Raw genomic sequence first — 72089 nt, forward strand, 5'->3', positions numbered from 1 at the left:
GTTTGTCTAACCTGCTCTTAAAAATCTCCCATGATGGAGATTCCACAACCTCCCTAGGCAATTGATTCCAGTGCTTAACCACCCTGACAGTTAGGAAATTTTTCTTAATGTCCAACCTAAACCTCCCTTGCTGCAGTTTAAGCCCATTGCTTCTTTTCCTATCCTCAGAGGTTAAGAAAAACAGTTTTTCTCCTTCCTCCTTGTAACAACCTTTTATATATTTGAAAGCTGTTATCATGTCCCCCTCAGTCTTCTCTTTTCCAGACTAAACAAATCGGTTTTTTCAATCTTCCCTCATAAGTCATGATTTCTAGACCTTTAATCAATTTTGTCGCTCTTCTCTGGATTCTCTCCAATTTGCCTACATACTTCCTGAAATGTGGCACCCAGAACTGGACACAATGCTCCAGCTGAGGTCTAATCAGCGCAGAGTAGAGCGGAAGAATTACTTCTTGTGTCTTGCTTACAACACTCCTGCTAATACATCCCAGAATGATGTTTGCTTTTTTTTGCAACAGCATTATACTGTTGACTCATATTTAGCTTGTGGTCCACTATTACCCCCCAGATCCCTTTCCGCAGTACTCCTCCCTTGGCCGTCATTTCCCATTTTGTATGTGTGCAACTGATTGTTCCTTCCTAAATGGAGTACTACTTTGCATTTGTCCTTATTGAATTTTATCCCATTTACTTCAGACCATTTCTGCAGTTTGTCCAGATCATTTTGAATTTTAATCCTATCCTCCAAAGCACTTTCAACCCCTCCCAGATTGGTATCGTCCGCAAACTTTATAAGGGTACTCTCTATGCCATTATCTAAATCATTGATGAAGACATTGAACAGAACTGGACCCAGAACTGATCCCCGTAGGACCCCGCTTGTTATGTCCTGCCAGTATGACTGTGAACCACTGATAACTACTCTCTGGGAACGGTTTTCCAACCAGTTTTGCACCCACCTTATAGTAGCTCCATCTAGGTTGCATCTCCCTAGTTTGTTTATGAGACTGTCATGCGAGACAGTATCAAAAGCTTTACTAAAGTCAAGATATACCACATCTACCACTTCCCCCCCATCCATGAGGCTTATTACCTTGTCCAAGAAAGCTATCAGGTTGGTTTGACACAGTTTGTTCTTGACAAATCCATGCTGACTTTTTTACTTATCACCTTATTATCTTCTAGATGTTTGCAAATTGTTTGCTTAATTATTTGTTCCTTTATTTTTCTGGGTACAGAACTTATGCTGACTGGTCTGTAATTCCTTGGGTTGTCCTTATTTTTGTTTTTATAGATGGGCACTATATTTGCTTTTTTCCAGTCTTCTGGAATCTTTCCCATCTTCCATGACTTTTCAAAGATAATCACTAATGGCTCAGATATCTCCTCAGTCAGCTCCTTGAGTACTCTAGGATGCATTTCATCAGGCCCTGGTGACTTGAAGACATCTACTTTGTCTAAGTAATTTTTAACTTGTTCTTTCCCTATTTTAGCATCTTCTGATCCTACCTCATTTTCACAGGCATTCACTATGTTAGATGTCCAATCATCACCAACCTTCTTGGTGAAAACTGAAACAAAGAAGTCATTGAGCACCTCTGCCATTTCCACATTTTCTGTTATTGTTTTTCTCCCCTCATTGAGGAACAGACCTACCCTGTCCTTGGTCTTCCTCTTGCCTCTTATGTATTCATAGAATGTTTTCTTGCTACCCTTTATGTCTCTAGCTAGTTTGATCTCATTTTGTGCCTTGTCCCTACATACTTGTGTTATTTGTTTATATTCATCTTTTTTTGTAATTTGACCTAGTTTCCACTTTTTCTAGGACTCTTTTTTTGATTTTTTAGATCATTGAAGATCTCCTGGTTAAGCCAGGGTGGTCTCTTGCCATACTTCCTATCTTTCCTTTGCTCTTGTGCCTTTAACAATGTCTCTTTGAAAAACTGCCAACTGTCTTTAGTTGTTTTTCCCCTTAGACTTGCTTTCCATGGGATCTTACCTACCAACTCCCTGAGTTTGCTAAAGTCTGCCTTCTTGAAATCCATTGTCTTTATTTTGCTGTTGTCCCTCCTATCATTCCTTAGAAGCATGAACGCTATCATTTCATGATCACTTTCATCCAAGCTACCTTCCACTTTCAAATTCTCAACCAGTTCCTCCCTATTTGTCAAAATCAAATCTAGAACAGCCTCTCTCCTAGTAGCTTTCTCCACCTTCTGAAATAAAAAATTGTCTCCAATATATTCCAAGAACTTATTGGACAATCATGCCCCTCTGTGTTATTTTCCCAACAGATGTCCGAGTAGTTGAAGTCCCCCATTACCACCAAGTTCTGTGCTTTGGATGATTTTGTTAGTTGTTTAAAAAAAGCCTCATCCACCTCTTCTTCCTGGTTAGGTGGTCTGTAATAGACCCCTACGATGACATCACCCATGTTTTTTTACCCCTTTTATGCTTACCCAGAGACTTTCAACAAGTCTGACTCCTATTTTCATCTCAGCTTCAGTCCAAGTGTATACATTTTTAATATATAAGGCAACACCTCCTCCCTTTTTCCCCTGCCTGTCCTTCCTGAGCAAGCTGTACCCTTCTAGACCAATATTCCAGTCATGGGTATTATCCCACCAGGTATTTGTAATGCCAACTATATCATAGTTGTGTTTATTTACTAGCATTTTGAGTACTTCCTTCTTATTCCCCATACTTCTTGCATTAGTATATAGACATCTAAGATACTGATTTGATTCTCCCCCCCGCCCCCAGTTCTGTCTTGCCCTTCCTTTATCTCTGCTATAACAGCCCATGCTCCCCCCAAATTCTGAACCGTCTCCATGTTTTGGACTTACCTGTAGGCTTTTGGTCAACTGCCCCCTTCAAACCTAGTTTAAAGCCCTCCTCACTAGGTTAGCCAGTCTGTATCCAAATATGCTCTTCCCCTTCCTCAATAGGTGGACCCCTTCTCTGCTTAGCAGTCCTCCTTCCTGGAACAGCATCCCATACTCAAGGAAGCCAAAGCCCTCCTGGCAGCCTCGCAGCCAGGCATTCACCTCCAGGATGCGTCTGTCTCTGCCTGGGCCCCTACCCCTTGACCGGAAGGATCAAAGAGAACACCACCTGTGCTCCCAACTCCTTCACCCTTACTCCCAGAGCCCTGTAGTCACTTCTGATCTGCTGAGGGTCATACCTCACAGTATCATTAGTGCCCACATGGGTGAGTAGCATGGGGTAGTAGTCAGAGGGCCAGATGATCCTCAACAATCCCTCTGTAATGTCTTGGATACGGGCCCCTGGCAGGCAGCATACCTCCTGGGATGCCACGTCAGGGCGACAGACGGGTGCCTCTGTCCCCCTCAGAAGAGAGTCACTAACCACCACTACCCTACGTTTACTCCTGGGAGTGGTGGCTGCGATCCTCCCAGCCTTGGGGGTACATGGCTTCAACTCCTCCACCTTTGGGTGTGATTCCTCATCGCTCGTTGCCAGGGCAGCATATCAGTTTTCCATCACTGTGATGGGTGGGTTGGAAGCAGGGGTGGAGCACTGCCTGCTGCCAGAAATAACCAGCTGCCAGTGTCCTCCCTGTGATAGAGCCATATCCTCCTCCAATGTGGCTGACTTACACCGGGTTGAATCTGGTCCTTAATTTACAAAGTGAGCTATGGCTGAGCACATACTGGCTGCTGTGTTGGTTTATAGTCCCTGGACAGCTGGTCTCTAACTCATCAGGGTAAAGCACCTCAAGTTGAGTATGAAAGCTGCTATATACAATCAAAACCTATTCTGGATTTAAACAAATGGAGCCGATATTTTTAACATGGGCTCCAATTCTTCCCCTCATGACCCCTCCCCGTGCCCTAACTTTTATGTCTGGCATTAGTCCTTTAACATAATAGTGACTGCTCATGGTGTTCTTGGATAGTACCTGGTGATATTGCTGTCTGGAGGACTGTAGCCTGTTCTACCCAGCGTCATCAAGCAGCCCAGGTTGGAACCATTCAGCATGCTCAGAGTTAATTCCTTCTAGGTAGTGAGTCTTGAGAACTCCTCCCCTCCTTCCCAAAGGTGAGTGGCTGCGCACTCCGAGAGGAGAGGAGCTTTCATTACAGTGCCAGTGTGACTGGCAGAATGTCGGAGAGCAGCAGAAGTTTCTCAGATCACAACCTGACAGGAGAGAGACTGATTTAGTGGTAAGGAGATTAATTTGCAGTCTGAGCTAAATGCATTTAAAATTGCCTTTAAGGAAGTTTCTTACAAGCTCAGGGCTTTAGCAGCATCTTAACCCCAGTCTATTCATTTATTCCTTGTTGTTAAATTTAATTTTTTTATTTTATTTTATTAACAAGAGCAATGTCATAGGGTGTTTGTTTTTTTCCTAATCCCATCTGTTTTGCTATTGTTTGTAGAATACTTACCTGGGATTAGAATCAGGATTTCACTTTCCCATTAACACACATCAAAGACTTAAAGGTAAAATGACAACAGACTGAATATCTGAAAGAGAGAACTTCCTAATGCGATAACACTACAGGAGTTAAATAAATGTATCCACTGGAGCTTGGTTCAGATAATCGGCTTAATCATGCACAATGTTTATTGAAAATATGAAAGTTACTTTTCAGTGAAATGAAGTTTACACCGATTTCACATTTATTGCTTTAAAATTGCTTGTATTCCCTTAACAACCAGACATTCTGTATTGGCTTATGTGATTTTTCTTTTTTTTTTTTGTCTGTAAGGGAGTGAAGGAAATGACAGCTGATGGCAACATAATATGTCAAATCAAAGAGCAGAGATTAGAAAGACTAAGTACAGTTATAAAATAATTACATTTTAAATGTCTTCCAATAGTTTCCCTTACTCTAGAAGTTTGCAAAGGGACTTCTATAAAACATGGTTTACTAACAACTTTTCTTTTTGCATTTAAAACTACTCCAAGGTTGGACAAAATGCCATGAAATGTTCAGAATGGAAAAGCCCCGCACTAGCACTATATGAGCTAATAGGTCTTTTTCATCTCTAGAGCATGGGCTAGACTCTGCGCTGTATTTGGTAGTGCAGAGGAGGGGAGAGTCAAAGCCATAGATCGATCTGTCTGTCTGTCTATCTTATGGTTTTATATGGCTGCCCATCACCATAGTATCTGAGCACCTTCCATGTAAAATGAATAGCAATAGTGCTGTCCCTACTGGACTTCATGAAGTCTCTGGAACAGCTCCTTGACTAGGGCTCAAAATACTGCTTGGGGTAGAAGTGGGTGAGCTAACTGGGGAGGTAGTATGGCCTTATGGGTAGAGCACTAGTCCAGACTCAGGAGAGCCAGTCCTAGCTCTGCTGGTGGGTGACCTTAAGCAAGTCACTTCCCTGGATGTGCGTTGGTTTCCTCTTCTGTAAAATGGGGATAATAATATTGACCTCCTTTTGAAAAGTGCTGAGAAATCTATGGATGAAATATATTATCTATGAGTTAGATGGTATTATTCAGTCCTACAATGATCCAGGCTCTGGCATACTGTAGGAGCTGCTGTAAAGTAGGCAAGCTAACTAGGACCACCTGTGGATTGCTGGCAGGTGGTAGTGCTCTGGTCATGTTCCCTCCCACGCTTTCCTGCCCCTGACATGCCCCCTTCACTGGTGACTATAGGACGTGTGGCACAGCAGCTAGGTACACCGGCTTTGTATCAGCTGAGAACTCCCCCATGTGGTGGGAATCACCAGCTGGGGGAAGCTGGTGGCTTTCCTGCCCCATTAGGCCACCAGAGCAGCTCAAAGGAAATTGATAACAAGAAAGGCTCTGGCTCTATAATTCGATGATTTATGTGTCACGTTACATCACAGTTATGAGGCAGTTGCAATATGATGACTGGTGTGTGTATACTTCTGTCTGTCTCAAGTACTGTATACGAATATGTTTCTGCTCTGCCTGGAGCGAATGCACACAGAGGATGAAGGTCTTAATAGTGGAACAGCTAGTAAAGATTATCTTGTAGATCTCGTGGTAGGGGTCTATGCCTGCTTGTGACCATGAAGTCCACCTGGCTACAGGCTGTGGAATGGGTAATGATGGCAGAGACTTCTGCAACCACAGAATCATTATGGAGGCTGACCATAGGCCTGGCTACCACATCGGTCATGTGGGGACCTTTCACTCTAGAGCTCTGCTGTTTCCTGCTTGAGCAGGGATTCAGTAAACTACAAAGGGTCCTTCCAGCAATAGTCCACGGCACCTGCTCCACTGCCTCTGCCTTCATCACTTGGGAAACTGCCTTCTACTGCTGCTGAGTGGAAATTACCTGGCTAGTCTTTGTGCATTGCTGCCTGCCTCCTTGCTCTGTGGGGCTGTGACTCATGCCTCGCAGAGCATGGCACAGGAGCGGCTAGGAGGAGTTGGCTGGCATCGCTCTCCTTCGTTGTGTTACAGGAAGGGTGTAGAAGGAAAGGCAGATGGGGGGCCATGGGAGCATGAAGCGTGAAGGGAAGAGATCTGGGCTTTAGGTTACTCATTTGTATTTTATTTATTCATGTTCCTGTATGATGTTCTCTTGGCGGATGCCCCACAGCGCTGTATATCTGAGGGAAGGTGAAGGCAGAACAATATTGCTCAGGGGCTTGGAGTCTTATTACTTTGCACTGGAAGGACCAGATTTTTAAAAGTGCTCAGCTCCCAGTTAGGAACCAAGAAGAAGGGGGCAGATTTTCAAAGGGGTTCAGCATGTTGGAGGAATGCGTAGGGCTTCTGGAAATCCGGCCAATTCCCTTAGGCACTTTGGAAAATCTGGCCCTAACTTTTGGGCACATATGTTCAAAGGGACATGTCCCATGGAGTAGACACAAAAAGCACTTCCTCTACCATATCTCACTCAGAAATGCAGTCATCCTTGGAGTGGAGCCCAGCAGCTGTTTATCAGCATACAACAACATTACATCTCCCAAGTTTTAGCACAGGAAGAGAAGAACAGTTCACATTGAGATGGGTCTAAATTACAGAGCTTGCAACCAAACTGGAATTTTTCCAGTGTCCAGCTGTGTCTAGACTTGATGTGGTGATTTGGGCCGCACTGGTTTGATGCATCAGGTTTGGATTTGGATCTGAATGTCTCCCACCCCTGCTGGCGTTTGCATCTGGGGTTCCAGTTCAGGCCCATCTCTAGCAGTATCTAATAGGTGCTAGAGGAGGGAATTTAGGCAGGGATATAATGTAATATTCCGTACTTCACTTGGGCCAGGTCACGGTGGCTAACACCCCGATTCCAGCAAAAACTATTATGGAGTCATTTTATTTCCTTTTAAAAATTGTTTCGTATGAATTTAGTACCATGGAGACTGAAGTCCTCGGTCAACAGAACAGGAACAGCATGAGTAGCAGCACAGCAAACCTCCCCCTCAATACTCTACCCTGAACTGCCAAAGTCACCTCTAAAGGCAAAGGTAAAGGCTACTCTCTTTTCCATACCCATTCACTCCTTGGCCTCCCGACTCAGATTGCCAGCCAGGGTAATTGTGATGGTTGTCCTGTGATGTAGACATCTGCACACTAGGAACTAAATGGAGACCGTGAACTCATTTACCAGAGGAGACAGAACAGTCACCAGATGGTAACACTTCCAGTCACTTCTGAGCTGGGTTGGATCTGGACCAGTGAAGTAGATTAAAACGGCGACATCTTTTTTCTATTAAAGTTTTGCTATTGACTTCAGTGGGGCCAGTATTTTACCCAAAGACTGCATAGCCTACTGAGCTATTCAGGCTCCCCTGCCACGGGACTGTTAATAGCACCAAGAGTATGTGGTAGGGAGGTAAATTTGGTTCCAAAATGAAGCACAAACCAACAGATTTTAGTCTGAAGTTGCTTAGGGCTCATGCAGATATAGTACAAATTTAGTTTGCTTCTCACTGGGGAAGAGGAAATTCTCCACTGCTATGGGGACGAGAGAAGGGGGAGGGAAAGAGTGCCTATAGATGCAGCAACCAGAGCCCAAAAGAGCCACACAAGCCCACTCAGTTGTTAAAATGTATTCACCAGACGACTTGTTACTGCAGCTGCCTCATCTGTTTAGCTTTCTTCTGTTTTTTAATTGTATTTCATTGAAGAAGCAAAAGCGAGATCATTCCAAAGTTATACTGGGTGCTTAATGACCTGTCGTATATCTGGTGTGTGTAGAGGGGATAGATCCCGGAGAAATGACATGGGTCCGGGTTTGCTTTTAAAAAAAAAATCATTTATGCTAGGTCTCCATTTGAATATTTTTACTAAAATTAAAATAATAATAAAAAAGCACTATCCACTAGACCGCAACATTGACTTTCTCCCTTCCCTCCCTAGATGTAACTGACGAAACATTTACAACCAGAGCATATTGGCAGGGAAGAGCAGGAACAGAAATGACAGCTCCTGCTGCTCCTGCTATACTGTATTTTAATTAAAAAAACCCAACAACCTCTCAAAGTTTCCTAAATCAAATGCCTTTAACATCTGTTTGAAATTCTGTTATTAAAGCACCGTGTTCCAGCGTGGCTATCTTTTCATGAATGTCCTCAAAGGGGCTCTCTTTCTCCTTAATTAAAAAAATACCCCGTGGCTCTGCCACAGTAATAAAATTCCAGGGAAAGGAGTTTGAGAGGGAGAGAGGCATGTTAGTGCTGGTGTGGAACTGGGATTGTTATCCATTGTTGTGATAGGAAGAATGGTCCAGTGCTAGCTGGGGACTTGAGAGACTCAGCTTCAATTGCCTGCTCTGCCACAGACTTCCTGGATGGCCTTGGACAAGTCACTTAGGGTATATCTACACAGCCTGTGGCAGCGAGCCTCCCAGCCAGGGCTGAGAGACTTGGGTTCGCATCCTTAAGCTCCAGCCTAAGCTGGGTGTATTCAAAGAGCGGTCTTTGCAGCTATTTTCAGAGTGCTAGCACAAGCCCCACAAGCCCAAGTCTCTCAACCCAGGCTGGGTTGCTCGCTGCTGCAGGCTGCATAGATGTATCTGTAGGCTCTCTATGTCTCAGTTTCTTATCTGTAAAATGGGGATAATAGCACTACCCTACCTCTCAGGCCTGCTGTGATGGTAGATATATTAAAGTTTTTGAGGTGCTCAGATACTATGGTAACGGTAACCCCATAAGACAGCTAAGTATAATTCTTCTTGGGATTGCTTTGAGGCCATCAAGTAAAGAAAGCAATTGTCACCTAGAAGGCACAAAACTATCTGTCTATACAGATACAGTGCAATCTCTTCTGTGTGATTGGAGTGCTCACTGCCGCTGTTCACCTAGGAATGCTCAGTGGGGGAATTACACGTTGCTATATAAAGTCTCAGTTTGGTTAAAGGAACACGGTCAATATTATGAAACTGACTCACATGAGAAACATTCTTGTGTCTGAGAGAGGCCACAGGCATTGAGGAACAAACTGCAACAAAAAGCAAATGATTATTCGTTGCTAATTTCTTTCATTTGCAATAACTTGCAATTTGCTTTTCATTTTTAATTTAATTTCATTTAACTTTTAATGTGTTTAACTTTTAACTATGGGAGTACGAGACTGAGCCCATGGTTTGCATATATAGGAGGACCTTTAAGTAACATTAATTCCTAAACACTTTTTTGGAGTGAAGAATTTTTGAAACCTACAATGTAAAGTATGAAATTGCTCAACCAGTAATCTTATTGGGTGGCTTTTCTGTTTCAGAGATTGCAGCTGAACATAGCAACTGCATCAGAACGACCTGCTAGCACTGTCAGAGCCGGCTTTGAGGTCGACTAACAACGGCACAACAGAATCTGAACTTCCAGCAGCCTGAGCAAATAATAGTCTCTTGTTGGAAACACTGGTTTGTCTCTGGGCCCAAGTGTATCAGTCAGTAGGCCTGGCCGGGCCCAGAACTCAGGAAAAGGACTAAGAACACAATGGAGTGAAATAATAGGGATGCTGCTGGCTTGTTGGATGAGGGAGGAAGTTGTCAGGGACCCATAGTTTTTTGCAATATATAGAGGATAAGGCTATTTGTAGGACGTTTTTTGAAAAAAAGGACAATTTTGCCTGGAGGAAGCTGGAGGCCTCTGAAAGCAGAGAGGAAGACCTGACGCACTGTTCCTGTTTTCTCTCTGGGCTAAGTCCCTTCTATTGCCCTCTCTTTTGTCCCTCTCTGAGGTTTGTGAAGACCACTGACAAGGAGACACTTTGCATGCCCTGAGGCAGCTACCTTCAATTTCACTTCTAACCAGAGATCTAAGAAGATGGGCAGCAGTTTGACGCTGGTTGGGGCCCTCTGGGCTTTCCTATCCTTTCTCACAGCAGTTGCCAGCTCGGCCAGTTACTTTATGCCCTGTTGGCTCGTTGGTTCCCAGATGGGGAAGCCGGTTTCATTTGGCACCTTCCGACGGTGCACGTACCCAACTCGGACGGAGGAGAGGCACCTGGTGATGGTGGAAGAATGTGGGAGGTATGCCAGTTTTGGGGCTATCCCCAGCTTATCCTGGCAGATCTGCACCGTGGTGACGGGAATTGGCTGTGCCTTGCTGCTCCTGGTGGCGTTAGCAGCCATTCTGGGTTGCTGTGTGGAAGAGCTCATCTCTCGAATGATGGGACGCTTCATGGGGGCAGCCCAGTTTGTAGGAGGTAATGGAAATCGTTTGCATTATGCTACATACGTGAGTGGCTTCAGGTTGCTGATTAGCATATGCTAATACTGTACAGTGATCTTCAGAGCACTGCTCAGAACAGCAAAGATCCACTGAGCTGGAGACATCTGTACTAAACATCTGAAGTAAATCTCAGTAGCATGAATATGATTTTTATTCCAATACTTGACCCTTCTGTTTTATGTATAGTCTTTAATTTCCTCTAGGCTCTACATAAATACCACGTCTGTTACGAGAGACACTCTCAGTACATTAAATGTTCTTCTGGTTTGTTACCAGGCCCAGAGCTGTAACATTCCCCCAAAGCCAGGAATCTCTGTGGGAGAACATTCTGCCTACTTTAGCTGCTGGTTCTTTCTGTTTAATACACGTCCCCTGATGACAGTAACTGCAGTACTTTATTTCCACTATCGTCTTTAACACCCCTGATTACTTCAGTTATGCCTCTTCCAGAATGAGGAGGACCTGGCCTTTCTGAACCCTCTTGGAGCTTGTCTGCACAGCAAGTTACTGCACGGCAAGCCAGGATATGACTCCACTGTGCCTCAGCTTGCTGCACGGTAGCGTCTTGTGTGGACTTTGCTACAGCGCAGTGAAAGTCCCAGAGTGCGGCTTGGAGTACTTCCAGTGGTAGTACACCGAGCCGCGCTTCGGCACTTTCGCTGTGCTGTAGCCGTGTCTGCATGGGACATTACTGCGCTGCCGGCTCAGGCATTGTAGATTCACAATGGGACGTGCCATTTGGCAACTTGCCATGCAGACAAGCCCTAAGAGAGTTCAGAAAGGCCAGGTCCCTCTCACTGTAGAAGTGGCTTGCTGTGTAGACAATCCCATGGCTATGTCTTCACTGCAAGCAAGAGGTGCTGTCTTGTTGAGTGAGTGAGGGAAGTTGGCAGGGACCCACCGTAATTTGCGAGACAGAGAGGATAATATTTGTAGGCGCTTTTTTTTAGAAAAAAAAAGGATAATTTTACCTGTGGGATGATAGTGGCCTCTGGAAGCAGGGAGATAGCTCCCTCCTGGTGGACACAGGACACTCTAGTTTTCACCTCAGCTAATTGAGGTCCACCCAAGGCAGGGCATATAGTGTTGACTTTGACTAGCTACATTCAGGTGAGAACCATCTGTGCCTTGACTCCACCAGGCTGTTACGTTGTGGCAGCTCTCTGAGGTTCGCTGTCTCTGCAATAAATGCACCTCTTCTTGCAGTCACGATATAGCTATGGAGAGATTCTCCTAATGTGGCTTTCTACCTAGCATAACCCTCGTGGCATTTTATCGGTCCTGCCCTCGTCTGTCTCCACAATTCTGTTGTTATCTGTATTGCAGGAATGTGTCAAGACTGGGGCCCCATTGTCCTGGGCACCATACACACACAGCTAGAGACAAACCTGCCCTGCAGCACTTACTATCCAAAGGGAGAAGACAAGAAAAGGGAAACTGAGGCACAGAGTGGGGCAGGGACTTGCCCAGTGGCAGACAACAGTTAAGTGTCAGGGCTGGCAACAGAACTCAGGTCACCCGAGTCCTTGTCCAGTTCCCTAGCCAGAACACATTCCTATCCATAATGTCCTTCCTACATACATGTGGACCAGTGTGTTACCCCAGTTTGACACCCGCTTCGCTCCTTTGAAATCAGTCTAGTGTGAAGCTGGAGTGACACCTTGGTGAATCAGGCTCATTGTCTCCAGAACTGTGGGATAACAAAAGAATCCTGCCTCTATCTCTGTCCTCTCTTCCCCATGCTTTGTTCAGTCCAAACTGATCAACTACTTGGCCCTTTCCTGTCCGTCTTCCATTCTCAGCCCCAGGCCTCCTACCCCCTCTGCCTTCATTCCCACTCTGAGACTGCCCACCATGCCTCCACCTTCTCTTCTCTCTCCTTCCCAGAGGGTTCCATACTCTCCTTGCGCCTGCTAGTCAATTACCGTAGATGACTGATGGAAAATAAAAGGCAAAGCTTCCATCAGCTGCAGCAGCATTGCTCCAGGTGGGAGGTCCCTTAGTGTACAATTACCAGCAGTGATTTGCCCCAGTGCCGCTAACCCATCCTTGAAATGTAGTTTTGCACTGGGGCAACGTATCCCAGTTTCAAGCAGGTGCAAAACATGGCTTATGGCCTGTGTCTTTGCATGTCTACACTAGGGGTTTGCACCGCTGCACCAGTAGTCAAAATCTCCACTGTAGCCAAGGCCTTAGTGTGTTGTCTGCATTTTTGTAATAAACTGGAACGTCTTTGTTTTCCCTCCCCAGTATGATACTGCTAGTTTATTTACACAATAGCTTGAAAACCACAGAGCACACAGCAAAGCACCACAGCAAACCAGTGTGCAACTGCTTCCTTCTCACAAAGGAGGGCTGTGAGCATGAAGGGTTATACATATAAAACCATGATGTGATGGATTGGAAGCAGCCATCTAAGCAATGCAAACTGGAGTTCCTGTCCACAAAGCTGAGCTGGGACTAAGGGGGAAGTTTAAACAAAGGAACCCTCCAGGAGTTAAAAATAAATCTCATTTGTGGGTGTTATATTCAAATGTGAAATCGATGATTACACTAGGCTATCATCCCCCCCAGGTTCTGATCTCCGTTCTGTCAGTATCAATTCCAAAGAACGCCACTGATAGCAGAATCTGGCTGCCAGACTGTAGGGAACTGAGGAGACTGGTTTTCAAAAATGCCGAGGACCTACCACTTCAGCTAAAGTCAGTGGGAATTGTGGCTGCTTAGCACCTCTGAAAATCAGCTCACTATTATTTTCTCTAAAGCCATCCCTTTGTATTAAGATGTCCTCATATGTGCACGCTGTGCATCATTTACATCACTCATTGCCACGAGGCTTTCAGCTGCACAAGCCTCTGAAACCAGCACCACGAAGGATGAAGAACTATTGCTGGGAAAGAGTGCTACATTTGGATTATTTTTAAAAATATGATAAATATTGGAACGGTCGTAATTTCCTCCTTTTACGCTTTAGCTTGGCATGCAATGGGCTTGTCTAGGCAGCTGGTTGTGTTTGTTTGAGACCGCTTCCAACTGAACAAAACAAAGAGGCATTGTTTAAAAATGCACATCCAGCCTTATTGGCAAGAACCGTAGGGGAGATATTACAGGGATGGTGCCAGAATCCAAACGTTTTAATTGACTGCTGTCCGAGTCCCTCCGCCCTCGGAGCTCTGTAATAGATGCATTTTTCTCCAGGATCTCCTCCCATCCAGGCAAGTCACCCTCAGCAACAGAGGACAAATTGCTTTCAACAGCTCTTTGCAGAATCAGGCAACTTGCCCTGGGACATCAGACTGTAACAGCAGGGTAGCAGTGTTCTGCACAGTGGTACAAAGGAGAGGCAGAAAGGGCTTGTCGTTAAGGCCCAGGACTGTAGTCATTAGATCTCGCTTCAATTCTTGACTCTACTACAGACTCTTTGTGTGACCTTGGGTCAGACACTTAATCTCCCTGCACTCTGGTTCCCCATCTATAAAATAGGGACAATAATATTTCCTTACGTTATTGTGGGGGAGAACCTACTAATGTTAGTGAAGGGCTTGAATCCTACAGCAATGAAGGCCAAATTCATTAAGATGCACCACTAAATCTTGAAACCAATGGATGTTACCTCCGCTTGTGATGGATGTGATAATTTTCAGTTAAGGAAAATAAATAGTCCAGATTCTTAGCTCTGCTGGGGCTGCTTTGCATCTCTCTATCAGCCATGAACCCAGAAGATTCATCCCTGTACAAGGAGAATCCACAGGTGGTACAGAGCATATACTCCAGTGGTTCCTGGCTGCTAGACTAGCTCTGGGGAGTGTAAGTAATTTATATTGGAGGGTGGGCTGGCCCCAGGATCAGGGGAGCCCCTCTCTGATCCAGCATCAAGTGCAGCATGGCCAGACCAGCAAATCAGGCACATTATTCTTTGATGATCGGAGAGTAGAGACAGAGTTGCAGGCTTCACGGGTTTAGATGAACAGAGGTAGCGGATGGGAAAGAGGTCTAAGCATCAGGTTTTGAATACCTAGAGTACCTGCCATCAGGACTAGAATCCCAGCAGGGCTGACTCAGCTTTTGACCTTTCCACGGATCTCCTGTATGGCTGATTGCGCATCCCTTGGACAGCTCCTTGATCTTCGCCACGCCAAACCACTCCTCAGTCTCAGTTCCCTGGGGAGCAGTTCAACCACCTCCACCTTCCATGTAGACCAGGGTAGAGCCACTCATGGAGTGTGCCCTCCATGTGTAGAGTAGGGGACTTTGCTGCCAAGCTACATTCTGGGCAGAGTCTGCAATTCCCCACTACAGTTGTATTTGCCTAATTATTCAATTTAAATGCAATCTTTTGATGTTGGTTCCATATAGTTTCATGTCCTATACTACACTGTGAGAAACAAGAATGATGTAAGATATTCTATATGCTGGCAGTTTTCTTTGGGTTGCATGTACATTAGCAGAAATCACTCCCTGGGTGACTATTCCTGTTGAAGAACTAGTTTTCAGATTATGTTGCATTGTTCTACTTAACTTCTGTTGGCAAGCCTGTTAAGTGTTTTCTTCAGGACCAAGGAATAGGAACTTCTGACTACAAGGATTTAGCCGTCATACTAATCTAGCAGCATTTGAGTATGTTCTACCGCCATCTAGCTAGTTCTCAAGGTAGTTCGCATTACTACCCAGCCCTGTGAGAGATTGAAAACTGTTTTATTTTTACATTTAAGATTGGCCAGAACCATGAAGTTCAGGTCTGGATATGAACTGCCTCAGAATACTTCTGTATGTGGGGATCTGGTTTGGGCTTGTCTTATTAAGGCTGCTGAACATTTGTTTACCTGAATTTCCATTTCTACTTATTCCATTGAAGCATACCTCAAAAAATAATTGTTGCTCAGTATTTTAGGTGTCAACCTACATTTCCAAAAAATAAAGGACAACTGTATGAAAACTGCAGGTCAAAGTTTATTCTGAAAGGTCACCACCTCACAATGTTTCATCATGTGTGATCAGGGCTTAAATTCTCAGAGTATTTCCTGGAGCCAACCACGCCTCCCCACCTCCATTCTCCACGGGGCATGCTGGGGCTCAGGGCTCCAGGCTTCAGCCATGGGGCCCCATGGACCCCCTGAAACTGGTCCATGGCCCCCCAGAGGACTGCAGATCCCTGGTTTAGAACCACAACAGCATCAGGCTAGTGTCAAGGTTTGAAAATATTTACCAGAGCTCTGCTCTGGACAGCTCCGGCTGAATTTAAGCCCTGCGTGTGATCCTTCGTATGGTTATTGCTTAAATATATATTTTTAACTCCAGTCAAATGCTTCTTAGTAGAGCTTAACTGGGTACAGGTCATGGGCTATTAAGCACCAAGTAGATAAAAGGAGGGGTGAATTCCCCTAATAACAATTAAAATCAATCAACATTAAATAAAAATGTGCCCAAGAGCAACGCATGTTCCTGAACAATGATGAACCAACCTGGCTTGTGGCTACTGTCTCCTGACAATCCTGCCATGCAGGTAGCAGGTTATAGAATGCTGTAATTGGATGAATCAACTTGTCTCTTTCCTTCCTTGGGAAGAATTAGTATTGCTTAGTTAGCCAATAGCTAATAGCAGTGTCATAGATCAATGCACAAGTGATACACAAGTGTAGACTCAGGTTTAAATCATTTCATACAGCGGCACAAGTAAACCAATAAGGCTGCTCTAAGTACTATTCTTACCAGCTGCATTACAGAGTTAATGTACATTATAGATAAAGGAGCTAGTAACGTTATTTTAAAAGAAAACATTTCTCCGCCTAGCAGTTTTACAGGTTTTTTTAGAAGGCTGCAGGAGAGACTAGATTTGTAATTTAAATGATAGTATTTGTATAATGACAGTGCTTAAAGGCCCCAACCAGGGATTGAACCCCATTGTGCCAGGCACTGCACAAACATAGAATAAAAAGCAGTCTCTTCCCCCAGGAGCTTCCCGATGTCCACTGATTCTCAACTTGTACAGCATCTCACAATGCTGATTCACATGTGCCTGCAAAACTCTATGGATTTTATGACAGGCATAGAAGGTTCTCGGCAGTAGGTACATTAACTGAAATACATCTCGGGGAGAAGTGCAATTAGTTTCCAGTCAGAGCAATCTCAGCATGGCAAAAAGTGCAGAGAAAATAGGTCCATTAAGACCCAGACCTCAGATACATTTTCCTTTCGCTTTGAGCCCAGCTGTACTCAGCAGTTTGTTTACTAACCACAGAGACAGAGAGCAGGGCCCCTGCAAGTATGTCCTATGGGAGTAAACAGCGGTTTGCCGAGGTTAATCTTCTGCAGTGATGGCCTGGCTGTAATATCCCCAGGAGACTAGATATGTCACTTCCACACATTAGTTCTGTGCTCCTTTTGCTGGTGATAGAAACAGGCCGTTTGTCCCTCCATTCACTGACGCGTAACATTCTCCATCTGAAAAGGCCACAGAGCATTATGGTGAGTTTTGCTCTTTAACCCTTTGGACACTGGGTTTTTAGGCTTCCAGCCTTGTAAGGGGAACACATAAAATACATTAGAAATGTGATACATTTTTTGTTTGTATTTGCTTCCCACATAAATGCTGGCAATTTGTGTGTATAATATTTGTATAGTAGCAGTAAATAGATCTGAGGTTCCCCCCTTTAAGCATTCCTATGGCCGGGCACCTGGACAATGCTGGTGTTCTCAAAGGTCAGTGCTCAATGCTGCACTCTGAAACATGCCCACGGTGCAGGCATCCCTTCTCCCCCTACCTGTCAAAAGTGCAAGGATCACACCTGGATGGTGCAAGACATGGCATGTTTCAATTAATACAAACATCATCTCTAGCTAAGGTTGAGCGTGCATATTAAATGCATGATCCTAGCATCATGCCCATATGATCCTTGCACTTTTGCCAATGTGAGGCCTCCTCATACTTTGTCCTGGAGGTCTAGCTTCCTCCCATTCGCAGTGCAAGATATGCCTGGTGGCCTGCCTCCTCCTTACACCTTATCCTTGGTTCCAGCAGCCCTCCTGCTGACTCAAATTCTGCAACCCTTCATAGGCCTTTGTAGCTAGCACTGAAATGCTGATGCACTATTTCATGGAAGTGTTTACAGCAAAGGAAATAATATTTTCCATACTATCCAGCTTCACAGTCAGTATTGGGCAGATAACGTGGCTAATTATTGCACATGCAGCCAGTGCTAAACACATGGGTTTGACATCATCCCTGCCCCGCGTATTTGTCTATCGGGTATATCACCCTAGTTTTCAAGCAGTGACATCAGAAAGAGACATCACCAGGGAAAACGGATCAGTTCCCCCCTTCTGATAAAATGTAATATAGGAAATGCTGAAAAGTGCAAATGTACTGCAGCATAATTTACTTACTATTTCATTTTTAAGAATACGCCCTTAAGGGCTTCCGTTAGCCCTTTGATGGAGTATAATGGGATTAGTTGTCAGTTACGAGTCCACAAAATACATTTTTGGCTTAGTGCCTTTTACTTCTCTAAAAGGATTGTGCATGGGGGTGCGGCTGCACATGTATATTATATTATTTGGAGAAGCTCTCGGGGGATATGGCTGACTGCCACTATAGGATGCATTGGCTTCTCAGCCCAGACGGCATTAGTGTCAAGCTGTGTTCATACTGTTATTCTCCCGGTATGACTTACATCCAGATACACTCCACCTGAGGGGTTTTTTTTCAGGCTCTAATTTTTAGGCTTTGATAGTATCAAATGAGGGGGAAAAAATGTTCCATTAACTGATTTAAATTGTAAATAAATGTGATTCAGCTGGGCAGTTGCCCCTTTTGTATTTGGGTTCTGTGAATATTCTGGTGAATGAGTTTACTGGCAGGAATGTCATCAGACAGTGATATTTTTTAAGTAGGGCTGTTGATTAATCGCAGTTAACTCATGCGATTAACTAAAAAAGTTTTAATTGCGATGAAAAAAAATAATTGTGATTAATCGCAGTTTTAATCGCACTGTTAAACAAGAGACTACCAATTGAAATTTATTAAATATTTTGGATGTTTTTCTACATTTTCATATATATCTTGTATTCTGTGTTGAAATTGAAATCTAAGTGTATATTTTGATTACAAATATTTGCACTGTATGATAAAAATGATAAACAGAAGAAATAGTATTTTTCAATTCACCTCATACAAGTACTCTAGTGCAATCTCTTTGTCCTGAAAGTGCAACTTACAAATGTAGATTTATTTTTTTGTTACATAACTGGACTCAAAAACAAAACAATGTAAAACTTCAGAGGCTACAAGTCCATTCAGTCCTACTTCTTATTCAGCCAATCGCTAAGACAAACAAGTTTGTTTACATTTATGGACGATAATGCTGCCCTCTTCTTATTGACAATGTCACCAGAAAGTGAGAACAGGCATTTGTCTGGCACTTTTGTAGCCAGCATTGCAAGGTATTTACGTGCCAGATATGCTAAACATTCGTATGCTCCTTCATGCTTCGGCCACCATTCCAGAGGACATGCGTCCATGCTGATGATGCTTGTTAAAAAAAAAATGTGTTAATTAAATTTGTGACTGAACTCCTTGGGGGAGAACTGTATGTCCCCTGCTCTGTTTTACCTGCATTCTGCCATATATTTCATATAACATCGGTCTTGGATGATGATCCAGTACATGTTGTTGTTCGTTTTAAGAACACTTTCACTGCAGACTTGACAAAACGCAAAGAAGGTACCAATGGGAGATTTGTAAAGCTAGCTAGTGTACAGGACCCAAGGTTTAAGAATCTGAAGTGACTTCCAAACTCTGAGAGGGACGAGGTGTGGAGCATGCTTTCAGAAGTCTTAAAAGAGCAACACTCCGATGCAGAAACTACAGAACCCGAACCACCAAAAAAGAAAATCAACCTTTTGCTGGTGGCATCTGACTCAGTTGATGAAAATGAACATGCGTCGGTCCACACTGCTTTGGATGGTTTTCAAGCAGAACCCATCACCAACATGGACGCATGTCCCCTGGAATGGTCGTTGCAACATGCGCATCTGGCACTTAAATATCTTGCGACGCCGGCTACAACAGTGTCATGAGAATGCCTGTTCTCACTTTCAGGTGACATTGTAAACAAGACACGGGCAGCATTATCTCCTGCAAATGTAAACAACCTTGTTTGTCTGAGTGGTTGGCTGAACAAGAAGTAGGACGGAGTGGACTTGCAAGCTCTAAAATTTTACATTGTTTTATTTTTGAATGCAATATTTTTGTACATAATTCTACATTTGTAAGTTCAACTTTCATGATAAAGAAATTGCACGACAGTACTTGTATTAGATGAATTGAAAACTACTATTTCTTTTGTCTTTTTACAGTGCAAACACTTGTAATAAAAAATAAAGTGAGCACTGTGCACTTTGTATTCTGTGTTGTAACTGAAATCAATATATTTGAAAATGTAGAAAACACCCACAAATATTTAAATAAATGGTATTCTATTGTTTAATGGTGCGATTAATCATGATTAATTTTTTTAATCGCTTGACAGCCCTATGTTTAAGCAAATATTGGAGGATAGTAGCAGCTAGTGAATCTCAGATTTGTAATCTGCATTGTGGAAGGAGCAGCTCTTCAGCTGGTGTCATAGCGCATGTTGGCATAGCACAACTGGTTTCTGTAGAGCTACACCTGTTTACACCAGACGAGGACCAGCCCTAAGAATAACATTCATCCAGTCAAGGACCAGAAACCTACCAGATGACCTATGTGTCCAATCAAAACAACTTGTATTTCAAAGGTTAATTACTAAATGCTCACAGAAGCTGTTTGCTTCAAAAATTCAAAAATCATTGGCTGAATAATTATGAAATTTTAGAAAATCATGTTCCTTTTCTGGATAATCCGAACAGACGAAGAGGCAACATTCATTGTATAAACTACACACATCCGAATTATTCACCTCCCTTGTACAGAGCCCCTTAAATCCCATTGATTTAAGAGAGTTCAGCACCTGACAGGATGGAGCCCATTGTTTGTAAACTTGGTTAGAAACTTGTAGCTTTGATACTGAGGGGGTTGGGGGTTGTGTGTGTGTTTGTATGTTACTCACTAGCATCCTTTACTAACAGGCAATAGGCAGCTCTTCAAAGCATTTGTCCCAGAAGAGAGAGAGAGAGAATTCAAAGCAACTTTGCATCATTAAACAGCTGAGAATGATGATGGACCCAGCAGGAGACCCAACACCCACTTGAAGGAGCATAGTGTATTTATCATTCTCTGCTGGATTGTTACATTCTATGATTATCTACTGGAAACACATACCCTGGCAAGCCATTTACAGCGGTCAGTGACTGCTGAGTTGATCCCGGGAAGATAATGACAGCACAGATTACACAAGGCAGAACCAGTTACTGGACCAGAACTGAGCTTTTCTGCATTGCTACATCACCAAACAAACAAAACCAACAACAACCTAAAGCCCAGGAGTTGGAAACCCAAATCAGAGAAATGCTCAGTTGGACAGGTTTTCTGATCAATCCCAACCTTGTCGTTCCAGAGCAAATAGTTGCAATCTTTTTTGGGGGCAGGCACAATTTTCTGCAATGCTGCCAATGAGCTTCTTGATGGCTCATTACACATCACACATGCTGGGCTTACAGTGTGTGTGTGTGTGTGTTTGTGTTGGAGGAGAAGGTCACAGACCCAGCACAACAATCAAACAAACAAATTAATAAAGTAATCAAGCTGGGTCACTGAGGCTTGTACTTTAAGCACCGTTTTACCAAAGCTGCTGCTCCCAGATTATGAAAGACCCTCCCAGCCCCCAAAAGTTTTCAGACCACTGTAAGCACCACACATGTACTCCCCTTCTTCTGATTCTTGGCCACAGCTGGGCGCATATTACAAACATTTTTGGGTGAATATTTGTTTGAATTTTTAACTTGAGTTTGCTTCAACTCTGTACACATTCCTGTAGGGTCCTTAATGCCTGTTATGGCACATTATGTGTTTCTCTGTCTACTGACTTTTGTTTTAGATGAAGCAAGGAACAACAACTATCCAGAGACCCGTTCTGCTTTCAGTCAAATCAGGAATAACTCAATGGGCCAAAGTCACCACCAGAGCGAGAACTCAGTGGTTCCCTCTCTAACATTGTGTGTCTGAAACGTAACAATACATGGCAGCTGCCCCCGTAGGCCCTTCTACACTTTACGGCGCCGTACGAGGAGACAGAATAGCAGCATCACCTTTCAGTCACATGGCAACATGGGCCAGTGTGGCTGAGCATTATGGGTATGTCCACACTGCAATTAAACACCCACAGCTGGCCTGTGCCAGCTGAGGGGGCTCCAGGCTGTAAAATTGCACTGGAGATGTTTGGGCTCAGGCTGGGGCCTCAGCTCTGGGACTCTGCCAGGCTCCAGCCAGAGCCCAAACGTCTGCAGTGCAATTTTACAGCCTCGCAGCCCAAGCCCTGCGAGTGTGAGTCAGCTGTGAGGGGCCGGCCAAGGGTGTCTAATTGCAGTGTAGACACAGTCTCAGCGTCCTCTCTCTGAGCAGTCGGAGAGCTTGATTTCTCAGAACACTAGCTTGGCTTTCAAACCGCATTTGTTTCTACTGAGGCTTTTTATTAAATTGTGTCAATTCCCACTCCCCTGTTAATCTTCAGTGAGGTTTTCAGAAACATCTATTCGATGATGAATGAAATAAAACGTGCAGCCTAAAAGTCTGTGTTTCTAGGGATCCTGTCGCGACGACCCCAGAGTGGTGGAGTTTTATTTGGTTTTTTAAATCTTCTGTGGGACGTCTTTACATTTCTCTCTCTCTCTCTTTTTTATAGGGCTGTTGATAAGCTCAGGCTGTGCTTTGTATCCCTTAGGATGGAACAGCCCAGAAATACAGCAGACGTGTGGGAATGCCTCCAATCAATTTCGCTTAGGTAAGGCAGCCCTGGAAAGGAGAACACCTAATGGGTTTTTATACATATTCTCTCTAGTTAATCACCTTATATGAGTCCTGAATCAATGACAACAATGTTATTCATCTCAGCCAGGACCTATGCTGGCCTGGTAGGTCCAGCTATTTTGGCTGCTGTCCGTATCATGGGTCATATCACACTTCTGCCTTCTACAATTTGTGGGATTTTCATTTTCTTTTGTTTAAAGTTGACTAGAGAGCTACCTCCTGGCCCTATTGCTAAAGATCTTTCTTTGATAACTGGTGCAGCTGATTGTGACTGTCGGGTAAAACAATACATAGTGTGTCAGAAAAGTTGATCTGGGGCACTTGTTATCCGGATTGGTGCCTTATTGTGCTAGATGCTGTACAGAGAGATAGGCAGACATGATTCCTGCCACCTCCCCACCCCAGTGCAAGGGGTGCTTCTGTGTATCCCTGTATCTTCAAAGTCATGTACAATATACAAACATTAAGTAGCGAACCCCAAAATACTTTATATTCCCTTGTTTGTTTGTTTCTTTTTTTTTTTTTAGTATTTTGTTAAGCAAAATGCTTGTGATCTGAGAGAGAGTGAAGCCCTCTGTTTATCCACAGGACAGGTGCAGCACAGGCAGCAACTGTGCAAACTTCTTTGCCAATGTTCCCAGAGCTCACAAGCTTAGACTGACCTGGAGGGACCATCTCTGCTGGGGACAGAGTGTGACAGATTTTTGTTACCAATTTGCCTGGGCCACAGTTGATTAGGCTGGGCCACAGGATTTTTTTAGGGTGGAGATGGCGAAGCTCACCAAGGGTTTAAGTTTTAAAAATGTATTAATAAAATAATACAATACAGCAGAGAGTGCTGGGAACGCTCCCACGTCACTCAGGGGAAGAAAGAAAGCATTAGAGCTCCAAGCCCTAACCCACTTTTATACTTACACACGTGCTACCCAAAACTGGCCAGGCCTGGGTGTAACGTCCGAAGAAGAGCGGGAGGGGTGGACGGGAGTTTTTGCCCTGGGCTCAGGGCAAATTCACTGTAATTTTCAAATTGCTTTAGCTTTTGGGAGGGTTTTAAGTTTTGGGTTTTTGGGGGAGTGTTGTTATTTAGGGCCCTTTGTGCCTGGTGCTCTTTGTACCAGTTTAAACAGGCTTGCTGTGGCCTTTTTTGTTTTTTAAAACATTTTGGCTTTGGAGACTGTTTTTTTGTTGTTTTTGCAACTTTGCATTTTTTTTTTTTAATAGCTGGTTGGGGGGTTGGACTTTTCCCCTTTTGTTTTGGCAGGTAGCAACTGGCCTTGGACGGGAGTCAGCTTTTTATTTTTGGACTGAGCTTGCTAGCTACAGTGTTGAGTTTAGGGTGACCAGACAGCAAATGTGAAAAATCGGGACAGGGGGTGGGGGGTAATAGGAGCCTATATAAGAAAAAGACCCAAAAATCGGGACTGTCCCTATAAAATCGGGACATCTGGTCACCCTAGTTGAGTTAACCCGTTCTTCTGTTTCCCTGCCCCCCCCGGCCTCTCGGACTTTGTAAGGAAACTTTCACTTTTCACTCACACACCTTTGACCCTTCCCAAAATGCTTTGCGATGCTTGCAACAGCATTAACAATATACAGTGCTGATTTGCCTTTCCAGGGGACTCCCTAAGGGGAGGGGTCCATTGGATTGTGACATTCCCCCAGTTGACCCCAAATCAACATTTTGTTGGGAGGGGTCACCACTTAGGTTTTTACCCTCTCCCTCCGATACGGTGGCAAGGGTTACTGTTGGTTTTTTACCTAAACAGCAATACAGCATGCACCAGATTGTTAGGACAGCACCAATTGCATACACTAGCCAATAATGACTTTTAGCTTTATTAGTAACATAGCATAACATATTTTGTTGTTGACATAGATGACTTATTTGGATGGCTGTGGCAAAGGCATTTTTTGTTTTAGGTTAAATGTGTGTTTTAACATTGTGAAGGAGGAGGCATTTGTTTGGAATACAGAAAGTTGCTTTTGGAGGTGCGCCAACGGGAAAAACACATTGGGTGTTATTTATAAAAAATTACACACAACGTAGTTAGAAATGTTAACAGTTTGTTGCAGAACGGTGGGCCAATGCACTGAAAAATGTTGTGTTTGTGATTTTAACAGTAAATTGAGAGGCACCCTGGGGTTGGTGGCTTTTTAAACACACGCTGAGGTATTGGTAAACAGATGTGCTACAGTGGGAGCATATTTTGATGCCTCCCCTTCCCAACAGATGTGTTGATCCACCTTATAAAAGTGGCCTGGCATTGCCTTTTTTTTTTTTACACATTATTTGAGGGGGCTCCATAGGCCAGATTGCCAGGTGTTGCCCTTTGCAATTCATAGGTGCTGATAGTCCGGGGATGCAGGCAGCACATATTGCTTAGCCATATTTTTTGGGGTGAGCCACCACCTTTTATACATTATGATGGACCACCCAGTTTTAGAGGCAGCCTTTTTAAAGGCCGGGTTGGATTTTTATAGTAGAGGCCCCCACTTCTTTTATGGGACCAAAGGCCATGGAGGAGCAGGCTATGCCTGTGCACTTTTAATTAGTGAGCCTTTAGAAATGGCGAAAAGGCCATTTTTGGGGGGTGAATTTTTGAGTGGGAATGGATTTTATGGGGGATGATTTGGGCTTTATAGAGCACATTTTTTTGGATGCTACGGATTTGTTGGGTTAAATATTGTTGGAGCTGGGAATACACAGAATTTTATGCTAGCTGGGTTTTGGCCTTAATTTTGGTTTAATTAGTTTTTGCAAGGTATTTTGCATGTGGAGGACCAATTTGGCAGTATGTTTGAAGGTGGCAGTGGCCACTGTTGGGTGGGTGAGATTTGCACTTGTGACCAGTTTTATGGCCTTTTTAAATTGTTCTAACTGCTTGTTTTTTATGGCACTTTACTGAATAGTTTAAATATTGACTGCCAAATTAGCCCCATTCCACAAGGAGCTTTGCTTTTTTCGGTGGGGGCCAACATTTGTGTAAGGAGGGGAAGTTGGAGGGTGCCCCCCCTTGTACAATTGGGGAGGAAGGTGGAGACCTGAAAGCATGTTAGGGTTTCGGATTTAATTGGGGAGGGATACGCAGGGCCAGGGGACCTGAGGTTCTTGGCAGGGGGCCACCACGGGGAAGATACCTAAGTAATACATGGTGTTACATTTTTAGGCTGACGTGCCACAATTTCCTGCCCCCCGCCAGTGGATAATTGATTTTTGTTTTACCAGGGCCAATTTTGGACAGTGGTAAACTTAACAAAGGAGGAAACTCGAGGATTTTTATAGATACAACTCTACCCTGATATAATGCGACCTGGGCGGACGGTGAGGAGGCTAGCAGGGAGGCTGATTTGTCCTGGGCCCCGCACCCCTCTAGGGACAGCTCCGACACGCTGCTCTGAGCGGTGTGTTAAGGGTGCCAGGCCGGGGCTGAGAGGTTGGGGGTTCTGAGGGGTCAGTCAGGGGGCGGGAAGTAGGTGGGGGTCAGATGGGGGCGGGGCCAGGCTGTTTGGGGAGGCACAGCCTTCCCTACCCGATATAACGTGGTTTCACCTATAATGCAGTAAGATTTTTTTGGCTCCCAAGGACTGCGTTATATCGGGGCAGAGGTGTATGTGCCACCATACATACATTGTATTTTACCAATGAATTTTGCAGGCCTGAAGCAGCAAGAGCAATTCCACCAATCCTGTTCGGGGTGTCCCTGGGCTTTTGCTATTACTGCCTTGCCCTGTTAACAAAGCAAAAGGGAGGGGAAAAGGACATTGCAAATTCATTTATTGGGGAAACTGAGGAACAAAGGATAATTTTTTAAAATTATTAGTTGTTTTGTTACAGCCCTTTTTGGCTTTTGTTATGGATATTGTTTGCTTGGTTTAGGAGGTTACAGCAACAATATTGCGTTTAGGGATTAGGGATTGCTATTACTTGTTAAAGGGCTTTTAGGCCACCACAGGAGGAACAGGGTTTGTTTCCATGGGGTCCAGGGGAGGTTCAGGGCCATCCACCAGGTATTTTGCTGTGGCCCTACTGTATTTATTTGGACGATGCACTGTTTTTAAGGCACTTCTCCTGCAGCCTTGCGCCACACTGTGGCTTGGGCCTCATTAGCAGCTTGAGCCAGGGAGAGTCTTTGGAGAGCCTAAGGGGAGGGGTCCATTGGACTGTGACAAGAGGAGGTCAGTTTCCATGGCTTTCTCTCCTAGGGTTGTCAAACCTCCAGGATTGTCCTGGAGTCTCCAGGAATTAAAGAATAATCTTTAATTAAAGATTATGTCATGTGATGAAACCTCCAGGAATATGTCCAACCAAAATTGGCAACCCTCTTCGCTTCTGGGCCTGTTCATTGGGATTGTTGACAATGAGAGCAATTAGCGTCAACTGTGGAGGCCCTTTCTGTAATATGGACATTTGTCCGCTAGGTACTGGACTAAGACCACAAATTCATTTCACATAGGCCAATAAGCAGCCCTGCAATGGTATTACCTTTTGCTCATTTTTAGAAGTGGCTGTGTTTGAATCTGTTTTAGGTTTGGGCTTAGGACTGGTGTTTGGGTTTGGAGCTGAACTGGGGTTTGGGTATAAGGTGTTAAAACATTTTGAGTAGTTCTCATGAGATTTCAGCTCCCCAATGGTCGAAGTTTGTGAGATCAGCTGATCTCGTGAGGTTTACAGCCCTTGTGGGCGGCATCCGAACCTGGACTTCAAAGTGGGTCCCAGTTTTGGCACCTGATCAGGAGTCAAAATCATAGAGAGATGGTTTGGATCTAAGGATTCAAAACTGAACCCATCCCCCGCAAAAGCCTATTGGGCTTGGACTCAGGGTTTGGGTGTTGGCTCAACTCTGACAATTATTGATTTGAGTCAGATTTGAATTGGCAATCTAGTTAAAGACTCTATACTGCATTATCATCCCCCTGAGTTACCCAATACCCCAGAGACATCTCATTCCTTTCTAAGGCAGAAGGGCATCCTTTCTTTGATTTTACAAAGCATCCATATCTTTAAGCACATGCTTAAATCCCATTGACTTCAACAGGACTCAAGCACAGGCTTAACATTACGCATGCACTCAAGGGCTTTGCTGAATCAGGGCCTTGTGGGGTGATATGATCTAGACATGCTAAATATAATCCTTTCTATCAGGGGTCACTTTCTACTGTGGCTTTGAAGGGGACAGAGAATGCACCCTGAAGGGATAACATTATGCAAAAAAAACCCTCTCAGGAGGAGCAGCGTGATGGAAAACTATTCCTGACAGTGGAGTTCTTCTGTAAACTGTCTCAGCTCCCTTGAGTACAATGTGCTGTCTACATCAAACACACAGGGAGGATTGAGGAAGGAGGAGAAGAGCTTCTTTCTGGCAGAGCTCTTTACTGCTGACTCCTCGGAGATAGCAACAGATCAGGCCAGCAGTGTACATGGATCACAGGGGCATGAAGCTTATGATGAATGGGCTGAGGCCAATTACAGATGATCAAAGCATCTCTCCTATATATTCTAGCCCACCGCTTTATTTTTTCTTAATCAAATTAAGCCATAAAATAGCATTTAACTTGCTGTCTGCTGCTCTGAGGTACTGCTGATTTCTCGTTAATGTCAGATACACATTCTGTTCTGGTTAGGCCCTTGTACCGCACCTCTTACCATGATATCTGAGCTTCTCAATGGAGACGCTCTCACCTTAAAGTGAAGCGACGCTCGGAAAAGTGATTGTAAAAAAAAAAAAAAAAAAGGCATTTTGAGGTTCCAAATTGATTCACAATTCACAATATTCAGTTCGAAAATAAAACCAGTGACTTTTCCCAGTTGCTCACTGAAGTAGAAAGTTGTTTATTTTACTCTGGGATTTTCAAACAGAGAGTTAGACACCTGGTTCCCATTGAAAGACACCCAACTCCCATGGACTGGCTCCCTTAGAGCTTTTGAAAATCCTAGCCCTGGTCTTTATTGTAAGCAGCTCTGACTCCATCTACACATGGAGAGCCGTGCACATCTATTGAGTAAGAAGGTCCCTTTTTTGCACAGTCTATTTTCTGAGCATAGCCTTGCTTTAAGGACAAGACGCAAGACCCATGAACAGGAAATTGGGCCTGATACACATGATCTCTTCTCAAAAGTGACATGAATGTATCATTAAGGTTGAGAATTACTCAGGAAAGTCATAAGTTAAGGTTGTCTCAGCACTATTATCCTTGTCATATTGCACATGAAGATACACAGCAAGCACAAGAAGTAGTGATTTGGTTGATTGGTTTTCTTTTTAAATCTCTGCCTAATTGGATACATATATCCTGGGCAAGAGAATTCTCAGAGGCCCAAACATGCTGAATTGTCAAGACACGTCTCTTCCTTTGGGCTTCTGACCATAGATTCATGTAGCTACTGTACTCCGAATTGCATTTGGGGGTCTGGCACACCCTGTGAAAAGTCAAGAAAGGCACAATCAACCTCTCCTCCCATCGTTTCCTGTGCTATTACAAGGCTTTTCAAGTCAGCAACTGGTAACCCAGTTACATTCTGAATTTGTATTTCAGGCAGCTGTCCAGAAAGGACAACTGGTTATAGAAGTGTATTTATTTCTAATGTTGGTTTTAACCTTTAAGCTGTCTGTATAGAGAGGACAAATACCAGTGGGATGGATTGGCTGGCTTGAGTTGTAAGAACACTTGCAATACTTTTTATTCTGAGTTTACCCAGCTCCAGCAGAGTTTCTGGGCCAAGCCATTTCATAACTGCACAATGGCCCTGTGATGCCCGTTGGTGGTGCAAAGGGAACAGAATGTTGGGAATCATTAGGAAAGGGATAGATAATAAGGCAGAAAATAACAATAAGACTGCCTCTATATAAATCCATGGTACGCCCCCATCTGGAATACTCCATGTAGATGTGGTCACCGCATCTCAAAAAAGATATATTGGAATTGGAAAAGGTTCAGAAAAGGGCAACAAAAATTATTAGGGGATGGAACAGCTTCCATATGAGGAGAGGTTAATGAGACTGGGACTTTTCAGCTTGGAAATGAGACGACTAAGGGGGGATATGATCAGAGGCACTGACTTCCCCTCTCTCCCCTGGGTCCTCGACCCCCCTCCCTGCCCCCAACCCCACCCCCACTCCAACCCTTCCATGAGGCCCTGCCTCTTCCCACCCCTTCCCTGCCCCCATTCCAACCCCGTCCCCAAAGACCCTGCCCCAACTCCGCCCCCTCCCTGCCCCTATTCCAACCCCTTCCCCAAATCCCCACCCCGGCCCTGCCTCCTCCCCTGAGCGCTCCTCCCCCCATCCCTCCGACGGCCGGACGGGAAGCACTGGGAGGTAGGTGGAGGAGCGGGGATGCCACTCGCTCAGGGGAGGGGGTAGAGGAGGAAGTGGGGCGGGGAGTGAGGGGAGCTTGGCTGCTGGTGGGTGCAGACCTTCACCCACTAATTTTTCTCTGTGGGTGCTCCAGCTCCGGAGGGTATGATGGATATGATGGAGGGCTATAAAATCATGACTGGTGTGGAGAAAGTAAATAAGGAAGTGTTATTTACTCCTTCTCATAGCACAAGATCAAGGGGTCACCAAATGAAATTAATAGGCAGCAGGTTTAAAACTAACAAAAGGAAGTACTTCTTCACACAATGTACAGTCAACCTGTGGAACTCCTTCCCAGAGGATGTTGTGAAGGCCAAGACTATAACAGGGTTCAAAAAAGAACTAGTAAGTTAATGGAGGATAGGTCCATCAATGGCTGTTAGCCAGGTGTCCTCAGCATGGGCAGTGAGTTCTATGGGCCCATGGTGCCTGGGCACGAGGAATATTCCTGGCCCAGGGCCCGGCTCCAGCACTGTTTGAGGCCGGGTCTCTCCCTCGGCCCCGCCTTCTGCCCCCAGGCGCTCCCGCCCGCGCAATTTAAAATGGCTTGGGGCCACCACTCACCACTGGCAGTGCAGAGGAGCTGAGCAGCGTCCTGCCAGCTTGCTCCATGTGGCTGCTGGCCCTGCCCTGTGGCCCCTGGGCAGGGTGGGTCTGTGTCCCGCCCAAGAGTCCCTGCGGCCAATTGGAAGCTGTGGGGGCAGTGCCTGGGGGTAACAGCACATGGAGGCCTCCCAGCCCGTCCTGCTTAGGAGCCCCAGGTAAGTGCCGCACCTCACTACTCCCTTCTAGAGCCTGCACCCCCACCCCCTTCCAACACACCCTCTCCTGTCCCCAAACTCCCTCCCAGAGCCTGCACCCCCACCCCCAGCTTGCACCCAAACTCCCTCCCAGAGCCTGCACCCTCACCCCTTTCCCACACACCCCCTCCTGCCCCCAAACTCCATCTCAGAGCCTGCACCCATCACCCCCTCCTGCACCCCCACCCCCTGCCCCAGCCAGGAGCCTGTACCCAGCACCCAAACTCCATCCCAGAGCTCAACCTCTCACTCCTTCTGCACCCAAACTCCCTCCCAGAGCCTTCACCCTTAGGCAGGAGGCAGGGGAGGGCGGGCTTTGGGTGTTCTGGGCACCGCCAACATTTCTACAAACCTGCCACCCCTGGTCCCTAGCCTCTGTTTGCCAGAAGCTGGGAATGGGCAACAAGGGATGGATCACTTGATGACGTGGTCTGTTCATTCCCTCTGGGGCATCTGGCATCGGCCACTGTCAGAAGACAGGATACTGGGCTAGATGGACCTTTGGACTGACTCAGTATGACTGTTCTTATGTTCTTATAAGGTCCCCCTGGGAACACCATGGTGCAGGGAGCCCCTGTGCGAAGACAGGGAGCACGCTCTATGGCAGTTATGGGTGCAGGGTGTGACCGGGTACCTGGAGTGGGCCTCACTGAGAATGCCACACTCGAGGCAGATGGCACAGAACAGCGCAGACAATCCCCCAAACTGGTGGTTTATTCTATAATTAGATTCAGCAAGCCGGTAACAAAAGAGCTTTTGCAGCACCACACTGGCTAACCAGAAGCCAAACACAGCCCCCTGTAGGCATTCCACCCCTTGGCTCCCATCCAGACCACAGGTCTAATATAGTGAGGGGTTATTGAAGACCCATTTCACCATAGGTGAGGTTCTTTCTAATCCCAAAGGATCAGACACATATCCTCAGGTCAGTATGAATCTCAGATCTTACCCAAATATCACTCTGTCTGCTAATCCTTAGTAAACTAACTAAAGATTTAATAATAGAAGAAGAGAGTTATAAATGGCTAATAGATCATACACGTGCAAGTGATTACAAAGTCCTTGTATCAGGTTTGTAGCAGTGGTGGAATAAACTGCTGGTTTGCAAAAGTCTCTCTGGAATCACCCAAATAGATTGGGAGTCATCAGTCCTTGTTCAAAGCTTCCTTGTTAGAAATCCAGTCCAGAGAAATGAAGACACAATGGAGATGTCTCAGGTGCCTTTTTATATCCTCTATATACTGTGACAGACCCAGACCAGTGGGGTACAGGAGTCTGGTAGAGGGCAAATATACTAGTCACTAGATGAGTAGTTTTCTGTTCCCTGAGTGACCAGAGCAGGAGCTGCACTAGAGTAATCAGGAACCTGCTAGAACCAGTTAAGGCAGGCAGGCTAATTAGGACACCTGGAGTCAATTAAGAAGAAGCTGCTAGAATCAATTAAGGCAGGCTAATCAGGGCACCTGGGTTTTAAAAAGGAGCTCACTTCAGTTTGTGGTGTGTGCATGAGGAGTTGGGAGCAAGAAGTGCAAGGAGCTGAGAGGGTGTGCTGCTGGAGGACTGAGGAGCACAAGTGTGATCAGACACCAGGAGGAAGGTCCTGTGGTGAGAATAAAGAAGGTGTTTGGAGGAGGCTATGGGGAAGTACCCTAGGGAGTTGTAGCTGTCATGCAGCTGTTACAGGAGGCACTATAGACAGCTGCAGTCCACAGGGCCCTGGGCTGGAACCCAGAGTAGAGGGTGGGCCTGGGTTCCCCCCAAACCTCCCAATTGACCTGGCCTGTGGGTTCTTCCAGAGGGGAAGGTCTCTGGGCTGTTCCCCCAACCCACATGCAGAATCTCTGTGGCAAGAAAATCTGCCAATAAGTGCGGGACCCACCAAGATAGAGGAGGAACTTTGTCACAATACATGAAAATTTACTGTTCCAAACATAGCCCACATGTGCATGGACAGATACTAACTCAAGATATCCAGGGTCTGGGAGAAGATGGAGTCTCAGGTCACATGTCCTTGTCACATGTCCTTACATGCTTTGCTGACTCACTGGGGTGGCCATTGGCCCCTGGCTGTCTGAGGCATCCTTGGGAGGAGCTAGCTGGGCCTGGCATTTCTTCATTGTTCGAGCTGAGTGACCTTAATTGGCCATTAACACACAGTTGTGTCACCTGATGTAAATCTGAGAGATGTCACTCATGTACAAACACATTTGAGATAGAAATGGAGCCACTATTCATAACTTCAGATACAAAGATGATACATGCCTATAAACAGGATTATTATTATTATTTTTTTTCCTGGTCAAGGTGGGGAAGGGCCCCTGACCGCTAGAGATGGGAACAGAGGTGGTGGCCGGGAGAGATGATGTAGCGGCAGGTGGGGGGCCGCCACCACCTGGGTGTACGCCCTGAGGGTTGGGGGAGGGGCACCCGCAGAGCTGGCGAAGGGAGCAGTGGGGCGGGATGCTGGTGGCGGGGCCACAGCAGTGGGGGCAGCCCCTGCCATGGAGGGCCTAGTCTTTTTGGCAGGGTCCTTACCCTATCATAGGTAGCAAATCATAACATTTCCATTGATACCTTACATGGTATATACTTTATACAGGAATTGTTGCAATTGTATAACAGTGGTAATATCAACATAAATGGTCATATTCAATCATGCAGCATCACACAGGGGCATTCTGTGCTGGGAGGAGAGAGGCATGGGGATGGAGCAGTGGTGGGCTGGCAGGGAAGGAGGCATAACTATCCCAGTGGGGAGGGATAGCTCAGTGGTTTGAGCATTGGCCTGCTAAACCCAGGGGTTGTGAGTTCAATCCTTGAGGGGGGCCACTTAGGGATCTGGGGCAAAATCAGTACTTGGTCCTGCTAGTGAAGGCAGGGGGCTGGACTCGATGACCTTTCAAGGTCCCTTCCAGTTCTAGGAGATAGGATATCTCCATTTATTATTATTATTATTAAATAGAAGTAAGAGTTGTGGCCAGGGTGGAGCTGCACCTTATTGATTCTGCACCCCTGCAGTGGCCCACACTGCCCATTGTGAGGGGTACAAGTTCTGGCAGGCCTGAGGGCTGCCCTGGCCTGCACCGGGGACTGCACCAGTCCCTGCTGCATCTGAATAGTGGAGGTGCAGTCTGCCTCCCCTCTGTGCCTGCATCAGTATAGGGATGAATCTACTAGTTCTAGCCACTGGACTAAGGTAGCCCCAGGAATTGTCTCCCTGTCTATAACCTCAGACAGACAAGTGGCATCATTCATTTGGAATCTCTTCATAGGCTGGATGATGACACTGGGGAAAAAAATCAAGTGTATTATTAGAAAGTAAAAGGAGTAAACAGCTCTTAGGAATAAGCTTTGTCCAGGGGGACGCAGAATGATGCACAGAGGTTTAGATCTGAGGATGATCTTGCAATGTGGAATGCTTGCATTGCTCACCCTCGTGCTGTGCCTCTTGGACCATGTCAGTCTTCAAGGCTGTCTCCAGGCTCCTTTCCCAACGTTAACAAAAAGTACATTCATAGAGAAATCCAGATGAAAGCTGTAGCCCCGAGTGAGGGGCTGTCGTATACTTCATATCTGAAAGACTGATATAGGGCAGAGGTTCTCAACCTTTTTCTTTCGGAGGCCCCCCCAACATGCTATAAAAACTCCACGGCCCACCTGTGCCACAATAACTGGTTTTCTACATATACAAGCCAGGGCTGGCATTAGGGGTTGGCAATTGCCTGGGGCCCCATGCCACAGGGGCCCCCACAAAGCTACATTGCTCAGGCTTCAGCCCCATATGGTGGGGTTCAGGGACCTGGGCTTCAGCCCCATGCAGTGGGACTTCATCTTTGTGCCCTGGGCACCAGTGAGTCTAATGCTGGCCCTGTTTGGAGGCCCCTCTGAAACCTTCTCGAGGCCCCCTTGTGGGCCCCGGACTCCTGGTTGAGAACCACTGGTATATGGGGCAGCTCTCATGTATGCATCCCCCATTGCTGTGGGTTCTCAGTGCTTTACTAACCCACACTTCCCCATCTCCGAAGGAACAAGGAGCATGTTACTGTACACCTGATTGTACCCTAAATAAACTCTAGATGTCAGTATAACCAGATAATTTAATCAGCTGCTCCAGACCTTCCTGTCTCTTAATCTTGCAGCATTCTTACACTCATCCTGCTTTCTTCGCTCTCTTTCCTTGCAGCTGGTTTCTAGTTTGGATTTTTATTGTCAAAGGAAGGACAAATGGCTCTGGAGTGAATGTAGATGAAAGAAGACCACTGTGTGAAAACCAGCTCTGGTAATGGTTAGATGAAGGGTGGTAAAACTACATACTCGATACTACTAGTATCCGCCATTGCTGCTCCCAGGAGAGCAAAGTAATTATGAATTTTCTTAGTGCAGACAGGGTCTGATGAGAGTTCCAGGTTCCCATTGCTTTTCCCTAGCTTCTTAAGAGGCTACCAGGCTGCTTTTCTCAGCCAATATCAAGCTTGAAAGCCTAGTAAAATCCTGAAAAAAATGCCCCCTTCATGAATATGCTCCCTGGATCTTCGGTCTGTTTTGTTGTGGTTTGGTAGCTCCAGTAGTTGCCACTTTACAATTTATACCATCTACCTTCTGCTGGCACATGTGTATTAAGAGAATAAATAGATGGAGGGTCTGTTGGTACGTTCAGAGTTCCTTCAAAGGAAACAGGTCTGTTTATTCTGGCTGAGATCAATTGTTCCCTGATGGAATATGGAATGTCCTGTGCACACACAAGCTGTTCCCCCATTGTTCTAGTGGCAGTACATGGATATTTTATTAGTACTTCGAGAGCTGTTTGCTTGGCTAGAAGGGTAAGTAAAACTGAAGTGTGGTACAGTGAAGCATGTGTAATTTCAAACAAAGATAGGTTAAACAACTAGAGGACTTATTCCTAAAAGTTTCAGAGTAGCAGCCGTGTTAGTCTGTAGCCGCCAAAAGAACAGGAGTACTTGTGGCACCCTAGAGACTAACACATTTATTTGAGCATAAGCTTTTGTGGGCTACAGCCCACTTCATCGACTCCTAAAAGTCAAATCCTTGGAGCAACAGGGTCTGTGGCTTTCAAATTTGGCAACATGAAGCACTGGGCTCCAACGCTGTGTGAGACCTCCCACCGTGACTTGATCTGCCTTGCTGCTGAGCAGACCAGTCTCTGCTGGTGATCAGTCCCAGAGGGTTGAGCATGAAGCACTTTACTTGTGAAAAGATCCAGAAGTGATTTGCCTGCCTTAGTAGGAAGGCACTAGAGCAGAGGTGGGCAAACTACGGCCTGCGGGCCACATTCGGCTCGCGGGACCATCCTGCCCAACCCCTGAGCTCCCAGCCAGGGAGGCGAGCTCCCGGCTGGGGAGGCTAGCCCCTGGCCCCACCCTGATGTCCCCCCTCCCCCGCAGCCACGCTGCCACACAGGGAGCGCTCTGGCCTGCTGCTCCTGCCGGGCTGCGTGGCTTCCGCCCGCCCACCTCCCAGGCTTGCCAATAAGCCAGTCCTGCCGCTCTGAGCGGCATAGTAAGGGGGTGGGGAGCTGGGGGGGTTGGATAAGGGGCAAGAGGTCCTAGGGGCAGTCAGGGAGCAGGGGGCAGTTGGATAGGGGATGGGGTCCTGGGGGGTGGTTAGGGGCGGGGAGATCCAGGGGGTGGTCAGGGGACAGGGAGCAGGGGGTGGTTTGATGGGGTGGAGGTTCGGGGGGGGCAGTCAGGGGTCATGGAACGGGGGAGTTGGATAGGTGTGGGAGCCCCGGGGGGGGTGTCTGTCAGGGGGTGGTGGTGTGGATAGGGGTCGGGGGCAGTCAGGGGACAGGGAGTGGTGGGCGGTCCCAGGAGGGGGTGGTCAGGGGACAAGGGAGGGGGTTGGATGGGTTGGGGGATCTGAGGGGGGCAGTCAGGGGGCAGGAAGTGGGAGGGGGTGGATAGGGGGCTGGGGACAGGCTGTTTGGGGAGGCACAGCCTTCTCTACCCAGCCCTCCATATCATTTCGCAATCCTGATGTGGCCCTCGAGCCAAGAAGTTTGCCCACCCTTGCACTAAAGAGACCCTCCTCTTCACTACAAGCAGGCAGGAGATGGGGAAGGAGCTGCCTCGATCAGCATTGTATTTTGGATGGAGGTGTTGATCTCATGTGGTGAGCAAGTCAGAAGGTATTGATTCTGGGTTCCACTTAGTTCTAATCTGCCTCTGAGTGTTACTGACCATCACTTCTCATCTATCCAACAAGGCTGTGGATATTCAAAGGGCTTTCGACAGGAGCAAAGGCTGCAGAGTAATTTTTTTTGTTTCTAGGAAATGAGGAATAGGAGAAGCCAGAACCATCAGGGTTTTCTTCTGCCTGGTGGATTGTGTCTTTCACACACGAGCCTTGCTGAATACAGACAACTACATAGAACCTCCGAGTTACGGACACCTCGGGAATGGAGGTTGTCCGTAACTCCAAAATGTTCTTAACTCTGAACAAAACACAGCTCCAGCTCCAGCAGTTCACACTCCGGGCCAGGTTCCAGAGGCAGGTAGGCAGCTTCTTTCCCAGGCAGGACAAGCTTGTCCCCCGCCTGGCTGGGGGTGGTGGTGGTGAAAACAGCACCCCCTACCCCCGCCAGCCAGGGGAAGTGAGATGAAAACAGCACCCACGGCTTACAGGAAAGCAGCGCAGACCCCAGTGCTGCGCCTGTCTGCGAATCGCAGCCTCTTCAACTCCTAGCTGTAAGTGTGTGCCCCGCGCATGAGGGTGGGGACAGGCAGCCCAGATCTGCCTACCCTTAAGATGCAATACAGGCTCGGTACAATATTTACTTTTTTTTTAATTTTGTTTCTGCTGCTGCCTGATTGGATACTTCCAGTTTCACATGGTACCCAGTTGACCGGTCAGTCCATAACTCTGGTGTTCGTATCTTTGAGGTTCTTCTGTATGTCTAATCAAAGTGCCAAATCTAATAAATTGATATTGATTGTGCCTTGTTTTCTTGCAGTGTGTCTGCTGGTTAGTAGAGCTGATTAGAAAATGAGTTTTTTTTTCTTCACATACATTTTTGACATTTTAGCAAAAAATTGAAAACCAAATAAATTCAGATGGAAACTGACATTTTTAAAATTTTGAAATGCTCCTATGGTGCATGAGAGTTGTAGTTTGGATTTCTCATGCCCCCATTCTTCTCTATAAGCTGGCCTCCTTGGCCAGACTACATCTACCATGATGCACCATGGTACCATGCTCTTGCTGAGCCACCCTGGTGCATCATGGGTGGTGTAGTCCAGCCTGGTAACCCAGAAGACTCTGCAACATTTCCAAATCAACATTTTCAGTTTTTGGAAGAATTTTTTTGGTTTTTGGATGTTTATTTTTTCCATGAAAAGTTGTAATTTTCTGTGGAAAGCAGGCACTTTACATGAAAAGTTTCACTCAATTTTCTGTCAAACAGTTTTGATGGAAATTTTTCAAGTAGTCCTACTAGTTAGTTAGTCTAATGTAATTCTAGCTATTCTACCTGTGTTTTATAGCAGCATGTTGTTCTTACTGGTTATATAGCACCTTCCATGAGTCTCAAAGCACATTATACAATTACAGAGCATTTAATTAATGGAATGATTTTGTCCACCCAGCAAAACAAACCCTTCTGGAGTGGAAGTGAGACAGGTAGGATCATTTACATTAAGGCAGTGCTGTAGATTTCAGTAATGAGATGGGTAATTAATGTCCTTTAAACAGCATTTGTAGACTACAAGATATGATAATAAAGGGATCACGTTTCATGCTTCAGGGTGTCAGATGACTGAGTGTAGATTGAATCCCAAAGAAGTACCATCTTCTATATACACCCATACACCATTGGCTTGATGCATCTTTCATCTTCCTCTGAAGCGTTACGTATTATGATTGCTGAAGACAGGATATCAGTCTGCATGCACCAAAGACTGGCATGAAATGGCAGTGGCCCTTTGTGAGATCCTGTGCACAGCTTTCAGACCCTACTCAGTGGGTTCAAACTCCCGTGAATGCTCCTGACGAGAGCTGGTCACCATTTTTCAAATATAAAAAACACCAATGATTTACTTGAAAAATGGCCTTTTGTTCAAAAACAAACAATGTTTGGGGTTTTCTTTGTCCTGCCTCTCCCCTTTTTCCAACAGCAAAATGGAAATGGGGGAAAAAAAAAGAAAGGAGGGTGGGGAAAGTGAATATTGAGCTGAATCACCAACTATTCAGTTCCTTTTGAAAACTTCAAACCTTTCTAAAAATTCCCCTTTCATCTTTTTATCCAGCTCTCCTACTGACTTACACTCCATTCTCCGGGGAGAGGAGGGGAGGAGACTTTCCTGTTTGTCTCTGACTAGCCAAGTGCTTGGAATGTGCCTATCACTGTAGTATCCAGATTCCTGGCAAAATATGCCAGTCCCCCTGCCCTCACCCATTGATTGCCAGAAAGCACAGCAGAATGGCAGTCACTCCTCTCAAGGACGCTGGCTTTTCATTTTAGAATTACTAGTACTTGGGTATGTCTACAGTACGGGATTAATCCGAATTTATATAATTCGAATGTTGAGTGCTGTCGGGAGAGAGCTTCCTTAACCCTACCATCATTTAGCTTGGCTGCATAGAAAAATATGTTTAAACTTCAGCACACTCTGAAGCACTTATTCAACAGTCACTTTTCTGAACAGATGGGACCTTCAGCCTCCTTTGAACCCTGCTGCTACTGCTAACGCAAAATGTATTTGTGTGTCGTGTCATGAAATCAGAACTCCCAGCACCGAAGGGAGCTGCCTTGAGACGAGCTGAATCACCTGAATGCCAAACCCAGCTGCACAGCATTATGGAAATGCTTTAGAATAAGGTCTGGCTTGGGAACAGGCTCACATTGACGTAGGTCTGGTAAGAAGGAAGCTTTTCCCAGCAGATGGAGTGAATGTGCAGTTCTAACAAACAAGGCTTCTCCTCCCGCTTGTAACTCCATCAAAGGTAATAGATTAATTTGGCCCAACATGGGGCTTGTCTACACTGGCACTTTACAGAGCTGCAACTTTCTTGCTCAGGGGTGTGAAAAAACACCCCCCAAGTGCAGCAAGTTTCAGCGCTGTAAAACACTAGTGTAGACAGTGCACCAGCGCTGGGAACCATGCTTCCAGCGCTGGGAGCGACGCCCCTCATGGAGGTGTGTTTTTTTTTTTTTTTTTTTTTTTTTTTAAGAGCGCTGCAGCGCTCTCCCAGCGCTCTGCCCTGACTACACAGCCAGTTGCCAGTGCAGACAATCCCGATAGCGCACATAAAATGCCTCACATCGCATGTAAATTACTACTCTGTTAGGCTCTGGTGACTTCTGCAATAGAAGACAGAGAACTATTTAAAGCAGAGGTGGGCAAACTACGGCCCATGGGCCACATCCGCACCGCGGGACTATCCTGCCCAGCCCTTGAGCTCCTGGCCGGGGAGGCTAGCCCTTGGCTCCTCCCCTGCAGCCTCAGCTCACTGTGCCACCAGCACTCTGGGCGGCAGGGCTGCGAGTTCCTGCCAAGCAGTGCGGCTGCGTGAGCCGCCAGGTGGAGTGTATTAAATTGTTCCCCGTAGGAATGTGCTACTTACGAAGCACCAGGACCGGCAGCGGTAAGTAGTACACCGTAAGTAGCACATTCCTACAGGGAGCAATTTAATACACTACACCCAGGGTAGGGAAGGCTGTGCCTCCCCAAATAGCCTGGCCTCCGCCCCCTCCCACTTCCTGCTCCTTGACTGCCCCCTCCCGGGATCCTCTGTCCCTAACCACCCCCCTGGGACTTCACCCCATATCCAACCCCCCCTGCTCCTTGTCCCCTCACTGCCCTGACCCCTATCAACACCCCCGCCCCTGACAGGTCTCCCAGGACTCCCACGCCTATCCAACCCCTGCGCTCCCTGACCGCCCTCCCACCAGAACCTCTGCCCCATCCAACCGCCCCCTGCTCCCCGCCCCCTTACCATGCTGCTCAGAGCACCAGGACTAGCAGCCATAAGTAGTACACCGTAAGTAGCACATTCCTATGGGGAACGTGGTCCTAAAGCCCCCTCCCATTCAGCCCCAGGCTCAACGCTGTCACCCCACTAGCTCTTGAGCTCCCACCCCAATCTGTCCACTAGCACTTGTGAACACCACTACCCCCGGCCCTCCATACAGTTTCAGAACCCCAATGTGGCTCTCAGGCCAAAAAGTTTGTCCACCCCTGAGGGAGGGGGTCTGGGAGTGAACCCAGAGGGTTAGTGGATGTGGGTAGGAGAAGTCTGGAACAGGTTTTTTTTGGGAGGTGGGGGAGGATTTGTTAGGGAGTTGGGGCACCTCCCCTAGCCAACCCTGACTGACCACTAGCCTCTTCCTTTCAGTCCCCCCATCCCAGTGTGTCCCAGCCCCCTCCCATGCAGCCCCAGGCTCAATGCTGTCACCCCACTAGCTCTTGAGCTCTCACCCCAATCTGTCCACTAGCATTTGTGAACACCAGTCTGTGACCCCTCAGCAGCCCTGTGTGTCCCCCCTCTGTCTTCCCCCCCCATATCCTGTGCCTCCTAACCTGGTTCTGTGGGCAGAGTGCTGTGGGGGTGGAGGGATAGTTCAGTGGTTTGAGCATTAGCCTGCTAGACCCAAGGTTGTAAGTTCAATCCTTGAGGGGGCCACTTAGGGATCTGGGGCAAAATCATTACCTGGTCCTGCTAGCAAAGGCAGGGGGCTGGACTTGATGACCTTTCGGGGTCCCCCTTCCAGTTCTATGAGATGGATGGATGAACGTGCTAGTTGCCAGCTGTTACTGCTGGTCAGCTGCAGCCATCTGTTCTAGCGCCACAGCAGCCTCGGATGGGCAAAAGGCATTTCTCTGGCAGAATGTATTTTCTGCGCAGAAAGAAAAAAATTCTGCACCAGACATGAATTTTGCACATGTGCAGTGGCATGGAATTTTCCCAGGAGTCCCCAATATTAGGAAAACATTATTGTGCAGCACACAGCAACGGCTGTGCCAAAGCTAGGGTTATGTTAGAGCTTTAAAGAGATTGCGTGGTTCACCAACCACCAGATCCAGAGCCATATTTTTGGGGTGCCCATCCACTCGCTGATTAGATAACTGAAATCCAAAAACATTCCAACTGCAGCTAGATGCATGGTCCTGCAAGAAGACTATAGCCAGGATGAGAACTGAATCCAACTCTTCTGAGGCCCAGTCCAGTGCTTTACCCAGAGGCCATACTTCCTCTGCCCACTGTCTCTGGCCTACCTCCCACCTTTAAAATATTAGCATTTAAGGCTTTTTTAAAAAAATGTAAAATGATCTAAAATCTTAAGTCTTTAACAGAATGTGTGTGTGTAGACCTAGCATTGCAACTAAATACATTGTAACACAAAATATTTCCAAATGCATTCCTACTTTATCTACCTGCCAAGACTTGTGTTTTGTACTTCCTCTGCAGGCCTGCTGATGTCACTAATACAGCATCTAAATCCATTTAGGAAATTGTATAGGTGACCTGTTTAGGGCCCTAATCCAAAGCTCATTGAGGTCAATGGAAAGTGGTCCATTCACTTTAATAGGTATTGGATCAGGTCTTAGGCGCTTATGATTTTATCACACGCTGTGGGAAACGCACAGAACCCAGAGTGCCTGAATTCAGGTCCCAACATGTAAATAAACTTTTAAAATTGCCTTTAAAATATTTTAATTGTGATGTTTTAGGTACAGCTGGTCAAAAATAGGAATTCTCAGAATTTCTTATGGGAGATGTAATCCAGTCTGGTGCATGAGACAGCAAAAGTATAACTTCCGTGAGGCCCGGCGACAGCTCAGATGGACACATTCATGTTGAACTGACTGGAAATGAAGTGTTTCAATTCAGTTCAACCTTCCAAAATGTTTCAGTTTGGGTGCCCCTGATCAGAAACAAATATTTCATTATGATTTTCCTAATGGGATGTTTTTTGGCAAAACAGAAATTTTCCCGGAAACTCCATTTTCCATTAAAAAAAAAATGTTGATGGAAGATTCCCAACCCCTCTAGTTTTAAACCTAGATATCCATCTATCCCTATACCATACCCATCACTGTAGTATCTGAATGACTAATTAATCTTATTAACAATCCAGGGTCTCAGGCTTGTTTTTGGAACAGCATTTTATTTATTTTTTTGTTACGAAAGTATTTTAATTTACTTTTAAGTCTTGGGTGTCCGTTGGTCCCCATCTGAAGACATATATGGGCTCTTTGAACATGCTCACTCTAACTGTCAGATGCCAGCCAAGTGTTTTGCACAAGATGGTTTCTAGCATAGTTGGAAGGGAGGTTGCAGCTGGATACACTCAGATATCGACTGTCAAGTACCAGGGGCATTTCAGGTGGTTGGGGCTTGGTCTGAGGGCAGAGTTTGATGGTTTTACCGGGGCTTTCTTTTAATCCCAATTCAATCCCGTGGGAACACAAATATACTAATTACTGGGCAGAGCAGGGTGGAAGGGATAGAAGAAAACACTTCTGTGATTTGCGCTTTCACTCCTTGAGTCTGTCTGGTGCTTAGATACCATGGGATAAGGGCTTTTATAAAAACCAGAGATGAGCGAGAGATTAAAATGCCAGTCAGTGGCTTAGTTCGCTTAATATTAACAATGCAATCTAATGAACTGCTGAATCTAAGGAAATATAGCCACGTTCCAAACCAATGAGATTTGCAACTTTGAATAAAAGCAAAGTCTCTGATTGAAATGTCAAGCCCATCTCGGAGTGATGATTTAATAACTTTTATGAGTGATCCTGTCACAGCAAATCTCAACACTCGAATGGAGTGACTCAGTGAGAGCCTATTAGCAATGATACCTACCAAAGAGGAACAAGATGAGCTTTTTACCCCTTCCCGACTTAGCTTAAAAGCTTATTTGTTGTAGGAACCTTTTCTCTTTCTCTTACAACTCCTTTCCCTCCCCCCCCCCCCACTCTTGTAGGATAAAACACTTCAGGGGGGAATTGACCTGTGCAAGGTGCATCAAGGAAACAGGGCCTAGAGTAAACAGAAGGTGAGGTACAGCAGGTACGATCCCCTATGTTCCTGTCATGAGCTATGAGTGGGTGTACAGCCGGAGAAGGGCTTACATGTGAGGGTCACATGCTGTGGAGGTGTGGCAGAAAGAGGTGGAAAATCTTTTATCCCACATGCCTCCCGCATGCCATCAGTGTTACAATGGTGCCCATGGTATATAGGTTAAAGCTGCTTCCAGCAGGTTTTATACACTCACATCCCCCACTGTTCACAACACAGAGGCCAATCTCTGGGTGGATGAGGGTTACGCTTGCCTGTCTCGAGTGGAGGCACAGGGCTGTGTGGCTGTGAGTGGGGTCACTAAGTGGTTCTGTTCCCAGCCACACTCTCGCACACATCAATGGAGCAGGAGCACGTCAGTGAGATAAAGACTTGGTCAGATGTGTATGCACTGTAGCTCCTTAAAGTGTAAGTTCTTTGGGGGCGGGGGTGGGGGAGTGGGAATCTGCTGCCTTTACGTGTGTGTGCACAATTGCATATCACGTGCGAATGCCACCTCAGTGCCAATGTCCATGTGACATCAGGACTGACTGAGATTGGGGCATTCAGTCTTGTGTCCTCATCTAATGGTTGGAGCTTGACTAGAGGTGGGCAAATAACTCATAACCCATAATTTATGTGATGTGTTAGTCCTCTGTGATCTGTTCATGGGCACATGCAAGCTGTTTTGATTGGTAGGACCCATGGCGTGATTTTGATCCCTGATTGGAAGAATGTAGCTCTTTGAAACAAGTTGCCAGTGTGAATACTTGTGATTATGAATTTGAAACATTTAAAATTCACCATCTCCATAAACATCGCGGCCAAAAAAGTCACTTGCTCGAGCATCCCGGATAAGCAGGGACTCAGCCAAAGGGGAATTCATTTCAAAATGCAAAAGAATATTTGTGGACAATGTTTGTCATGTTTGTCCAGAGCTAATCAAGGGCGTGTCACTGAACTTTATTTCACCACCTGTTGTAGCCCCGACTGGGGAAACCTGCATGGCTAGTCACATCAGCAGCTCTCCTCTGTGCTGCGCAACCTTGCTGTCCTTGCTCAGCTTGTCTGGATCATCAGACGGCAGTCAGAACAGAAGCACATTCAGCAGGACTTTGCTCACCCTCTTATGAGCCCAGACCACTCGCACAGCTAAGCTTTGCTTAGCCTAGCTTTGGCTGGATACTCAGATCCATACTCTGTGGAGCTGCATTGTTTTGGTGCATCTTTTTCCCCACCGTGCACGTCTTTATGCAAAAAGGGATGGCTGGACCCATAGATCAGATTCAGAAAGGGACGTTGAAACAACTAATCTTGTGCTCGCTGTAGTGCGTTTATGCAAGGATAGATACTTCAGTCATTGTGGGGAGCAGTCCTTCCTGCAGGACTTGAACAAACTGTGTAAACAATGCAGATAAATGAAATAAACCCCAGTCCAGCAGAATAATAGGGCTAGTTGTAGTCCTGAGTTACACAAAGAATATTCAAATAGCAGCACAGTTTGCTGGATTAAATCAACAAAACTGACCGTTGGCACAACAGTGCAGAGAACATCAAACTACACATCACTTGCCTTGTTCAGAGGCTAGCTCTAAGGACAGCAGAAAATGTGCAAGGTATTTATAGATCTGCTTTTGCCAATAACACAATCAAGCCTAGAAGGATGACATCTATTGAATGCTTGCTGTTTTCCAGCAGAGAAGCCAGCACTTTCCTCCATCAGTGCAAATTATCCATAGAATCCCATGAAGATCTGCACATCTGTCCCTTGAACCATGGGGATGTACACTGGCTAAAGCCTCTTTTTTTATCACCGTGTTTGCATTATAATACCTTGTAGTGGATTTTTAATTTTTTTTGGCTAGGCAGTGCAGGATGTCTGACAGCAGAGGGCCTGAATTGGTCGCACAATAAGAATAATAATACCTAGCTTATAAGCAGGGGACAACAGTTTAGGAGAGATGTTACATTTTATTCGGACATTTGCCATCTTTACTGACTGGATGCTTACGAAACAGGAGAGGGGGAGGGATAGCTCAGTGGTTTGAGCATTGGCCTGCTAAACCCAGGGTTGTGAGTTCAATCCTTGAGGGGGCCACTTGAGGATCTGGGGCAAAATCAGTACTTGATCCTGCTAGTGAAGGCAGGGGGCTGGACTCAATGACCTTTCAAGGTCCCTTCCAGTTCTAGGAGATGGGATATCTCCATTAATAAATAAAGAGGGGCAGGGTGGAGGGTGTCCCTTAGCAGATGACCTTAAATCAGTAATTGCATAAATCCCAGCTCTGAACTACCCTGCACCTTGAAGGATTTGAAATGTGGTGCAGCACATGAATTGTGTTGTGGAGTCCTTCATTTTCAGCCTGATCTGTTCAATGATCACTCCTCCCTACTAAGGGATCTTTGCACATTCTGTTGTGCCTGCTCCAACGCTCTCAGGCTTCCTGAGGGGAAAAATAATCTGCCCAACCCAGTACAACAGCTTTTTGGACAGGAGTGAATAATCCAGCTCAGATCTGTGTCTTAAACTAGGGCATTGTATGTTTGACTACTGAGACTCCTTTCTCCCTGGCTTGTCCAAGTGCTCCATGTGGCTGGGCTTCATAACAACGAAATCGCATGATACAGGCAAACCTTATTGGTAGGGCCCCACCAAATTCACGGTCCATTTTGGTCAATTTTGTGGTCATGGGGTTTAAAAAATCTTACGTTTCATGATTTCAGCTATTTAAATGTGAAATTTCACCATGTTGGAATTGTAGGGGTCCTCACCCCAAAAAAGATTGGGGGGGGGTTGTAAGGTTATTGTGGGGTGTGTGTGTTGTAGTACTGCTACCCTTCCTTCTGCGCTGCCTTCAGAGTTCAGAGCCAACAGCTGCTGCTCTCTGGCTGCCTAGCTCTGAAGGTAGCAGAGAAGTAAGGGTGGCAATACCGTGACCACCCCACCGTAAAATAACCTTGTGACCCCTCTGTAACTCCGTTTTGGGTCAGGACCCCCAATTTGAGAAATGCTGGTCTCCCCCATGAAATCTGTATAGTATAGGGTCAAAGCACACAAAAGACCAGATTTCCTCGTTGGGGAGGGCGGGGCGGGGGAGACCAGCTTTCACGGTCCGTGACGCGTTTTTCATGGCCCTGACTTTGGCAGGGCTCTACTTATTGTACTGCAGTGCACATGACTGAAAAGGGGGTTCCTTGGAGTGAGTGTTGCCCACTGAGCAACGCAGCATCATTTCAAAGGATTTAGCTTCAGCCAATTTGTGCAATTTGTTGACTCTATAACGTCCAAAATCTTTCTTCTAAAGTGTAATTGTCACCCTCTGTAGATGTTCCCTCAACATGAACTACATTCCTTCCTGCTAATATGACATTGGTGCCAGCACTGCAGTGTGGACATGAGTTACTCTCAGCATGCAAAAGATCTAATGTGGAGTGCTAATGTGAATGAATATGCCACGTGTTAGTTACGGTTGCTTTCAGTGGTCTGCCCTAGTAACTACTGAAATTATGACAAGGTATTACTGGGTAAAGCACACAACCACCAGTGCCCTTATGGTATCAGTTCTCTCCATTCTTGGAGCATGTATTGTCCCCCCTCCTTCTCCCCAGCTTTCTGACTGTCTATCCAACCTCAGGACTCATGGATACTGATTGGTCGGTGAAGGGAACTCAAGGACAGATGAACATTACTATCTAATTTGGAATTAAGGCAGCAACCTGGAGGTTTATAGTATCACAGGCAATGTTATAATGTTATAATATCACATACGTTATAAATGAGCATGGCCTATACCATATCTGGTAATAAACTACATCTTGGGGATAGCCCGATGAGTATAATTGTCTTCACCACCACCACCAGGTCCCTTTGCATTAGCGTACATTGGCCTACAGTGAGCTATCATAGGAAAAAGAGCTTCAGGGACTCACCTATTCCCCATCCATCTGCATCAAGGCTGATCTTGCCATATACATGCTTGTCTTGAAGGCTTTCTAATGGCTAGGCCATAACTCCCTCAATAGGAAAATTAGTTCCCTGACCATCATTTTATGCAATTTAACTTTGCCTCACAGTTGCTGGTGCTCTAATTTTCTGTTGGATGAAATTTCTGCTGGGGGTTTGCAGTTAGGGCTGCTCTTGTGTTGTACAAAAGCAGTGACTCCGGGTGTGGAAACTTTATCAAATGTCTTTATAGCCATCTCTCTGCTTACTGGAACTTGGATTTCGAGCACCAGAGCTGGATAATTTATTTCCTCTTCTTAGAACTTATTCTGCGTTCAGGGCAAAATTCTCAACTCAGACCTATGTAGCAGATCTTGACTTGGCCACTCCTCTCTAGCCACTCATGCAGAAACCAAGGGGAATTCCGTACATAAAGCAGGATATAAAGATCTGCCATGAGCATCCGAGAAGAGAAGCTTCCCCCTAGGCCTCCACTGATTGTCTTAATGACCTGGATTTTCCTCCTCGCTGCTGTGTAACTTTTGCCTGAAGCATGTCTCACCTGCTCAAAGTGACCAGATGCCACGGTGTGATTTTTGCCCTCGGTATCTCACCAGCTCAAGGCAACCAGATGCCATGGTTCCCATTGGAAAAGCGGTGCTGGCTCTGTCACTGATTTGATTTAAGTATAAAATAGTAAAGTTTTAACAAAACAAACAAAAAGAAAAGATGCATTGAAAAAAATGGGACCAGATTCACCAGGGCATTACCCCAGCTTTACTCTGGTGTAAATCTACTGCTCTCTGCTTACATTATAAACTCTTTGGGGCAGGCACTGTTTCTTTGTTATGTGTGTGTACAGTTCCTAGCACAGTGGGCTCTAGATGCTACTCAGTACAAATGAATAATAATACTAACTTTAGGGGTAAGTGTAGGACTGGACCAACACAGTGGGGAATCAGGCTCTATATACTTGAAATCAACCCTGATTTGTCTTATCATGGAAAGGACGAAAGAAGGACAATAAACAAGGAGATGATGTATTTGTATTGGGGGGCACCTAAGGGCCTCAGTCATGGACAAACAAATTACAGAAAGATGGTACCGGCTCCCGGAAGCTTACCCTCTAATATAAGAGACAGGCAGTGGATACAAACAGAGAGACGGGGAGCACAAGGAAACGATGAGGTGATATTGGTTGGCATGGTAGGTAGTGGTCTGACCACACCATTGCTGAGTTGTTTGTTTGTTTGTTTGCTGAGGAGAGTTTTAAGGCGAGATTTGGAGGGGAACAGTGCCGTGGCTTTGCGGGTGTTTACGGGAAGCTCACGTATGAGAGGCAGCGTGGGAGTGGGAAGTGAAGGATGGCAGGAGTCAGCAGCTCCATAGTGTCTGAAGCTGGGGTTAGGTCACAAAGGGCTCTGGATGTAAAGATGATTTTAGTAAAAGAGTATCCATGTACCCCAGAGGTGGGCAAACTACGGCCTGTTGGCCACATCCGGCCCGCAGGACTGTCCTGCCCAGCCTCTGAGCTCCTGGCCAGGCAGCTAGCTCCCAGCCCCTCCTCTGCTGTCCCCCCTACCCTGCAGCTATGCTGCCGCGCGGACAGCGCTCTGGACAGCGGGGCTGCACGCTCATGCAGGGCAGCGTGGCAGCGTGTCTGGTTTCGGCCGGGTGGTGCAGCTCCAGACATGCTGCTCTGAGCGGTATGGTAAGGTGGCCGAGGATGGGGCCGGGCCTGGGGGGTTGGATATGGGGCAGGGAGTCCTAGGGGGCAGTCAGGGGACAGGGAGCAGGGGGTGGTTGGATGGGGCAGAAGTTCGGGGGGGGGGGCAGTCAGGAGACGGGGAAGAGGGGGGGATTGGATAGGGGGTGGGGTCCCAGGGGGCGGTTAGGGGCGGAGGTCCCGGGAGGGGGTGGTCAGGGGACAAGGAGTGGGAGGTTGGATGGGGAGGGTTCTGAGGGGGACAGTCAGGGGGTGGAAAGTGGGAGGGGGCAGGGGCCAGGCTGCTTGGGGAGGCAAAGCCTTCCCTACCTGGCCCTCCATACTGATTCGCAACCCTGATGTGGCCCTCGGGCCAAAAAGTTTTCCCACCCCTAATGTACCCCGTGTGCCAGGCTGCACCATTGTCTTTTCCCCCACTAGGCCGGGGAGGTGCAGAGATAATACAGGGCTGTTTCATGACTGACACAGCACTACAGCATGTACTGGGCTCCTGATTTCACCTCTTCTTTCTCCCTCTGCAGGAACCTGCAGACTTGGCTGGGCATATTACTGCATGGGAGGTGGGGCGGCTGCAGCCATGCTGATCTGTACCTGGCTCTCGTGCTTCGCCGGAAAACATCCCAAACCCGTAATGTTAGTGAAGAGCATCATGCAGAGTGCAAATCCATATGGAGTGGAGCTCGAGTGCTGCCTTAAACAATGAGCTTTCCCGGATACTCTCCTAAAAAAGGAGGAGGAGTGGTGGCCACATGGTCCAAACTTCTCTGACTGATACACATGAACTCCCACTTTTCTGTCGACAGCAGGGACCGAAGACTGCTCCCAACTACTGTTGCATATCTGGGCTAACTCCATTCAGGTGGGATTGCTTTAGATTTACACGAGTGTAACTGAGAGCACAACTTGGCTACAATGATCATAGAAACAATTACAGTCTCCTTGTGGACCAGGCTCTAAGAACAAGAGGCCAATTTCCTCTGCACTATGACTCCCTTGAAATCAGGGGATGAATTTGGTCCAAGGAAAATAAGAATTCATTTCATGCATTCTCTGAATGTAAGATAGATCTCCATTAATAATACCACCTAACTCTTATCTAGCATTTTTCCTCAGCAGAGCTCAAAGTGTTTTACCAATGAGGGCAGTATCATTATCCTCATTTTACAGATGAGGGATAGAGAGGTGAAGTGAGTTGCCTAAGGCCACACAGTAGGTTAGTGGCAGAGCAGAAAATAGAACCCAGGTCTTCTGTGTCTCTGTCCAGTGCTCTATCTACTGGACCACACTGCCACATTCAGTAGTGTGTTTCAGGCTGCTTTGCTTTGCTCAGCAGGCTGGTTATGCCAGATTATGGTTGTTTTACAACTGACTCATTGAATCATAGAATATTAGGGTTGGAAGGGACCTCAGGAGGTCATCTAGTCCAACCCCCTGCTCAAAGCAGGACCAATCCCCAGACCGATTTTTACCCCAGTTCCCTAAATGGCCCCCTCAAGGATTGAACTCTCAACCCTGGAGCAGTGCAGTACTGGTACAGAAACAGGAAACTGAGCCCCATGTGTAGGGTTTATCTAAAATGTCTCAGGCTGGGATGAGGCTGAAGCAAGGAGAGGGAGGTGCTGTAGCTGTGTTCCTTGCATCCAATCTTAAATATAGGAGCTTCTCCCTTCCCAAACCTAGCAAAGATATAGAGTTTGTCCATCTAGCATGTGTATCCCTAGATGGAGTCACGATAAAGCTGGCAGTGAGTGGTATATATAGACTGTTCTGTAGTAATATGGAGTTCTGAGTTGACTGAGTTCCTCTCCATGGCTATTGCAGGGCCTCAGAAATTTGAAGATTGTCTCCAGAGTATGGTCATCTTAGGATCACTGAGCACTTCATCAGCACCATATGCTGCAAAATTCAATGACGGGCATGCTCTGGGCTTATAAACGTGTGTATTCCTTTAACCCTGCAGGAGAACATGCTGGAGAAAAAGCTTGTGTGTTTGCATTTATATTCTTATTGCAATGTCTTGTAAATAAAGGTTTATGACCGTTTTCACCCACAGGAGTGAAACCCACGTCGATTGCTGTATATTACACCCAGCATTATAGACGTTTATTATCATTTAGTCATGTAGCTATTCTGATTGAGTATTTGACTCTCCAGAGCTATCTGATCTTGTGTATACATGAAGTGACATAACTGGGATCCTTTTGGAAAGAAATGTGAGGTTACTAATGAGTATTCTTTTAATTTCTGCCAGAATCATGTAATTTGAGGAAGATGTCCTAATGCCTTGCATGGCAGAATCTCCTGGGGTTACTGCAGTGCCCTCTGGTGGACTGCAGGACTGTCTGCATCCGAAGAAGTGGGCTGTAGTCCACGAAAGCTTATGCTCTAATAAATCTGTTAGTCTCTAAGGTGCCACAAGTACTCCTGTTCTTCTTTTTGCAGATACAGACTAACACGGCTGCTACTCTGAAACCTGTCTGCAGACTGTTGAATATCACCACTCAACTTGTGTTCTGTTAATAAATAAATAAATTTGGCAACTGATGCAGAATTCATGAATATATAGGGATGTAAACAACTAACAAGTGTAAGATGAGCTATATAAAACCTGGGGGTCCTTGTACATTCTTTGCAAATTTGCATAAGCAGCACCTTCGTATTTAACTGAGCCTGCAATCTATTTTTTTATAGTTTAGTTTTACACAGAAGAAAACATAAATTTGTATATAGCTTTTAAAAAAAGTCATATGTTGCAGTGGAAATTGAAAAACTTCAATATCTGATGGAGTGGGAAAAGTAACCATTATAAACCTTTCAATGCTGGCCACTGACATTATTAGAAAGACACACACCCAAACCTGCTGGAGTTGAGAGAAGAGCAACAGCAATCAATTTATGAGGACCAAGGAACAATTAAACTCACTATAGCAAATGTGTATAGTTTGGTTAAACATTAGCTGACCGGTGTGTGTATGGGAGTGGGAGTGAGATATTGGGGAATACAATAACCACCTGCACATTTTTGAAGGGAATGAATGCTAGGAAGGAAGATGAATTATATAAGGCGGTAATCAGGGTGTAGGACTAGGAGTAACGGGCTCAAATTAAGAAAGTTTCCTGACAGTGGAAAGATCTCCCAAGGGTAGGAGTGGAAGCTCCATCACTTAGGACATTTAGAGCAAGACTGGTCAAAGCACTAGTAAATGTCCTGTATGGAATAATCCTGCGCAGGCACTAAAGTGGACTTGCTGTGACAAACCTTTCCCATCATTCATTTGGTGAGAAATCTCATCCTTTAAAATGGCTTGCTTTATTTTTCAGAAGTATATTTTAGATGGAGGCTGGACTCTTGATGCACACTTTGGGCTTCGCCCTCTTCACAGATCTGGGACATCCCAGAATATTGGGAGAGTGGACTAGCTCCTTAAAGAGATCAGGAATGTTGTTCATACAGGTGGATTTTTTGCTTGCTCTTTTCTTTTTTTAATCTGTATAGATTTTTCGTGTGGCAAACTCTTGGATTTGTTCTTCCTGCTCTAAGTTTTAAAAGAGACGGTTACAAAGAACACGGCCTCTTGTAGCTGCCTATTTGTGAGCCTCCATGCCTGGGAGCTAATACAGGTTCTGTAGAGGCAGGGCAAAGTCTATGTTCGTACGTTGGGGAGTGGCTTTACCGTCATTGCTGTCCACAGGTCACCATGGAGGCTTTTCTTTTGCGGTGAGAGCAACCCCCCCCTTGCCCAATCGGTTCTTCATTAATTTTGATCCTTGATCTCTGCATCACTTTTGCTGCTGTATGCTCAAGTGTAACACTAATGAACCGTGCTGTGCATTGTTTCAGATGGGAATCTGAGCACTGCCATATAGTCTATAGTGTGAGTATCACCTCTTGGTTTGTGTTCTTTCCCCTTGCCTCTCTCATTATTTCTTTTACTGCTGCTGTGCACTGAACTGATGGTTTCAGTGATTTTTGCCTCCTACCCTCTTTCCCCAGTCAGCACGCGGTCTTGAGATACGTCGATCTCTTTCCATTCTTGCATTGCAGACTGGGCTGGCTCAAAGTTTTTTGCCGCCCCAAGCAAAAAATTTTTCCCGCGCCCCCGGTCTGCCCCAACTCCGCCCCTTCCGTGCCCCATTCCAACCCCTTCCCCAAATCCCCGGACTCGCCTCCTCCCCCAGGCGAGCCGCATTTCCCCTCCTAGGGGGGAGAAGCGGAGTGGCGGCCTGCTCGGATGAGAAGGTGCAGGTGAGCTGGGGGAGGGAGCGGTTCTTTTGTCGCCCTCCCCCCAGGGTTACTTCCTGCGGCCCTCCCTGCGCCCCCCCACCACCGTAGCTCACCTCTACTCAGGGCCTTCTCCCGGGTTTTTGCTCCTGAAGGGGAAAAAAAAAAAAAAAAAAGAAGCCGGAGTGCCGCCCCTTGGGGAGTGCCGCCCCTTGGGGAGTGCCGCCCCAAGCACATGCTTGGAGGGCTGGTGCCTAGAGCCAGCCCTGATTGCAGATCATCAAGCTAAGAGATCAGATGTAAAAAATGCTTTGGGGCATTAAAATAAATGGATTAGCTGAAATGCTGCAAATGGTTTGTTCCTGATGCTTAGTATCTTGAGCCTCGGGGTTTGAATCTGTACTCGCCTCAGAGTTTACTGCTTACAGTGAGCAGACTAGTTTAACAACCATGCAGTGATGCTGTTAATTAAATACACTGGGGCAGATTCTCAGCTGTGTTCTGGCCCCTTTGTGCTGCTTTGAGCTGGAAAGTAGCCTGTTCTGGCCAGCTAAGACTTTCCCAAGCATGGGAGAGCTCTCAGCTCAGTGGCTACCTATGCCAGATCTGCACCCCCTTTCTCAGGCCCGGGGTCATGTTGGAGCTGGGGTTTGATCAGAGAGTGCAGTACTTCGGCTATGTCAGGTGACAGATATTATCCGAGGAACTATTGACAGTTGGCATAATTTAGAGCAGCCTCAAGGCTCTTCTAACCTATGCTGGGGCCCAGAACAGTGCAGCTCTCCTTGAGAATCATGGAGCCACCTCCTCCTCCCCAACTCTGCTGCACCGAGCAGAAAATAGGCACAGCAGAGACTCTGGCTCACCGTACATTTAATGTTCTCTCTTGAATAAATATAGATGATGATAGTGATTTAAAAAACCCCCGGCGTCTTTGCTGTTGTGCTCTCTATGCTCTTCTGCCTCAGGCTCCTCTGTGTCTGTCTATCTTAGGCATTTCTAAGGTGGTGGTCTCTATAGCACCGGTGATGAGAAGGGCTGTGAAGCTGCAGTTTGAACATCGCCATGATATTTTTCCTACTTTCATTTCCTATTACAGTCTGCATCATGAGACTGAAGCAACAAGACAGGAGAAATTTACAGGGTACTTTCTTTGAGAATTCGCTATTCGCAGTCTGGCTTGTTTTTAATTTCTGTACCTGGCTTTGCCTGCCTCACTCAAGACAGGGGCTATAACTTTAGTGGCACTGGCGGTGGTGAAAAGTGTCCCACTCTGGCTGGGCTGTGAAGATAGCCAAGGAAATTTCTTCCCTTCAGCTATTTCCTTCTCCCTGACCCTTCCTGAAATGCACAAATGCACTACTCTTACTAACTTCCCACCCCAGCATATGACCCCTGTTCCCATGTGTCTTGTGGAGAATATACCACTCATTACTGGAATGAAAAGCCCTCTGTACTGCTTTGCAAGAAGAACATAGGCTCTCTTGCTGTAGTGTGATGATGGGATAACATCAGATTTATCTCCACTTCAGTGTTTCCATGAGGGATGTGCTGACTTGTCTCACTCCCTTTAGAGCATCAGTGAGGGAGAAAAGACGGAAAAAAAAAAAATCCAAACCTGTTAGTAAACACTATTTTTAATCAGAGCCCCCATTTTTTTAACTTTTAAACCAACACATGAATCAGTATTAAGGGGAAAACAAAACAAAACAAAACAAAAAAAAAAAAAAAAGGACTTTGCCTTGAATATTACATAAGTGAATTAGTGGAACAATGATCATAGATTCTAGGACTGGAAGGGACCTCGAGAAGTCATCGAGTCCAGTCCCCTGCCCTCATGGCAGGACCAAATACGGTCTAGACCATTCCTGACAGACATTTATCTAACCTACTCTTAAATATCTCCAGAGATGGAGATTCCACAACCTCCCTAGGCAATTTATTCCAGTGTTTAACCACCCTGACAGTTAGGAACTTTTTCCTAATGTCCAGCCTAAACCTCCCTTGCTGCAGTTTAACCTCCCATTGCTTCTTGTTCTATCCTTAGAGGCTAAGATGTACAAGTTTTCTCCCTCCTCCTTATGACACCCTTTTAGATACCTGAAAACTGCTATCATGTCCCCTCTCAGTCTTCTCTTTTCCAAACCAAACAAACCCAATTCTTTCAGCCTTCCTTCATAGGTCATGTTCTCAAGACCTTTAATCATTCTTGTTGCTCTTCTCTGGACCCTCTCCAATTTCTTCACATCTTTCTTGAAATGCGGTGCCCAGAACTGGACACAATATTCCAGCTGAGGCCTAACCAGTGCAGAGTAGAGCGGAAGAATGACTTCTCGTGTCTTGCTCACAACACACCTGTTAATACATCCCAGAATCACATTTGCCTTTTTTGCAACAGCATCACACTGTTGACTCATATTTAGCTTGTGGTCCACTATAACCCCTAGATCCCTTTCTGCCGTACTCCTTCCTAGATAGTCTTTTCCCATTCTGTATGTGTGAAACTGATTGTTTCTTCCTAGGTGGAGCACTTTGCATTTGTCTTTGTTAAACTTCATCCTGTTTACCTCAGACCATTTCTTCAATTTGTCCAGATTATTATGAATTATGACCCTATCCTCCAAAGCAGTTGCAGTCCCTCCCAGTTCGGTATCATCTGCAAACGTAATAAGCGTACTTTCTATGCCAATATCTAAGTCGTTGATGAAGATATTGAACAGAGACGGTCCCCAAACCGACCCCTGCGGAACCCCACTTGTTATACCTTTCCAGCAGGATTGGGAACCATTAATAACTACTCTCTGAGTACGTTTATCCAGCCAGTTATGCACCCACCTTATAGTAGCCCCATCTAAGTTGTATTTGCCTAGTTTATCTATAAGAATATCATGCGAGACCGTATCAAATGCCTTACTAAAATCTAGGTATACCACATCCACAGCTTCTCCCTTATCCACAAGACTCATTATCCTATCAAAGAAAGCTATCAGATTGGTTTGACACGATTTGTTCTTTACAAATCCATGCTGCCTATTCCTTATCACCTTACCACCTTCCAAGTGTTTGCAGATGATTTCCTTAATTACTTGCTCCATTATCTTCCCTGGCACAGAAGTTAAACTAACTGGTCTGCAGTTTCCTGGGTTGTTTTTATTTCCCTTCTTATAGATGGGCACTATGTTTGCCCTTTTCCAGTCTTCTGGAATCTTTCCTGTCTCCCATGATTTTCCAAAGATAATAGCTAGAGGCTCAGATACCTCCTCTATTAGCTCCTTGAGTATTCTAGAATGCATTTAATCAGGCCCTGGTGACTTGCAGGCATCTAACTTTTCTAAGTGATTTTTAACTTGTTCTTTTTTTATTTTATCTTCTAAACCTACCCCCTTCCCATTAGCATTCACTATGTTAGGCGTTCCTTCAGACTTCTCGGTGAAGACCGAAACAAAGAAGTCATTAAGCATCTCTGCCATTTCCATGTTTCCTGTTACTGTTTCTCCCTCTTCACTGAGCAGTGGGCCTACCCTGTCTTTGGTCTTCCTCTTGCTTCTAATGTATTGATAAAAAGTCTTCTTGTTTCCCTTTATTCCCGTAGCTAGTTTGAGCTCATTTTGTGCCTTTGCCTTTCTAATCTTGCCCCTGCATTCCTGTGTTGTTTGCCTATATTCATCCTTCGTAATCTGTCCTAGTTTCCATTTTTTATATGACTCCTTTTTACTTTTTAGATCATGCAAGGTCTCGTGATTAAGCCAAGGTGGTCTTTTGCCACATTTTCTATCTTTCCTACCCAGTGGAATAGCTTGCTTTTGGGCCCTTAATAGTGTCCCTTTGAAAAACTGCCAACTCTCCTCAGTTGTTTTTCCCCTCAGTGATGCTAGTGTGTTTTCCCAACAGACATAAGGTCGTAAAGAAAATTGTTGATGCAGGCAGGCTGTTACGTGAGCAGAACTGAAAATATTTGATGCTACTTTGACTAGGATACTTAGGGTGTTTGCCAGATTCTCCTCTAGCACTTCCCAACTATTTTCAGTATTTAAATTAACCCTTTGTGAACCTTGACAATATTGAGTTTGCCGTGGCAAGTCATGTTGTGTGGTAGGAAGCAGTCATAAAACTGGCTCAGAATAAGACCACAGTAGTAGGGTGGTATTTTCAAAATTGCTCAGCATTGACTTAAATCTGCTCCCACTGAAGGCAATGGGAGTTTTACCACTGAAGTTGATGTGCCAGAGTTTTGTTTACAGTAAGGCCTATTTAAGGTATATCTACACTGAAATAGTTTGTGGGTTCATAACTCAGGTTAGCTAACCCACCTTAGCTAATGGGTTAAATATAAATGAAGACAAGATAACTCAACTTCTAACTTGGATCTTACACTAAAGACAGCTCGATTTCAACCCCAGGCTTTCCTTGAACTTGAGCTGCTAACCCGAGTTAAAAGCTGAGTTTCTGTGTCATCACTGCTACTTGAACTTGAGTTAAGTATCAGGGGGTAGCCGTGTTAGTCTGTATCTACAAAAACAACAAGGAGTCTGGTGGCACCTTAAAGACTAACAGATTTATTTGGGCATAAGCTTTCGTGAGTAAAAACCTCACTTCTTCGGATGAACTTGAGTTAGTTAATGTGTGTTTGCTAACCTGAGTTAAGCACACACCTTTTTTATGGTGTAGACATACTTTTAGACAGCCCTGGCAGTGGAAAGTGTGCTGAGGGGGGTATGTCTACACTGCAGATGGGAGCGAGACTCCCAGCCTGTGTAGACAGATTCACAGTAGCGGGACTCGAGCGAGCACGCTAAAAATAGCAGTGTGGATGTTGCGGCTTGGGCTGCAGCTTGGGCTCTCAAACCTAGGGGGTCAGGTGGGCTTGAGAGCCCAAGCCACAGTCTCCACACAGCTATTTTCAACATGCTAACTCAAGCCCGACTAGCACGAGTCTGGCTATCTGGGCTAGGAGGCTCACTCCCAGCAGCAGTGTGAACATACCCAGAGGGGTGTGAAAGAGAAACTGGCCCAATGGAAGCAGAGCTAGGCCAGCGCTCAGTGGTTTTGACAATCCCACCATAAAGCCTAATTCCGATTACACTGAGAAAAATCTGACTGCTTAGCAGTCTCAACGAATGAAATACACTGAGCTCAACAGAATTGCTGGTCGCTCGTAGTCAACATGAAAAGCATCTGAAGTTGACCTCCCAACCTGCTAGATGATCAGACGTATGAGGCAAGCCCAGGGTAGAAGGAAGTGTGACATAACGCCTATCACTCCACAAGCATGAGGATAATGTTTTCTCTCATCGGTTCAGTTCGTCCATAGTTTATGGATTAACAAGGCCACAGATCATGTGTATTGCTTCTTGAAATACGGCTATTTTTTCTGCTTAGGGATCATACATAACATATCCATCCTTAGTATGATAATACTGCACAAGGAGCATGGTATTTTTTATAACTTACTGGAGTGATCATTGTAGATTTGAGGCCAAACTCAGTCTTGCTGTCAGCAGACAGAAGCCCCATTGAAAGCCTCGAGAACTGCATGCATGTACACACACCATTTCTCAACTGGCCCTTGAACGTCTGCTATTCCCAGCTGCACTAACCTGTTGGGTATTCCAGTTGTAGTAGTGCCGTAAGTGTACAGTAATGGCAACTGAAAGCGGAGATGAATGAAATTCCTCTTTAAATGACTATAGGGAACTTCTAAACATGGGAGGTACTTTGATCAATGGGTATATTTGTATCCATATTGTCAGCTAACCACAACCTGAGGGCACCGTGTTTGTAATACTGTTCATAGGAATTTTGTCTCTGAATTACATAACTGCTGTTCCTGAAATGTTACGGCTCTGGAAATGCTGATTGCAAATTGATGGCATGGCTTATGTGCCCGCACCCTGGGAATCAGATGAGATTGTGATGCATGAGAGTGTTAGTAGGGTAGATACAAACCCGTTCTGGGTAACATGAAGTATCTCCCCAGCTTTGCTTAGTTTAGACATTGGAATGTGTAATGTTTTGCAGGAGCCCAGATACCCCCACTGAGAGCAAGGTTAGAACACAGGAGCGGGAGTAAGAAATTTAATTACTGGTCTGACGCTGGCAGTTCAATTCACCTGTGCATTAGTATAGATCAAAGTGATTAGTGTTTAAACTTCATAAAACTAATGGGATGTTACATGCATTGTTTTCACATATCTGTTCCTGTCATAATGTAATAGCAAACATTTACATGGTAAATACCCCTGTAACTAAATAACTCATCAAGCTTCAAAGAAATCTTGTGAAATGCTAATTAAGGACTTAAGGTCTTAAACAGAAAATGCTAATTTCAAAGCAAGTGGCCATTATGCGATGGTTGGAGGTTCAAAGGCTAAGTGCATTCCTCACTCATCATCATCAAAGGAAAAGCCCACGTGGGTAGAGACATTGTCAGCTTGCTTTCTGTGTGAAGAGACTATAAATATGGATTCACAGAAAGCTCCTTCATCTCCCGACTGTTTGGATTCTAACAGTGCAGAATAACTGAATGAGAAGACTGAGCTCCCCAGAGTTATTCTTGGTAGCCCCAAGAGACTTTTGGGAAACTGGCCAATTACTACATCTCTGCTACCATTTGGAATTACAAACTGTGACTCACCTGTTATTATATTTTACCCGGTTTAACCTTTCAATAACTCTCATTTCCTTTTCTTAGCTATTAAACCTATAGTTAGTTTGCTACCAGCCTCGTCTTCGGTGTAAGATTCACAGTACCAATTGATCTGGGGTAAGTGACTGATCTCTTGGGACTGGGAACAACCTGATGTGGTGTGATTTTAGGTTTGTGACCTTTTATCACAAAGTTTAGTTTGCCTGGGTGGCAAGATAGATGGGAGAGTCTAAGGGGACTGCCTGTGACTCCATGGTAGGACTGGTATAGGGTACAAGGAGTTACTGGCTTGGTGAAATTTAATTATGGACGATATCACCAGTTTGGGGTGTCTACCCTTGTTTTGTGACAGTCTGCCCTGAGGTCAGCACTAACAGTTGTGAGCCACTCCAGAGAGCATGACAACTGGCTCTGCCTCTGACTTCCTGTGCAACCCTGAGCAAATTTCCTAAGCTTTCTGTACATCTGAATAATTGGGATAATAATGCTTTCCTATTCACCTGGGTGCTGGGGGGGGGGGGGGGGCTTACTAATTTGCTTTGTCAAGTGCTTTGAGGCTCTCTGCTGAGAGATGTTTCACAAGCACAAGGTACTAAGATAAAGCGAATTATTACTAATTTGCATCACAAACTAATAAACTTACTTGGGCATGACCATTTTTGTGGTGCTGTTATCTGAGCTCCATATTTCCCTTTGTTTTTCTTCCTGACCAGCAATCCCTTTCCCAGCCCACCTTTTCATAGCCAGGTTATGGTCTTTGTGCCTGTTTTCCCCCAGAATCTATTTATTTCCCCATGTTGCTGTTAGTTAAGAACAGCCAGTAAATTTGTTCAGCCTTTCCCTTGTTATCTCATTTGTTTCAGACTCATGCTCAGCTGGGGAAGGTAATTGCTGAATGGAAAGCCAGGTACCCAGATTAGTCTTTAACAAATCCTGATTTCATACCAAGTTTTGTCCAGACCGTGCAGAGCTGTACATCTCCCTGAATGGAAATGGATAGAGCTTTTAGACTTCGGTTATGAAAACCATGGACCTATTACGCATAGGACCACAGAGCGCAAGCATTTTAATGGGACTGGGTACATACTGGATCAGTGCCTCTTAATCTTTCCAGACTGCTGTACCCCTTTCAGGAGTCTGATTTGGCTTGTGCACCCCCAAGTTACACCTCACTTAAAAACTACTGGCTTACAAAATCAGACATAAATATACCAAAGTGTCACAGGACACTGTTACTGAACAATTGATTACTTTCTCATTTTTACCATATAATTATAAAACAAATCACTTGGAATATAAATATTGTACTTACATTTCAGTGTATAGTACATAGAGCAGTATAAACAGGTCATTGTCTGTATGACATTTCAGTTTGTACTGACGTCACTAGTGCTTTTTATCTAGCCAGTTGTAAAACTAGGTAAATATCTAGATGAGTTGATGTACCCCTTGGAAGACCTCTGCGTACCCCCAGGGTATATGTACTCCTGGTTGAGAACTCCTGTACTGGATAAAGTGAGACATGAAGCAATACATACTGGTTTTGTTTTTCTGTAATTGATGGAACTGTAGCCATCCGCTATCCCGTCCTCCCAAGAGCCCCCGGCCCTGAGAAATGCTATAGAAAAATGATCTGTGGGATAACTGGGGCTGCTGTTCGGAAAGAGTGTGGGGTGTGACCGCAGAGGCCAAAGGTCAGCCTCGACCTCAGAAGGCGGGGCACTGGACTGCAGGCAAATTGGGGAACTGCAGGCAGCAGGCTCTGGGTACTATGGTCCATGTTTCAGTAAATTGCCAAAGACAAGCTCTGCTTAATGAGAACAATGACTTAATAAGACTTAATGAGAACAATCACACATGGAGCCACATTTTCAAAGAGCTGAGCATTCACCCTTTTGAGACCCTGAACAGTTATCTGGAAACGTAAATGGGAGCTAAGCTCTTTTGGAAAGTCTAGTCCCTGATGGCTGTAACTGGGAAATGTTTCCATTTTGTTTTCTGGGGACTGCACTTTTAAATGTCTAGGCGTCAGCTGCCATTTTCGGAAGCAGTGCTCATGCAGCATGTCACTTTGCTTTCTCTCTCTTTCTTACGGAGATGTTACTTTTGTTGTTTTCCCTTCCTCTCAAATAAAAGTCACTCAGGCTGAAAATATACGGTTGTTCTTTGGCATGGAAAAAAGCATAACTCAATAAACAAATGCATTTTGTATCTGCTTATTTGAATCCTTTCCCCAAACATTCTACATCTGTTAGGGTATTTAATACTACGTTAGCGTACGCAGTGTATTAACAATTACCACCAGAAACGCAAGTGCTGTCAGCCATGGAAGATCTGTCATCCAATTAAGGTAGTTACCATTCATGCACACTGCCCCAGCAGCTGCACTTTAACGACAACAGCAGCAAAATGAAGACAACTGACAAAGAGAGGCGAATCTGATTTTGATGGGAATATCTGCAGAGCCAGTGTGCTGTAGGTGCAGTTGATCAGGTGCCATTGCTGGAGATAAACGACAGTATTATATGACAATATTACAACATTACATAATGATTTATTAGCCATGGGCCTTCCACCTCCTTTCCACAAAAACAGGGTCAGAGAGCAGCCCAGTTTATGAAGAGCTTATTCTGGAATGCTGAACGATTGTAAGGGCTGGAATTCGAAACTAGACACAATGGGCCACTTTGTGACTGGGAGTGCTAAGAGCGGGGATGGTGCAAGTACATTTCTTGATCACCTCCTTACGTCCCAGTGCACTGGCCAGCCAGAATCCCAGCAGTGAGCCCAAGTCTAGCACTGCTGGAAATGCCAGTCTCACAAAAGGAGCTGGGGCAACATGATGATAGAAATATGACAGCTTCCCCTCCTTCCCCCATCAGCGCTAATTTGGTTGGGGGGGGTTATATTTGGGTCCGGCAGGTGGTAGAGTTTATGAAAAAGGTGGCAGAAATCCTATTCCAGTGACTGTTCCCCGAGTTTGTTTCTGAATTAGGAAAAAGGGTGTGTTCTTAACACAAGTTAATTAATTAACTCAAGGAAAGGTCCTAGTGAAGACAAGGCAGTCTGTAGTCTTCACATGTTAGCAGATCATGGTAAACCTAGACTCTCTTTAACTCAATCTGCTAACTCATGTGGGAACTACAAACTGCCACAGCTTTACCTTCAGTTAGGCCTTGTGTACACTTGGAAATTTACTCAAATAGCTTTACTGGACTAACTCCGCATGGGGAGTTCCAAAGTGGATTAAACTAAATCAGCAAAAGGTGCTTTTATTCCAGAATAAGAATGTCCACAGGAGGTTTATACAGCCCTAATTATTTTGGGATATTTCCAAGTGTAGACAAGCCCTCTATAAACTCAGGTTAGGAACACACCTTTTTCCCTAGTGAAGACAAGGTCCTAGAGATGTCAGGATCTCTTTGAGTGGGATACAGAAAAAAAAGCCCATGCAGTCCAGACCCTGACTAATCATCCTTTCTGTGCTGTCTCCTCTCCCTTCACTTTATAGTCAGAGCACTGAATGCAGCAGAGTGGCTTTCACTACAACATAAATCTGCTGGCAGTTCCTTTGACGCTTGCAGAAGGTGAGGACGCAGGCAATCATTACAATGAGGGCGCCACAGGAAATACTGACAATTTGAGAGAGGCTTACATAATGCAGGAAGTATCTCTGCTTGGCGACAGGATGATTCGTTTGCAGGGGAAAGAAACATGCCACTCTACTATTTTACATCAGCACTAATTTGCTCTTTGATACCCTCTGCAAAGCAACAGTGCATGAGTGTACCAAAAAATACAAAAATGCCATGTTGTTTCAGTCTTTAGGGGGCTTTAATCCATTAGGTTTATGCATTTTGTATTTATTATTTGTAGCACAGCTGGGCCTAGAGCCCCCAGCTGAGATCTGGGCTCCATTGTGCTAGGGGCTGTACACACTCAGCAAGAGATGATCTTGGCCCCAGAGAGCTTACAACCAAAATAGACAAGACACACAAAGGGTGGAAGGATGGCTTGCCCATGGTCCCATAGCAGGTCAATGGCAGAGCCAGGAATAGAAGCATGGTGTCCTGATTCCCTATCCAGTTCCCTATGCACTCGACCACACCCCATTTGTCCTTTATAATGAACGGTGTATACTGACCAAGTGTATGCCAAGTGGCATAGAGAGTCTATTGTATTGTTGCACTAAGAACCCAGTATCTGAGTGATCTTGTCCCTCTGAGAAGTCTCCATGACTTCCCACCAGCCCTATGTTAAATGTTTGAAGATGCCCTTATGCTTTGAGAAAGACAGGCCATGTCTCCTCATTGTCTGGGCAGAAAATGTGCCAAAGGCTTCAGTGCACACAGATGTTTGCGTGACAGAGCTTTGGCTTGGGGCGACAGATGGCATCCATAAAATAGAGCAGAGCCTTTGTTTTGCTTCAGAGAGCAGAGACGCCCTTTCAGTTACTCTTGGGCAAGCTGGGGACCTCTGAGCTCATCTTTCCGAGTGTTTTGTTTGTTTTTGGTGAGATCCTGCAGTGTGTGTCTGTATGAGCATAAGTATTTGTGTGACTGACGTGTGATTGTATACGTACAAGTACTTCAAGTGTGTGTTCTGGAGAGTGTGTACCCTGCCCTGGTCCAGGGAGCGGAGTGGCAGCCTCAGGCTGTGATTGTGCAGAGTGAACATTACAGCACTGTTTGGTCCTGCACCAGATTGGTCACAGCTCCATGGATGCCCATCCTGTAGTGGGAAGGAAGGAGAAGGGGGGCTGGCTTGGGTAACTAACATTCTATAGGAAACCAGAGTAAAAGCACTTTGAAACAGACCACAGATCAGGCCTCCTGTTCCTCTGCTATGGAGCCTGTACCTCTCTCTAGCTGTCTCTGAAGACAGCACTGCCCGTCTCCCATGTCTTACCAGAGTACTAGAGAGGCTGAAATCCCATCGCAGCTACATGGGCCTTACTCTTCTATAGGATAACAGGTTGGAAGGGGTGGTTAGGGCAAATGTCTGTCTGCTCCGATGACTCTCTTGTGGACGGCTCTATTTTGTCATTCCCCCTTGCCCCTCTACTGTGAGGCTGCTGGGCAAGATCATGAGGGGATGGGGCCTGCAATGCCACCAGGGTGAGGATGGTTGCTGCATGTTTTGGTCAGACCCAGATGGTGCCATGTCTTTGCTTTTCCATTGTCTGGCTGAGATAGTGACATGGAGGCGAGTGAGCTGGACTAGTTAAATCCGGATAAGACAAAGATGATGCTAGTGGGTTGGAGTCATAGGAGGTGTTGATGGCCAGAAGGACCATTCCTATTAGTGCATGGTTAGATGTTTCTGACTTTTTCTCTCTGATCTGGACCCTGCTACTATGAGCCAAGTCTTTCTGATATCTAGGTTCCATTCCTGCAGTATGTTCTGCCTGGGGCTACAAAGACCACTCAAAAGCTACAGCTGGAGCAGAATGCAGCTGCCTGCCTCTTAGGCAGTATCCAACCTAGGGAACATGTCACACCAGTCTTCTTACAGCTATGCTTGCAGCCTATTCATTTAATAGCCTTTGATTTTTACCATGACAATTTTCTATTGCATTTTACTTTCAGGTGCACGGAATATTTAGTGTCAAGAAGCCTATTAATTTATATCAGGAATTCTTCTAAAAAGTGTTTCACTCCAGTTCTAAGTACAGTTTAGCCTGTGAGAGAAGTACAGGCTTATTAGTAAGTCTCCTGTCCCTTTACCAGGTAATCATTTAGCTGGGCTTCATTATATATGCACAGCTAACTTTGCCTTCAAAGCACGTAGCTATAAATCATCTTATACTATATTAATTATTTCACACAGAAGGATAAGACATAAATTATAACCCAATGGGTTATAATTGCCTGTTCTTAACACATGTGCCTTGTTACTAATTATCCTTATTCTCCAAAGCAGCTTAGAAATTAGAAATGTTTAATTGTAGCTTGAAAGAAATAAAAGTACCGAGGAACGAGATTATATCATTCTACACTGTACTGCTTTCACAGTCAAGGCCCTTCAGAGCAGCTTGTGGCCAGGGTGGGGCAGGGCATAGTTAGCATCTTTGTGTGTCCGGTCAGTAGATTTGACCGGACAGTATCAGGTCCCCTTTTTGACTGGACCTTCTGGTTGAAAACCGGGCACCTGGCCACCCTAACTGGGGAAGGGAGAAATGTGGTCCTAAATGCTTCCCTTGCCCTCTTTCCCAAGATTAAAACAATAAAGTTTATTTGGGAGGCCCGTGCACGCCTTAAATGTGCAGAGGTTTCATAGCTCCAGTGACTGGGCCTCATACCCTGAGGGTCACACACTTATTCCACCCACTCCGTTCCTTTCTCCCTCCTAGATTCCACTTCATGATTGTGTTGTGTCTATCACGCTAGTTGCTACCCAAGATAACTATCAATCCCAAAGCAGCCACAGGAACTGGCTCTCCAATTAGAAATATGGGCTGAAGTCAAAACACACCCTCTGTACCCAAAGTCATGCTAGACCTATGCTGTCCCCTCACCTTTCTGAAAAAGTCAGGGAGAAAAATGGCCTCTCCCTTTTTTCATGCATTTGACTCAGATATGACACCAGATACAAAGGTGCCTTGATAGTGATTATTTTCTTGTGGCAAGGAAGGTAGGTCAAATGTAGGTCATTCTTGCTGGAACCCACATACAAAAGACAGCGCCTCCCAGACTGATCTATCGTGAGTACCAAAGACTATACAATAAATATAAAATAATTAAAGCTTAAGCATCTGCTGTAGTTGTCATGATCATTAATAAGAACAGCTGGTGCTTACTGTCACCTTTCATCTGAGGATTTATTATTACTGTATTGGACTAAAAATCCAACAAACTCTGTGATCTCAGCCAGGACATCAGCCATGAGATCTTTAACGATCATTTCTGACATGGCCAAGACCCTGGATTTATTTCTCTGGTAGATCAATGGGTCAGTTTAGCAGGCTGTACCAATTATACTTCAGACAGCAGCCAGTCAGTGCAGCACACAGCAGTGTAGCTGTCCTCATGCTTGACTGACACTAAACCATCACATTTAGTCTCAACAGAAACGAGCCTGGGATGCAAAGCTTGGGGGGAGTTTCAGACCCAGGTCATTGATTCAAGTCATTTCAGAGATGCTCTGTGTCAAATACCATGGAGATATGCCTGGTGTAAGAACCTGATAGACAGTTTCATAAACAAATAGAGAAAAGTGGCAGCCATATCTGGGTTCATGTTCCAAATCTCCTCAACCATCAGAGTATTCAGATCCAGTGGAGTGGGCCCATCTCTAGAGCCTCACTAACAGAATAATGTGATTGATTCTTTATATTGCAGTGGTATCTTGATTCCCCAATGGGGAATAGGGCCCCATTGTGCTAGGCACTGTACTAACAAACACAAAGGAAGATGCAATCCCTGCCTTGATGAATTTTCAGTTTAATTTTGAGTTCACAAGCTCATAGGCGCTGATCTATGGCTGTCACGAAATGCTATGATAGTCACGTCAGTACATAGAACAATGACAACTATAAATAGTTAAAACTAACCTAGCTCAGCTGCAAAAGGTGATGGCAATGTTATTTTTGTAAGCGTGAAAGGGCCTATTTCACAAATGAAAAGAACATAATCACCTTTCAAGGGTGAGGTATTTAATTTATTCCACAGGGATTCATTTCAATCCGTTTTTATACTAATCTGTGCTTTTAATTCTCGGTGCCCTGCCATTAGGGAAGGATGCTGGCATGTGAGAGCCTGCTTAGAGGGAGACAAAGAGCATCTTTCTACATGCATGGCTGTAAACAGTTTTAATTTCCTCCTGAAGCTTGATTTCATTTTGATCTGAGTCAAATCACTGCCTCTCCTGCAGAATAATCATTGTTACAAACCTGGTTGAATTGAGGGAGCTTTCTTATTCCTTAATCACAATTCCTATGTGGTGGCAAATAAGCCACAGGAATCACAACAGCCTGAGGCCAAATTCCAGTTTCACTTAAAGCCATTTTGGTTTTTACACTGGGGTGAATCTGGAGTAACTCTATTGGTGTTACTCAGCATTTGCATTTGTATAAACACGATCAGATTCTAGTCCTTGGTAAAAATGATCTTTGGCATTCTTTGCCATTTTGTTCTACTATAAAAACATGTTATTTCCCTCAAGGAACATTCCATAACAGAATCCTTGAGTTAATTTGGCCCTTGACTGCTCGTCCCTCTAATGATCTAGATCTCGTCTTTGCTCAATACAGCTTTGGCCTTGCTTTCTGTGCTGGCTCACGTAGGGCAGAAAAGAGAACTGGCTGCATTGTTGGACTGCAGACAGCAAATATCAGACCTACACAATGTTAGAGTCACTCAAATTCTTTATTATAATGGAAATATTCTGAAGTAAATAGCACAATTCTCTTAGAGTAGGGCAGTGAACACATTTTGACTGAACATTTGTACAGGCTCAGGATTTCCGTTTATTTTCCGGGTAACGGGATAACACATGGGGGTAGGTGACACACTTCTACGCATGGTGCGTTGGAGGAGCTCTTTGTCATGGCCCGAAGATCAGCAGAAGCCACCAGATTAGTGCCCACTATTATACAAGGTAAAGATTTGAGCCAGAAAAAATAGGTCAGGCTCCTGTTTGATGAGTGACTCACTGTCCCAATTGTGTGTTTGAATTCCTTTACTTGTTCTTTTTCACAAGCCAGCTGACTTAGCGCTGGATATTGTGCAGTTGCTGGTGGGTTCAATCAATGTTGGTGTGAGCAGCTTACAAGTACCCACCCTGTCCCACAACCCAGTCAACATGCACTGAGTGGGGAAAATTCCCGGGCCTTGGCTTTATTAATGAGCTAGCACAAAATAAACAATAAACTGCAGCCCAAGTCTGCTCCCCAAGGTATTCCTAAGTTTCTCTCCTGAGAACTGATCAGTCTCCGGGTATGTCTACACTACAATTGGGAGGTAGGTTTGCAGCATGTGTAGACATACCTGGTCAAAGCTTGCTCCGGTATGTCTCTACATGCTGCAACCATACCTCCTGACCCTCAGACTTTATATTACTCCATACCACTATAAATCCAGGGTGGAGTTAACAAGTTACAACTGCCACAAGGAATCAGAAGGAATCAATTTGCACTTCTCTTTAGGGTCTCAGCACCTGCTAGTTGAGTCTATCAACAGAAGAACCAGAGCAAGGTTATATATACTGTTATAGCAACTTTTTAAAAAAAAAGCTAATTTGCTTGTCATGATCTGTAGGGGGAGTAGGTTGACTCAAACCTCCACTGGCTTCAATGGGATCAGGTTTGGGAGGTTATTATTTAAGCACTGTCAGTGGCTTCCACATTCTTTGCAACTGCACTTAGAGAAAAGATATTTCACTCTAGGGCAGTGATGTGCTGTCAGAATTTTGACAGGGGGCTCCCTTAAGAATTTTCTGCCTCAGCACCATACCATACTGAGTAGATTCACTAGCTGAATATGGGGGAATATAGCCATCATTGCAAACATTGTACAAGAAGCATAATTCATACCTGCTGCAACTGCACTGACATCAATTTTCTGTGGTATTCTTCTTCCCATTTTATCGTACAGTGTTGCTGTTCTCTGGTAAATGGCTGCAACTTTCTACCCTAGAGATGACTACATTTCAATGGTGGGTGATGTGATTCCTGTTTCTAAAGTGCTTTGAAATCCCTCAGAATTAAGGATACTTATGACGGGGTATACAACCCCTCCCCCCACTGGGCAACATGGGGTTAAAAGATTATTTTGGGCCTAGTCAGCCCTGCCCCGCCACACCAGCAGCAAATGCTCCAACTGGTGGAGAAATTAAAAGACAGGGAAACAGGTCATTTGGGGGCAGACCTGGAAGAAAGCAGATTTGTAGCCCACAGCTCCAGCAGCACAGAGCAGAGGGAAGGCTGAAATCTCCAAGATAACGGCCCCAAAGGGCCCTCCCTGAGGGAAGGGAGGATCCACCTCAGAAACAGAGAGGGAAGCATTCCCCTCCCCCTGCATATGGACCTTGGACATTGGTAGTCCCTTTTTATTTTCTTGATTTGGACTACTCCAGCAGGGGAAAGTCTTCGACTGAGCTGGCTGGGGGGGCAGGGATAGGAAGTGGCCCAGGGAGGGCCTTAATTGCCAGATCTCTAGTAGTCCAAAGAGTCCTGGGTTGCAGTCTGGTGGAGAGGGAGGGCCCGAGCTCCCCTACCAACAACCCCCCTGCCGGTCATGGGTTGTGGCCCTTACCAATAGGCCATGCTTCCCTACCCACCCCGAGTGAAGACCATTACAGTACTATATAAATACAAGATATTATTATTATTACTATTATTATTGTGATGACTATTTTGCAGTAATACCCACTCTCTTTATCACATTAATTGTAGCTGTGATTTGCTGATGGCTCAAAGTAATTTTTGAAATGTCTAGCAAGGTTCCATGCTTCTTGTGCAGTCAGTGTTTTTCCACAAGTCTTTTATGGGAATGTAGAAGAGGTGGCTAAAGTTCAAAGCTTTGATGCAGAAGCAACACCGCAATTGACTTTAGCACTTGTGTAATTTTAACTATGCATCCGAAGAAGTGGGCTGTAGTCCACGAAAGCTTATGCTCTAATAAATTTGTTAGTCTCTAAGGTGCCACAAGTACTCCTGTTCTTTTAACTATAGATAATTCCAAATAAAGAATAATTATCCCTAAAATTCAGGAGTTGCTCAAACTGATAGCCATTAGCTTCTACTTGAACCCATCATCCATTCTCCTGAAATGGAGCTATATAATGAAGGATTTTGTGAATTTGTGGGAGAACAAAAAGCAATTCTCCACCACATTAATTCCCCCAATACTTCAGAGACAAAAGCTTTTAAAGAAGTTCTGAGCTATCGACTTATCATTCAGGGTCTTTCCTGTGGCTTACCTGTTCAGAGAGAAAAAATGATGAAATGGAGAATATTCTTGCACAGGATTAAATGCATCTTCTCTAGCACTATCTGGTTGAGAAACAAGTTCATGGGACAGGCTCTGAATACTGCATTGTTTTAGAGAGAGTTTTTAAGTATAACATTGTATACTTATACTTTTAAGTATAACAAGTATAACACTTATATTAGGCAGTAACACATAGCTGGAGTGCCCCCGTCTGGTGAAAACCCATTGAAGAAGCTAGGAGGAAAAAATTACCAAAGGTTCTCATTGAAGGTTTCCTCCAGAGAGTTGCCCTCTCATGAAATGCCTTGGGCCTATGCGCTAATCACCTTTTTCTAGGGTGGGGTTGTGGGAGGGGGAAATAAAGTTTAGAGACCTCTCAGTGCTCTCTTTTAACCACAAGAGCACCCTTCCCATCCTAGACCAAAGCAAGAAACAGAAGAACTAAATGATTTACATCTGAGAGAAGAAGAATGTAAGCCATCAGTTAAGTTCTCATTTCTACTTGATTGTCACAGACTGAGCTCACCGAGAGCATTCCATCATTGCTTTTCTACCTAGGAAACCTGGTTTTAGGAAAGAAATTTCTTGTAGCTTTCAGAAACGTTAGTGGCGATTTAGCCCTCAGATATTGTGTGAAGCTCCTTTTGAGTTTGCTAGGATCTGGGTACATCGAAGGGCAGATTTTAACTCAGAAAGTCTTCAGGGAGCAGCAGGACAGAAGACAAAGATAGCTAAGCCACGAAGATGTTTGAGGACCAAAGAATAATGCTTTACATTCACTTCAGAGCCGAGAAGGAGAAGCCTCGGTTGATAGGCCTCATTCTCCTCATGCATCTGCTCGTATAAATCAGGAATAATTCCACAGAAGAG

General features: G+C 45.3%; 1 protein-coding gene across 2 annotated transcripts; it reads left to right on the forward strand.

The window, feature by feature from the left end:
* The first annotated feature begins 4057 nt into the window (after nucleotides 1-4057).
* Nucleotides 4058-52115, forward strand: LHFPL1 (LHFPL tetraspan subfamily member 1). 2 transcript variants are annotated; one of them, XM_005291805.4, is made up of 4 exons: nucleotides 4058-4187; nucleotides 9680-10609; nucleotides 22455-22553; nucleotides 49942-52115. In XM_005291805.4, the coding sequence occupies exons 2-4, from the start codon at nucleotides 10228-10230 to the stop codon at nucleotides 50121-50123; spliced, it is 663 nt and encodes a 220-aa protein (XP_005291862.1). In that variant the 5' UTR covers nucleotides 4058-4187; nucleotides 9680-10227; the 3' UTR covers nucleotides 50124-52115. The 2 variants fall into 2 exon arrangements, with proteins under 2 accessions (XP_005291862.1, XP_065412681.1); XM_065556609.1 differs by lacking the exon at nucleotides 4058-4187 and adding an exon at nucleotides 4402-4467 and having other exon boundaries at nucleotides 49942-52110.
* The last annotated feature ends 19974 nt before the right edge of the window (nucleotides 52116-72089 follow it).

The sequence above is a fragment of the Chrysemys picta genome, chromosome 9, assembly GCF_011386835.1.
Source record: "Chrysemys picta bellii isolate R12L10 chromosome 9, ASM1138683v2, whole genome shotgun sequence".
Lineage (NCBI taxonomy): Eukaryota > Metazoa > Chordata > Testudines > Emydidae > Chrysemys > Chrysemys picta.

What these genes read in the sequence shown, in the direction of transcription:
- LHFPL1 (XM_005291805.4), top strand. Translation starts at nt 10,228, where the DNA reads ATGGGCAGCAGTTTGACGCTGGTTGGGGCCCTCTGGGCTTTCCTATCC. An exon ending in GGCAGCCCAGTTTGTAGGAG is followed by an intron (nt 10,610 to 22,454) that starts GTAATGGAAATC and finishes TCTTTTTTATAG; the next exon opens with GGCTGTTGATAAGCTCAGGC. An exon ending in CTCCAATCAATTTCGCTTAG is followed by an intron (nt 22,554 to 49,941) that starts GTAAGGCAGCCC and finishes CTCCCTCTGCAG; the next exon opens with GAACCTGCAGACTTGGCTGG.